Genomic DNA, 72089 nt, shown 5'->3' with positions numbered 1-72089 from the left:
TACTTCCACGACACCTTCGCTATGCCGTGGGAGAAGGACAAGCACTACCGTATGCTCTACCGCCTGGAGAAGAAGTACTTCCCCCACCAGTCGCTCGACAATGCATTCGTCTCTGCTGACGCTGCCCCGGCCTCCGACGCCGATAGGTGCCTCGTCTTCTTCGACGACGAGAAGAAGGAAGATGAGGGAGAGGAGCGGGTGGTCAGTAAGAAGGGCGGCGACAGCAACGACAAAGGGGAGGTGCTGGAGAGGAAGGTGGAAGACTTCTTCAGGTCTCTGAAGAAGGGCCCCGGCCAAGCCGGCAACAAGGCCAAGAGACCGGGAGCGGAGCCGCAGCAGGTGAAGCGCGAGGTGCCCAGGGAGGAGGAGCGTCCGCAGCCGTACCTCGTCACCAGGACCACGGAGCTGCCGCCGAGGTGGGACGGCCCGGCCGGGACCGTCGTGCTCATCGACAAGCCCAAAGGTGATGCCTTTCCCCTCTCCTTTGGTGCATTGCAGGTTCTGGGATTCTCACCAAAATGTATCATCGGCAGTACTAGGTTGCCGTCTGTGTGAGATTAAGACAGCAGTAGTATTTTAGCTACTTTTATCTGATGCATCACTGGAAAGTTCCTTTTGTGAAATGTGAGCCGCAACAATTACATGGCAATCAGTCAGTGTGGCACTACTGCAGCTTTGCCTCAAGACAGGGCAGATAATAATTAGTTAATGTGCGGACAGGATTAGGTTTGAGCGGTGTTTTATTAATTTGCTCTGTTGCTTCCATCCTGAACTATTCATCTGAACTTGTCTTTCTTCTAATCTCAGGATGGACTTCGTTTACTGTTTGTGGAAAGTTGAGGCGCTTGGTGAAAGTACAAAAGGTGATATCAGGGTTTTTTCACTGTATCTGAATGTAGTATTAGCACTTAACATTAAGTATATGTTTTGCAATATTTGTGTGGTCGCAGGTTGGACATGCTGGAACTCTGGACCCCATGGCAACTGGATTGTTGATTGTTTGTGTAGGAAAAGCAACCAAAATTGTTGATAGGTAACATCGTCTAATCTTTCGGGGAAAGCGTATTCTTGTGGATGCTTTGACAATGGTCCTCTGGCTTACGCTTATCTTCAAATTTGCTCTAGTATAGACTGTGTAGTAGGCTTTGGAGAAATAAAATAAAATATGGACTCTGAAAGAATTGTTTTGTGTACTATTGCTATAATCCCTCCATCTCTAGCACTTGCTGTACATTCTTTTTCTGAATGATCTCGTGATTCTGAAGCTACCAAGGAATGGTTAAAGGCTATAGCGGTGTTTTCCGACTTGGAGAAGCCACATCAACCTGGGATGCAGATTCACCAGTATGTATCCTATCACCTGTACAATGGTCTGCTGAACATTCTTATATTCAGGGGTTGCAAATGAGTCTACATTATTGAAGGCATTTGGGGAAGCATCACCAGATAACAACCTATTAGGCTCACAGTTAGTTATGCTTCTGTTCAATGATGCTGAGAAATCGTATTGAAAGATTCTATCCTGAAAAGAGGTTCATCACCTTATGAGCATATATGGTCTACATATCATTTAGTTGGTGGCTGTTAACTCTATTTTCACAGTTAATTATGCTTCTGGTCAATGCTGCTGAGAAATCATATTGAAAGATTCTATCCTAAAATGTAAAAAGAGGTTCATCACCTTATTAGCATATATAGTCTACATATAGTTTAGTAGGTAATTATGCAAGAATTTGTTGATCCTATCTTTACAAGTGTCAGAAATTACATACTCTATTTTCAGATCTCAATAGTTGATTGTGTCAATCTTTACCTTTTTCTTGAAATAATTAATTAAACCACTTGTGCTTACTCAAATCTGCTCCTGTGTAGTTATTTTGAATATTAACTTTCATTTAAATTATCTGTATCTCTACAATTCTGCTTAGATGACAGTAATGCCTACCATACTTCTATGATCAGATTATCCAGAGGGAACCATGGGAACACATCAAAGATGAAGATATTAGAAAGGCAGCAGCATCATTCAAGGGTGAGATATGGCAAGTTCCTCCAATGTTTTCTGCCATTAAGGTACACTATTCTTGTACCCAAAGCTATTTTTCCACATAATTTATTTAAAAGAATGCTGCTAGAGTTGTTCATGGGATTTGCTGACTATTTGTTATGCATGTATGATAATCTGCTCAGCAATTTTACACTTTTGGATAATATAAGCTAGAAACCACTTGAAGTATATTGTTAATTCTATGAAGATAAAAAAGGGAAACAGAAAGATAAGGTGCATATAGGTTACTGTTATTACACTATCTCAGGACTTGTTTGTTTACTGCGCTTTCTGTAAATAATGACATAAGGATATAGTTGGATTTGGTCATAATACCTAATACAGTTTGATATTACTGTTAGATCTTTCATCTGCCATCACACTGCCTATTACTCAATTAATCAACCATGAAATCACAAGTTCACAAGTTGCGTTATTTCCAAAAGATATATGACAAATTTTACAAGCTCACAATGTTAATCAACCATGAAATCAGGTTGGTGGTGAAAAGATGTATGACAAAGCACGGAGGGGTGAAACAGTAGAGCTTTCACCAAGACGTATATCAATATACCAATTTGATATTGAGCGCAGTTTGGAAGATAGGTATTCTTACATTCCTCTTTTCCTACTTTTGAATTCATAGCAGATAATAAATATCTGGTCAGTGTTCATATAATTACCTGTACTCCTCTTGATGATGTTTTTTTGGGTTGCATTCTACAGACAGAATTTGATATTTCGTGTTACTTGCTCAAAAGGAACATACATTCGGTCCCTATGTGCGGACTTGGGTAAAGCACTTGGAAGGTTTGCACAATTATTCCTGTGTTAGCCTTATTTTCTATTTTCTTTTTGTGTGTGCAGTCTGCATAAATGAACATCACCATGTATAATGTGCTCTAAGTGATACAGTGTCAGGATTACATTTAGATTTCCTTTTCAGGTTTCTATAAATGTTTCAGTTGTTAGGATTGTGCAATATCCTTTCACTTATTGTCATCCTTTTGTGGTAGCAAGTTACTTTATGTGTCCAACGGAGTTCTAAATTTCATTGAACACCATAAGCCTAAAAGTCTGCGTAGAGCCTAGCCCCTATGTGTTTTGGGCCTATGCTTATGCACCCTGCTTATACTTGCTCTGCCAAAGTTTTAACCGAGTGTACCATCTTGGCCAATTGGCATACATACTAATAGTACTCACTTGGAACTTACCCTTACTAACAGGCCCAAGTTTGATATTCATATTTCACAAGTATTGTTTTCATGTCTTTGGGCTGGAAGTTTTTTAAAAAAAAAAAAATAACCTAGCTATTTTACTGAAGTTGGCTAGTTTCATGTATTTGTTGCACTGAACCCAAATACTTGTTCCTCCTCTTTTTTCTTGATGTAGTTTAAGATATTACTCTTGTCGTTTAATTGTAGAATAACCCCATGCTCCTTTTTCCCTCATTTTCATTTTAGTAACTGTTCTTATCCATCGACATCTCTTTTATGCTAATATATTTCGGTGACCAAATTCAGTCTATACATTTTCCTGCAGCTGTGCTCATTTAACTGCCTTGCGGAGAGACTCAATAGGTAATTTTCTGTTCTGTGCCTCTTGGCTACTGTCTACATGGTTCAGCTGTAGTTCTAGTCCAGTGAAGATTTGTTGCTTGTGAAGGTTTCTAAGGCTTATTTTGCAGGTGAATACTCGGTCAATGATGCTTGGAACTTCAATGAGCTTGAGCAACAAATCACCAAGGGATATTTATGATCATTAATTAAACCTTCCTCCTGGACTCTGGAGGATGCGAGCTAGGTAGCATGCGGCTTGCAACCAATGGCCATGTCATTTGCCACCAATTATATAGAAACTAGCGGGTAACCCCGCGCTTCGCGCGGGCAGGAGACTAACGATGTAGACAATGTATAACAGTTTTAGATGCAGTGGCAAAGGTGGTATATATCAGTCAATTATGATTTAAACACTCCATTTTAACACGTTGCACGGGCTAGAAATGCAGAAGCAATAAGTCGTCCTTTTATTGCCTAATAGCATATAAGCACGTACAAATGTGTGTATTTCCTCTTGCATACCAAGCCGCAAATAAAGTCTGCGTACAAAGGTACTTGAGCAAACATACTGCTGTTACATATGAATAGCATAACCAAAATAGGTAAACTCGCTAAGCTGCTAAAAATTCGCTACCCTTGTCAAATTGGAGAAGCGTGAAGCACACATGGTGGAAGGATGTCCTGACGATGATGCCAAGAGGTTGGAGCTATGAGCACTATAAGCCTTTGATGAGTTGACTGATCGAGTCTGACGCACTGTGGTCATAAGAAAGATCAAACTATGAATTGACAGGTGTGGAAAAAAAACTACAGCAAGACTGCAGAGATGAGTATTCAGTAAGAGCATAAGGCAACGGGATTATGACAAAGCACACCGCAAAAGTTGCAAACTTTGCATAATGATGGATTACAAATAATAATGCCGTTCTTGTTAATGATCTGTTGCTTTCAAACCTTGAATTTGTGAACCAAAGATGAGATAGTGGCAACCGCATGATCACCTAAAAATATTATTGGAATAAGGGAGTATGTAGTGGCTACCGGGCACTATATAACATTTTGCTCTACAATCAACAGGTAATTATCAAATCAGGCTACTGCTGTAGGAAAGTAGAAAGGCAGAATAATAAAACAGATAGTGCTGAAAAGAAGTAAAATATGCAGAAATAAAGAAAGACACTGTAACAACCCAAAAATCCTTACACCAAAAATACTAACTACAAAATTTTTCTCAAAAACTCCCATGTGTTGTTGTGTGTCATGTATAGAAACACAACCTAAGAGATGCATTAGGTATAACCCCAACCTAAGTCAACACATAAGCATGGCATAACTCTTGGCATAAACATGTGATTTAAGTTCTCTAGCTAAATGAACCTTGCATGCACCTTAATACCACTGGTGATTTGGATTTTCATTTGCTTTATGTAATGCTTAACAACTCCTTTGAAGACATAAACCATAAAGTAATTATTACTCAAACCAAAGAATAAAGGTTTAAAGAGAAAACTAATTCTATTTTTGTATAACAAAACTACACATATTTTTATTATACAAAATAGCTAAATAAATTCCTAATATTTATATAAGAATGTTGTGGGCCTCATATCTAAAACTCCAAGGAATATGGTGCACCAATTTGGAATTCAAATTTCAAACCAAATTTGAATTCAAACAAAGGAGAAGAAAAATAAAACAGAAAAAGGTAAAGAAGAAAAGAAGGCCCATAGCAGGCTCGGCCTACTCGGCCCGCCAGCGCACAGCAGCCGGCCAGCCCAGCTAGCGTGCACAGCAGCAGGCCAGCCCAACTCGCGCGGCCAGCCCAGCTTGCGGCCCAGCGCGTCGCCCACGCCCGCGCGCCTCCCCGCTCCTCTTGCTGCCGCTGCCACTGGACCCCACCCGTCAGCCTTCCTGTTCATCTTCTCCGCCCACGCCTCAACTGCCCGCGCGACCGGAGGCCGACAGCGCTGGCAGGAGCGGGCCAGGGGGTCACGCCCGGGGCATGGCCCTATCCCCCTTGCGCCGCGCCTACACAACCACGCGCGGGCCGTTGGATGCAATGCACGCGCCTCCACCGCCCGATCGCCGTCCGCCATGGGTGCCATGGAGCTCGGCTATAAAAGCCCCGGCCCCGCAGTCCTGCTGCTTCCACTGCCGGTTCCACTGCCGGTTCCACAAGTCGAAACATCTTCACCTCGCAGGCCTGCTGCTTCCACTGCCGGTTCCGACGGCGATCTGGGCGGACATCGGCCTGGACTTCGTGGAGGTGCTACCGCGTGTACGAGGGAAGTCCGTCATCTTAACGGTGGTGGATCGCTTCAGCAAGTATTGCCATTTCACCCCCCTCGCCCACCCGTACTCGGCGGAGGCTATGGCTCAGGCGTTCTTCACCGACATCGTGCGCCTCCATGGGATGCCGCAGTCCATAGTGTCCGACCGCGACCCGATGTTCACCTCGGTGTTCTGGAAGGAGCTGATGCGGCTCATGGGTACCAAGCTGCACATGACGTCGGCGTTCCACCCACAGTCGGATGGCCAAAAAGAGACGGCCAACCACGTCATCGCCATGTACCTTCGCTGCTTCACCGGCGACCGTCCTCGCCAGTGGCTTCGCTGGCTACCGTGGGCCGAGTACACCTACAACACGGCGTACCAGACGTCACTGCGCGACACGCCGTTCCGGGTGGTCTACGGCCGCGACCCTCCTACCATCCGGTCTTATGAGCCGGGGGACACGCGGGTGGCTGCTGTGGCCAAGACCATGGCCGAGCGCGAGGAGTTCCAGGGGGATGTCCGGTACCGGCTGGAGCAAGCCCAGGCTGTGCAGAAGCTCCACTACGACAAGCAGCACCGTCACGTCTCCTACGCCGTGGGCGACTGGGCCCTGCTCCGCCTTCGCCATCGCTCAGTCGCGTCTCTGTCCCAGGCGCCCAAAGGGAAGCTACAGCCTCGCTTCTTTGGGCCCTACCGCGTCTCCGAGCTCATCAACGAGGTGGCCGTCCGCCTCGCTCTTCCTCCACGCGCCAAACTTCATGATGTCTTCCACGTCGGCCTCCTCAAGAAGTGGGTGGGCGAGCCGCCAGCTGCACCACCTCCTCTGCCGGTCATTCACAATGGTGCAGTGGAGCCAGAGCCGGAACGCGTTGTGCGCGCTCGACTGGCCCGTGGAGTGCGTCAAGTGCTCATCCAGTGGAAGGGCGAACCTGCTGCCTCGGCGACATGGGAAGATTTGGACTCCTTCCGCGACAAGCATCCAGCGTTCCAGCTCGAGGACGAGCTGCTCGTCGAGGGGGGGAGAGATGTCATGTGAGGCCGCCCCTATTCTAGGAAACGGCGCGCCAGAGACGTCCGTCGCGCTACTGAACGCGCGGCTGGCTCACAGCCGCCGGTCTCAGGCCATGCGGAGCAGGCTGTTTCAATCAGTGGCTAGGAATAGAAAGAGAGATCAAATTAGTTCCTAAGATTGAGGAGTAATTACCTCCTAGTTGTTAGGCTCAAGGCCTATTTAGCCATGTACGTGGGCAAGGAATAAAGCAAGGAAGACATTAACCATCTAATCTATCTTCTTCTTCCCTAAACAAGCCACCTGCGGAGGGGAAAACCTCGCGGTGAGCTTGGAGCGCGACTACGAGTTACGTAGTCGCGGTCCGGCGTCTCTAGGTGCCAACGCCCTTGACAGTTGGGCACACTGAAAGTAATGTGATCTTACTCTCTCTAATGCTTGTAAAGTGGGCCCAGACTCAGGAAGCGGGTTACCTCTTATTAGCTCATAGACGGCTGCCCCAAGAGAAAAGATATCAACCTTGTCAAAGATGGTCATACTTATCATTCAGCATTTCTGGAGGCATAACGTGAATCTCCATCTTCAATTGCCAAACTCCAGTTAATAATTGTATAGCACAACCAAAATTTCCAAGCTTATAAATACCATTTCTGACATATATGTTATAAGGCTTCACGTCAAGATGTGCTATGCCACGTTCATGCATGAAATCCAAGCCTTTGTAGATCTTCAGATTCACAAAGTTTACCGTTAGTATCTTAACCGAGATATAGATGAAAAACAAGAGGAAAATGCTTTCTGGTGAAATGAACCATATATAATTAAAAAGGAACAATGCTGAATGAACTTCAGAGGGGACAAAAAACATCACTAATGCATGTATAACAGAACATAGGTTTATATATTTCCTCACTTGATATTAACAACTTTGAAATGGATCTCTTCAATTCTAATGATTGCACAAGTAGAACATATTTGGAATTTGTAGATCATACACCACAGAACTAGGAAAGTAGGATTTATCCTATATTTCTTGGCATCTATATGGATTTTAGGATTTGACTTTGTATTTGGTCAACAAGCTGGAATGGTATACCTAACTATAATATCAAACTACCAAATCCATCAATCCAATATCTTATATGGATAGAATTGAGATTTTCTCCAGTTGCAATTTTGTTGCAACAGTCTTCTGGCCAACGCTCAGTGACCATGAAGGAACAAAATTGGTAGACAACAAAATCCCAAACCTGATACAACAGTTCCAGCCACGCTTCAGTGGCTGGTTTCCGATTCATAGATAATTAGATAGGCAGCGATCACAGAGTTCCATCTGAATATAAAGTGGTTCATTCTCAAACCAAGAGGTGAAATATCAAACTATGTTCTCATGAGAACGTGGAAAAACATGGTACAGACATTATAAGTTATAACCCTCATAGCAAATGCAGCTGAAAATGAAGAAACAAAAGTTTAGTGTGTGACCTTAGGCTTCCATAGCTTGGATTTCCTTCACTGCTTGCCTCCTGCAACGGAAGATAAAACATGAAATATCAGTTGATGGACAATCATATTCCTGGTGAAGCACATAGCTTCTATGAAATTACCTTTCCATATCATTATGAAATTGCTTGATACTTCATTTAACAGCATGCAAGCACCCTTCTATCCTGTTCAGAACTTTGAACACAATACTGGAGTTGCCAGAACCCATTTTCTGGGAATTAAGCATGCAACTATATCAGTGAATAAAATCATGAATCAAATTGGATTACTGCAACATATTAGTAATATATATTCAGAGCATACCTCTATTTCACAGAAATCAGTTTGGTAGCGTGCAAGACCATTACCACCAATGGAAGAAGACAACCCTTTATATACATTAAACACAAGAAACTCATTAGCTATGTTTGAGCATTCATAATAAAGACACCGGTGTCGATATTTATTTTATTATACCAAGGCTGAAAAGACTAATAGTAACATATTAGATGTACAAGTGGCTCACACATGTGTGACAGGGAAATGTACATACTTTTTGTCTTTTTCAACTACTGATAGCACGAAATTCAAAAATGATATCTGCTGAGTTGCATTGCCTCCCACTGTAAACAGCATCATCTATGCATGGATCAGTATTGAGGTACGGATTCTTGACGCCTGGTGGACATGGAGGCATCACCCAGCAGCACAGAGCCAGTGCTAACTGGGAGACATAACCACCCCTCTTTTGCAGCGTGGGCTACATTGGCTGCTCTTCTTCCAAATCATCTCGAGTCAGACTGTCAAACTGGACCTGAATAATCTGATGGTTGAAACAAACATGGATTCCATCCAGATCTTTGGGACAACAATCTGCAACAGTCGATCAATGAGTTGATTGAGTTTAAAATAGTTACTGATTACAGTTAGATCATTGGATACTGTGGCAGAAACGGTTTCAACATTCCAATTAATTGGTAATCAGTTCGATGGGTGGAAGTCTCACATACCGTTCTGTACACCTTGCTTCGATGGTTCGCTGACTTCTCCGGAGATTTTGGGCAAGGGGTGTTCTCCTGCACAAAAACAAAACCAGGCAAACATTTAGGTGAAATGGAGCTGAACTCAACTCATCACACTATCACTGGAATGACAAATACCCACACTCAAAAAGGGGAAAAAAAATCTCAACCTCCCCACCTCATCCTCGTCGAACTCGTTGGCCACCTGCGGCATCTCCGGCGTGATGTAGTCTGGGGTGCTAAAAACAGAGGTTAATCTGAGACCAGACAGTGTCTCTCAGCAAACAAACACAGAGGTCGGTCCGGAACGTACCAGAAGAAACACTGGCTGAAGATGCAGCAATCCTTGTCCTCCATAGTCTCGTCCGCATCCACCGGCGATGCCTGCAGGATCTGTGGTGGCGGCGGGGTCGGCTCACCGCAGTAGCAGCCCAACCCCTCCCCCTGCTCCCCCTCCCTCCTCTAGGAGCGCATCGAAGGGCGTGAGGCCAGCAGCGCCAGATTCAGATCCCCTGCAGTCGGCCTCATCGACTGCAGTCGGCAGTCAGCGCATCCAACGGCAGCTTCTAAACTCAGGTAGTAGGCCGCACGATATCTAGCCCAACTAAACTCAGTCAGGTTGCTTTCCCCCCGCCGCCGTCATCCTCGTCGAGCGACCCTGAGCTACCGCCTTCCTCGTCGAGCGACGCGAGCTCCGTCGCCTTCATGTTCGGAGCGGACGCCGCGCTCGTGCTGCTGCTCTTCCACTGCCTCCCCGAGTTCACACAGGGCCACAGGTCCAGCAGGATGGATGGGGCGGCGGCGGGCAGGGGCAGGGCAGGAGCCTCAGGACCGCCATGTTCGCCTCCAGTGTAGGTTCTCTGATGCTGCCCGTCGTCCGCACGCTGGTCTGGCTCGCCGCTGTCGCAACTGCTGCAGCCGAGTCCACGGTTGATGCCCCTGACATGTAGCAACGACGCCGGGGGAAGCTGCAGCACCTTTCGACGCTCTTGATGACCTTGCCGTGCAGTCCTCATCCTCACTGGCATAGCTCTAGAGATTACAAACAGGCTGTGCAGAGAATGGTCGGCGGCGAGGCCAACTGAAATGACAACATCGAAACTCTTTTGCAAACAAGACATAATCATTATGCCAACAATATGTACATCCAGTCATTCACTTGGGCAATTCAGTGATCACATTCTCAAATTTCTAGTCACAGTATCACTTTACAGTCTCACAATCCCATCTAACAACTCTGTTCTGAAGTTTCAGCTCTGCTAGTTACATTGTTGTGTCTGAACATCTGAACAGCCTGACGAGCAAAACTGCGAAACCACGGCTGCCCTTCCCTTAGAATCCAGAAGCACGTGGAGAAGGATGTAGCGCTGGTGGTGCTGCATCTGTACCTACGCGAACTGCTGCTGCACCGTGTACCTCCACGCGGAGCAGTCGGAGGCGAAGAACAGCGCGGACCACGGAGGAGAGCACTTAGCCATGAGCGGAGGCACGGCGCTAGACGGCGCGGACCACGGAAGCGAGCACTCAGCAACAAGTGGTGCCGCGGCTTACGGATGCTAGCGGCGGTGGCGAAGTGCTAGACGCCGGCGGCGCAGCAGGCGAGTGAACCTAAGGCCGGGACTCGACGAGATGTGGATTCTGCTTCACGTGAAGTTAGACGATCTGGGACTCTTGGGTAGCGGTCGTAGAGGAAGGAGATGAGATGAGATGAGTGAGATGAGCGAGAGCTCCCCGTACGGAGACCTCCCCTCGCGGTGCGGATTCTGCTGGATGCCATCTATTTCTCATCCCACGGTTGGAAAGCTCTTCACTTTTTTTTTAGAAACAACTTTTCACTGTATTAGTGCTAGCCGGGATGCAAATAGCAGCCCATCCAGAGACCGGTTCACGGAAATGCGTACGGAACAGGGATAGTTGGCATAATTTACTTTCTTGTGTGCAGCTTATCTTTCAAAACTTTTACATATGAGCTTGGATAAATATAAAATTTATTTGAAAAATTCTAGTCCTGAAAAATATCTACAACTATAGTATCTGACTTTTTCATTTCAAATCATTTTTGTGTGAAATTTGCCTCAAATTATCTACCATTACATGGCACTTCAAAAAATTATAACTTTTTAAATAATCTTGTATGAAGATGAAATTTATAAAATAATCTTTTTCTCAATAATATATACGTCCTTTTAGTTCACAATGTTTCTATTTGAATCTATCTTGGCACCGAAATAAAGATAAAAATTTATATGCCCACACAACATCTACAACCCAACGCTAGTTGAAACCAAACCGTAACTCATCTAAGACCGCAGACACGGCTATCCAAATAGACTATACACTCTGCGTACACTTTTTCAAAGTAGTAGGATATTATCGCTACAGTGTGCTAGATATATGTCTGGGTGAGGGGTCTGGGACGGATATATTTGGTGGATATGAGTTGAAAGGAGATTAAAATAGAGCTCAAATGATTTATAGTTTTTGAAATAAAATTTAAAAATAATTTTGAGTACAAGGGATTTTGAATTTGACTTTTCACAGTGTTATCCTAAACGATAAACAGTTGATCACTTGACATTTAGCCATTATTCGGTCTAAATGGCCTATTAAATGGGCAAAGCGGTCATTTAAATGGGTTAAACGGCTGATTAAACTAAAACGGTGTACCACTGTGTAGCGTTTACATGGTGTGTAAATGGGCTAAACGATTGTTTAGACGAGCAATGAATTAAAAGGTTATATATATTATTGAGAAGTAAGATTATTTTATAATTTTTATCTTCGTCCGAGATTATATAAATTTTTTTTTTTGAAGAAGTGCCGTGTAACGGTAGATAATTTGAGTCAATTTATTCAAACAAAATGATTTAAATGAAAAAGTCATATATTATAAAGTTGTAGATATTCTTGAGGACTATAATGTATAAATTTTATCTTTAGCCAAGCTCATACGCAAATGTTTTTATTTATATATAGAAAAGATAAGCTTTACAGAAAAAAAGAAAAATTTGCCAACTATCCTTGCTCTGTCTAGGAACTGAGCTTTAGGCTGCTATTTGCATCCCGGCTAGCACTACTAAACTGAAGCTTCCCAACCGTTAGATGAAAAATAGATGGCATCCAGGTGATGAAAAGTCACCCGTGACTTTACTACACCAAGTTAGATAATCCACACCGCTCCCTTCGGCCTTCTTCGCGGCCCTGACCGCCGTGGCGCCCCCGGTGCGCGGCATCTTGGTCCTCCGCGTTGCCAGCGGCCGAGCGAGTGAGTTGGGAAGGGAAGGCGGCAGCATCTTGCGGGATCGATTCGAACCCCTTACATTGGGCCACGCATCCAATTGTAGTTCCAATAAATTTTGAGCGAATTTTACTTGTGATTATATATATTTATATAAATATGTGCATTCATGATTCACCATCTATAGCCAGTTGCTGAGGCGCAGAGGAAACTAAAGAAGCTGCTTTTTTTGTAATATATAATAAGATACTAAGATACTCCTATATACTCCATGTAACTAACTACTTATGGATTAATGAATTCTTGTGATTAATGTGTCATTTGGTTTTGGAGTTTTGGAGCAGCGTTCACCTTTTTTTTTCACTTGATATCCATCAGCCTGTTCGTTTGGGCTGGTTTGGCTTATAAGCCATGGCTGAAAGTACAGTTGGCTAGTTTGGTGTGAGAAAAATACTGTTCGTTGGCTGATAAACCATGGCTTATAAGCCAAATACGACCAAACGAACATGCTGCATGTATGACTGAACTATTCGTGGATTAATGAATTCTTGTGATTAATGTGTCCAAGTATGATATCGGTTTTTTCTCAGTCGTTTAGCTCTTCAACAAGGTAGACATGCATCTAAATATTATCTCCGTTCTTTTTGCATGTCATTTAGGTCAATATTTTTTTTGTTGCATATGTCGTCGACATGGTATCTAACTTGCACATTATACTTTGGCCATTGCTTTTTCCACATGACTATGACTATGCATACTTTCACGATCTCATTATAGGACAGCATGTATTGGAATTTTGAAGCGATACTAGCTTCTACATTCTAGGTCGGCATATCATAACAAATTCACTAGTACCAATACTATAACAATTTACACTTTCAAGTACTCGTTCGATTTCGTGCCCGATCCATGTTGAAGAAACACGGAAATGGTTCATATGGTTGGCGCACATTAAGAGGAATGAATAGGAATATCACCTCCGCCCTGCACTTGTGTCCGATACAAGGGATTATAAGTTGTCTTAAACCATAACATCCTATGTTTGGCCTTCTCTCAAAAAACATGCTATGTTTGGCCAAGTTTGTGGATAAATGTAGTATTATATATCATGTATACCACATTAAAGTGATGAATATGTATTTCGTAATATAACTAATAATGCTCATAGCATATTTGTTATTGTTCAAACTAAGTATATCTTGACTTGAAACAATCTCAAAATCTCTTGTATTTTACTCCTGCCCTTTTCAAATCAAAAATCCCTCTTGCTCATATTTTTGTACTACCATATATCCTTCCTGGGTTGAAGCGTCTGCTGATGCATGGAGGAGCCTGTGGATCGATGAGGTGTAGAAGGGTGGGTGGGTCATGGGTGGACAATGAGATGGTGGAGCTAGACACATTGTTGCACCGCACGCTCAAGATCAAAGGGGGTGGCTTTGGGCAGGATTTGGGATGTTGTTAGGACCTATTGCAGACCATGCTTAGGAGAGGATTCACGGCTCTGCTGGATTGGAGAACAGCTCTTAAGGAAGATCTTGGTTGGGTGTGCATCAAAGCCAAGAAGAGTATTTCTGATCCTTTAGCTGCGTGGCGAGAGAGTCACTTGTAATTTGTGCTTCCTTTTCTTTTTGGGCTTTGCAAGCCTTGTATTTTGTACATATGTAACTTTGCTCTGTACATACTCACAGAAAATGAAAAAAGAAAAAAAAATAGGCAGGGAGCTTCCCTGCTGTTCCCTTAAAAAAAAGAGGATTCACGGCTAGATGATGAATGTATGCAATAGTTTTTTCCCCAGCTGCTCCTTATAAATAAAATTAATTTTTTGAAAGAATTTAGAGTTGGTCCTCATTTTTTTAAAGTGGCATGCTTGCCTTTTTAGTTTTTAGTTGCATATTTCTAGATATGGCGGTCTTCTGTAAAATACATTGGTATGATTGAAAAACATTCTTTCACGAGAATATAAGAAAAAAATATAATACAGTACCAATACGTTAAATGATGCATGATCATTTTAGGATTTAGATGAGATTATCCCTGTAGCTGCAGCGCGCTAGTATCAACATGGTGAGCATAAACGTTGTTTTTGTAGTCATATGTATTTTTCAATTAATAATTTAAATAATGCTACACGATACATGAGATGTTTTCTGATTTCACGAATGATTAATATGGTGAGGATAAACATTGTTTTTATAGTCATATGTATTTTTAATTAATAATTTATATAAGCTACACGTTGTACATGAGATGTTTTCTGATTTCATACCTGACATGTGCATAAGGTGGCCAAAGGTTGCGGAAGGGTTTTTTGTCGAGCTATTTGCTTATGATGAAAATTCCTGGGGATTTTTAATTTATATGCATGACCAGCGCCGGTCCTATGATTTTGAGGGCCCTCCGATGAACTCGTCGCGACGGCCCTCTAGACCATAAAATCTTATAATATATAGGCTAATTTTACTGGTAAAGGGAAAGCAAATCCAATAATATATTTTTAATTTAACATGTCTTATAATTATCGAGAGTGAGAAACAACGTAGACTTAAATTATCATTAACTTGTTATTGCTCTTCTTCTTGATTATCAGGTGCATCTATAGGGTTGTCATCACGCACAGCACTACTTGAAGTTAAAAAAACTTATCTAAAGCACCTTGCTGTGACTGAACAAACTGTTCTTCTTGTTTTTTCCGTTTTCTTTTCATAGCCCCTGACAAATGTTTCTAAGGTAACCTTCTAAAATTCTTACACCTGACATAAATTACAAGAAAAACATAACTATATGAGTATAAAGTACTAGATAAAAATTGAACAAGGAAAAAAAACCTAGGGCCTAGACAATTTGGACATGAACTGATTTAGAACCAAGATTCAAAAATCACAAAAAGGGCAGAAGGCAATAACCAAGATCAGATATTCAGATGTCGTCGACTCGTCGTCCTCGTCGAGCCCTGCCTCGGCTGCCTTGTCGCGTGGTGATCGCCCGATCGACGTTGCGTCTCGCCATCTCGCCGTTTACGGAAGTCTGGTCACGATCGCTGTGCGGGGCTGCAGAAGTCGCGATCGTTATGCGGGGCTGTGGCGTTGGCGGCTCGGCTCCTCGCCTCCTGAAAAGAAAGAGGCCGACGCTGATGGGCTGCTGGCCTGCTGGCTGCTGCACCTTCTCATTAATCCTAAATTCTAATGGACTATAGCTAAAGGGTATGGGGTCTTATATACTTGGACTTGGGCCCCCATCCCGCCTGGGCCCTCGGCCATCGCACCTCCTACCCCTCCCTTAGGGCAGCACTATGCATGACCACATGACTATTTAAAGTGTGTCACAAACAAAAGACTCAGTGTCGGGTTCATAAACCCGGGGTCCCTCGTAGACCGGCTTCCCAACAAAAGCTCGGCCCAACAGACAACGTTGCGAGCAACGCGCAACTAATGGGCCGGCCCAAATACCTAAACAACAGGCCAGAAGGGCGATCCAATCACCGACCGGAAGGCCTGGCCGAGGAGGAACGGCGCCCGCTTCCGACTCCGGCCCGCCTCTCCGACCGGAGCGCTCGCTTCGGTCTCCAGCCCACCTCCGGACGGCCTCTCCGACCGGAAGGCCTGGCCAAACACCACTTTCGACTCCGATCCGCTTCTTCGACCGGGAATGCGCCGAGCCCCTGCTTACGGCTCCTCTTCGACTAGCGCAATCAGAGCCGACTGGGACCGACCGATCGGGGACGCCCGCTCGGTAAGGACCAGGAAACGGACGGAGAAAGTAAGGCAGGGTACACAAGTCAAACCGCAATACCAGGGACCGTACCCTGTGCACCTGCCAGACAGTACCCTGTGACCTGCCTGGCATGGCAGAACGCAAGCAGTGTTGTAGGCGCCGATATTTCCCCCTACAGTGTTGTGGGCGCCATCAACTCCCATACCAGACAAATACGGTAAGGCTCCCCCCACGTGCCTCTGAGGCATCGACAGTGTTGTGGACGCCGGCATTTACCGTGCCAGGCGAACATGGTAAAACCCCCTGCATGTCTCTCGGCATCAACCGTATAACAGGTACCAACATCTGTCATACCTGAAGAAGACGACGCAACCTCCCACGTGCATCTGACATTCAACAGTATTATGGGCGTCTACCATCATCTTGTACCCGCCGACGTGGGCAGCAAGACTTAGCAGCGAACGTACACTCTTCCTCTCACTTGTAAGGTCATCCCCTTCATCTATAAAAGGGGATGCGCTCTCTTCCAACAGATAGGTTGATTCAGATCGATCAAGTTCACTAGGACACAACAACAGAACCACCAGGTTCAAACCCCGAGCACACGCTCGAACACATTGCACCTAGCGGAGCTCCCGTCACTCTCGGCCCCTCTGACCAAAGCTCGATCGGACCTCTTGTACCCTCCATCTTTCTCCTTCTCGTTTGTAACCCCACTGCAAACTTCGAGCACCTGGGCTCAGGAATAAAGTCACCGACTGACTCAAACTGGACGTAGGGCACGTTGCCTGAACCAGTATAAACCATGTGTCATTGAGTGCTAGGCCACCTCCGATCACATCGTACGGCAAAACTACAAATATTTACGTGTTGGTCACTTTCTACACCGACACTCAGTAGAATAGATAACCGGTAGTGAACATGGTTATTGTGGTATGAAGTAGGTTGTTTCGATTTTACATATAAAAACTTAAATTATGTTCTAATTGCTCATGCTTTATGAACACTTATCATACAATAATAGTGATGATTACAAACAAAACGTTCTAAATACAACATTTAAAATATTATTTTTTATGGTACAGTATACATACACTCAAAAAAATTATACATTCAAATTTAAATTATGATGGTATTACTTTTTATTCCATTGCTTGCAATTGCAATATAGAAAGGAGTAGAAGAGGATATATGTTGATGACGGAGCGTGCTTTGTCGAGGTGTCCGATTCCCTCCCACCGGACATCCTGGGCCAGTGGGCTGGTCAATTTGCATAGAAATTTAGCTGTGGGCTGACCCGATTCGATCCTGTCCGGGCTTCATAGGGCCCTTTGACCCTTAGAAAGCAATGGGTATCGGCGGCTCTCGCCTTCGCAAACCCTAGATCGGCTCTTTTCTTTCTTTTCCTGCTTCTGATTCTGAAAAAAAAAAAAATCCCCCAATCCTTCCTTGTCGGCGGCGTGTTCATCATGGCGGAAGTAGAGGCGGAGGCGGGGTCGGGTTTGGAGCCGAAGGCGCCTACGTGGGCAGAGTCGCTGGCGATGGAGAAGCGCTTGGACGCGTTGAGCCAGCAGATCGCGGACCTGAACAAGATCGTCTATCCTCGTCGGGACGGGAGTCCTTCTGCGGTGGAGTATCCTGATCTATCAGGCCTGAGCGAGGCCGACCGAGCGGCGGAGTCGGCGCGGCTCCGTGAGCAAGCATGGGACGAGACGGTGAAGCGAGGCGAGGCCAACGAGGAGCTGCTGCGCTTGGGGCGGGAGTACGTCCGGCTCGCCTCTGAGATGAGGACTCCGGATTTCTCCGGCATGATCGAGGCCGACCGGGCGGCCGAGGCGGAGAGGCTCAGGAAGGAAGCGTTGGAGAAGGCGCGTCGTCTCCAGGAGGCGGGGGACCCCGAAGGTCGGCGGCGGGAAGCGGAGGCTCGCATCCTCGACTTCGACCCCAAGCAGAAGGGCATCTACTACAACCGGCTCTGCTTCGTCAACCTCGCAAGTTTCGACCTCGACGAGGAATGTAAGTCGCCCACGATTCTTCCGGCAATGTTACTACTGCTGCTAGAGCTTCTCTTTTCTCTTTTCTCTTTTTTTTTTCTTTGCTTGATTATATTATATGATTGTGTTTGCACTTTCATCTAGTTTTGCTAGAACTATTATTTATTGTAAGCATGAATTCAAGCTACCTTGTTTACTTTGTGGTTTTCCTGTGGTACAGCGCCCCATGGTCCGATGAGATTTACTGATGATGATGCATTCGAAATGAACAAGCCACACATGCTTTGCGGGGGAGTAAACATCTTATCTGTCAAGATAGCCTCTTCGGATGTCGGCTACCCGATCCGAGTGTATGGCACTGTTATTGCCCGGGACTGCATTGACAAGAAGTGTGTTTATCTCTACCGCCGCCCCAGAGACCGATGCCAACTCATTAACTCTAAGGTACAGCTCCTTCTCTTCCCAACAAACAAACAATGCATTACTTACTTTTTGTTTCAATAAATATTACACCCTATATTTTGTACCAAGATCATAAGGCTAAAATCTATATACTGACATTCAAATTGATTTCTATGGGTTGAGAATGTATCTGCCAGATGTCTTCAATAAGTATACGTAATTCCCATCGTCATCTGCTGTTTGAATCCATGGTGATGGAAGTTAAAATTTTGGATGCCACTAATTTATTTCATGCAAACATTAGCTGGCCGCACCATAATCGCAATCGTAATAAAATAAAGGTGTTTAGAAAACTTGCCATGCTTGTTTTTAGTGCTTGTTTGTAGACTCTGTTGGGCTAGCATTCTATATTTGCATGGTTGTAAATGGTAAAACTAGATGATCCATATCTGCTGGACCAGTGCCAGCTGCCTCATCTAGAAGAGGAACATCTTCAGTGTGCTGTGTGGCTTAAATTTCATCCACTTTTTTCACAACGCATTGTATTTGGAATAATATGTCACTGACCTATCATGTAAACCCTTTTGCAGGATACTCCTTTGATCTTGACTGGCCCAAAACGAGGACTTGCATTATTAGACGCTATGTATGTTGAGATTGATCTGAAGATAAAGGGTCGTCATGGGCAGGACAGAGAACTCAGCAAAGGAGTGTTGTTTATCAAAGGCACAGTTCACCGATCATTGAAGAAATGTGAGCTTCAAAGCAATTCTCTTTCAACAAGGCTCAGTACTGTGGATGTGATGTATGCAGTTGCACCTATTGCAGTGGAGGCAACTATTGCAGTTGAAGTTCTAGAGGGACATTTTGATGGAAAAATCACTGCCCACACCTCCAGCATCAAGAAAAGCATTGTGCTTTATGATAGCAAAGTGCCTGGTGATGGTCATGGAGTTATCCAACTTAAGCGACCTGTTGTGTCTGTCTTTGTAAAGGATATGCTGGTAATTGTTGCAAAGACTGGTGATGGTGAATCTGTACGCAGAATTGGATTTCCACCAAGGATGAAAGGCAGAGAAGAAGCTGTAATCACAGTTGGTGTCACTATGATGCGCGTGAAGGTTTCTTGGTCAATAATGGACCCCTCTTAAGTTTGCAGTTACATAGATGTGCATGCTTCGGTGTGGCCATATCTGATCTGATTAACTGATGCTGCGTCTACCAATAAGTTGTGCAGTACCCTGCTGGGGTAGAGAAGTAATAGTGTTCCCAAATTGTTGTGTTTCTCTTGTTATGTGGAACCACTATCTAGTTATGTTGACATGTATATGCTTGTGATATCAAGCCAACTAGTTAATAGATGTCGTGCGTGAAGTAATCAAGCATATTATCGTGGAACATTTGCCCTAAAAAAAATGCCCTAAAAAATTATCGTGGAACATACACTGTTCACCTAAAGTCTCTTTTAGCTTTTATTTATACATCGTTTAAACGTTATACAATGTTTCTGGTACAAAAACTGAAACGGTATCACAACAAGCCTGATGACAAATACTACCGCAGCTGCAACAGGCTTTCTAAATCCCTCAGCATAATCCGATTTAGCATTTGAGGAGGAAAAAAAATGTCTCCAACAGCATCTGTATCTCGACCTCCAGTATTCCCCATCGTCCATTCCTGATTTGCCGCGCGCAGCATGATAGGCACGAGAAGAGCCCAGGCACTGACGAAGCAAGCAAGAGCAGAAGGGGCAAAAACAAAGAGAATTCACACAACAAAATCAAATCAGCGAAGCAATCTTCAAAGACCTGGCAGACCTGGTCGTGGGGAGGGTGGACGACGGGCCGGGGTGACAGTGCACTCTGAGGTGCCAAGACGGGGGTGGTGGTAGGCTTGGAGGCATGAAGCTCCACAAAGATCCAATGAGGACGGGGCAAGCGTTGCATGGAGGAGGGAGCCGAGGAAGGAAGAAACGCCCCCATGCCACTGCCACTAGAGGAGGGATGACATAAGGTGAACATGGACGGCGCCTTCAATTCAATGAGCGGTGGAGCATGTTGGCGGCAATGAAGAAATAGAGGCCATGGCAGTAAGAGAGGGTACGTGGAGTATACGCGCGCCTTGCTGCCGAGAAGAGAGTGAAGCACCTGTGGTGATTGAGACTAGCTGCATGAGGTCGCGCCCACGGGCGGCGCCGGCCCCATGTCCAGGCCTCCGGGTGAGGAGAGGAAGCCGAGCGCGTGGCCGGCCACGGCGGCCAGGAGCACGCCGCGCCGCCGTTGAACGACATGACGGCCAGCATCACAAGGTAGGGCCTTGTTTGGCTAGTCTTTTGTATCCTTTCTCCTCTAATAAGCAATAAATGTTACCATGATTTTCACAAATATAAAACAAATTACTACTAAATTAGTTAGTTTCCTTCATACTTCTAGTCATCAAGGCTGGGTTCTGTTTTGATGAGAAACTCCCCTATGAAAGTTTCCTGACAGAGATTTAGATGGCGGTGACTCTAGACAAAGGTAAATGGAATTTGGAGGTTGGTGACCGGATCGAACTCCTGTTTACACAAAAGTGGCTTTCACCATAGACACTTATTTAGTTGAGTTTCTGGTTATGAGAGGGCGTAGCGGCTTACTAACAGGTAAATCAGCAGATGGTGTGAAGAAAGTAGCTGGTGAATTTGTACCTAAGTCAAAAATCATTTGTTGAACCATTATTTGATGTAGAATCATTACCGCTTGTTTGTATTGTAAATTACCTATGGTTTGTGTTCCTATTGGATGGGGAGTAGAGGATGATAGGTCTAAACGTGTAATACCAAAAGTTGGTGAATTAGTTGGTTGGATACGGTTATTTGTAGCCATAAGTACAAATGCATAGAATAAAAGCTACATGCAGCTCAACACAGACCAATTCTAATATATATTAGGTTTTGGTTGACTAATATATTACCTCATGGCCTTCTTGATCTTGGTAACCAGCCTTTCACCACTCTGCAATTGTAATCCCATGGAATATGACAAGAATAAAATAAGGATCCAACAAAAGGATCCTATCAGCTGCAATTGCAGTTACATCCAACAGAACTGGCTCTGGACCCGATTGCAAGAGTGATGGCCGGATCATCACAACTGCATTTGATACATTCTCTCTGTTTAACATCATTGTGAAATATGCAGTTTCATCTTGACTGTTGTTAAAAAACTGCATAGGAAGTAAAATAATCCGTGCACTAATTGTGATTCCACATGATCTATTCATCAGAACTGCTCAATAAACAAGGGAATAAGCTTTAGCTAAACAAACTAAGACCATCTCAAATTAAACATAAACTGAGGGGATGAGCTGAAAGATGAGGGTGTTTCTTTGTGATAGTCTCTGAACATGTTTTCAAGAAAAAGTCTCTGAGCATAAACTAGTCAATGCTCAATCAAGCCTGAAGGAAACATGAAAGATTATACTATAAGTATACTAAGGCTCCAAAACAGAAATAATAATAACTACAGCAAGCTGGCAACATTTTTCACGAGCAGTGGCGGATTCAGGAGGGTGGCAAACAGATTCCCTACTAGGTTAAGAATTGGATGTAGAACTGATTACTTGCTGATTGACCAACCGAACATGGCCCATCCTTCTCTGCAATATCAAATACTAAACAGAGTGATGCTTTCCTGTCAAGACCACATCTTCCATGCGTTAGTGTTTCTCTGACCTATAACTGAATCTGAGGATAGAGAACTACTCTGCACACAAAAAGATCAGATGTATAATGTTATTCCAAAAACAATTGACAATCTGTAACTGACCTAAGCTATACCTTCTCCAGGGAAGTACATGACAGCAATAATTCCTTGGATTTTGATGTCCATTGAGCAGTAATCTCAAATATACCACTGCAAATATATTGGATTATACTTCAATCAGAACACTCAAATTACTGATGTGCTAAGACATGTTATTAATCACCATAGAGAATATTTACTTGAAGATAAACTGAAAGATGCGTTGAAGTGAATCTTTAAAAACAGAATGACCAAAACTTTCTGCAAGCACAACTATTCCACCAGTTCTCCCCCACAACAACCTTCATCTCAACAACACCAACCTGAGAAAGAGAATATAAAGAAGAATTGTTAATTAGCAGCTTACATCCTCTTAATGAAAAATGGGTGAATGGCCCGATCGAGAGGAAAAAAAACTGACACAGAACTGAGATTACTAACTATTGGTAGTTTGTTCATTACCATATTTCAAATGAAAATCATTTGACTATTTTTGTTGCAGAAACCACTATTACAAAGGGCAAACTTTTATCAACAAATTTAGCAACTAGTTACTTGGTGGCTGAATGTTCAATTCATAACAACACCAGAAAAAAATATATGTCAGTTACTTTACCAAATTGGGTGAAGCATTGAGTTCATACGCCGGTATATATGCAGATTGCACGAGCCTACTAAGTTTCTGTTGACTGATCATTATATTCATATATAGTGGCTTGGTGAGACAAAAAAAAAAAGCATGCAATTTAAGCCCATGAATTATTGCATATCAACATTTCTTCAATTCTAGCTAAACAACCACCAAAACCAAGAAAATGAAACTAAATTTTCATCAACAATAAAAAGAACAGAACAAGGGCCTCAATCAACATGCTAATGTTTGGTCCAAACTTTAAAATGAAAAAGAAGGCAACAACCTAACTGCAAGAGGTAAAACATGTTTCGCCCACTGCAACTACAAAATGTTTTTTTACCATGAAAAATTGAAGGATCAAAACGGGCGACCAGAGGAGGGGTGAATGGTCGCGGAAGCCAAAAATAATTTCTAACCCTTCCCCTAAACACAAAACCTGATTAAATCACGTTTTTCAAATTTGGCCAGAACTCTATGTACCTATTAAACCTGATGTGGACGAAAATCTGTAACTCCGATCGACCTAAAAATTTGTCAGATTAAACTAGATGAAATTACGAAACTAACCCAACTGGAATCACGTCAATCGGACTTACGGATCTTGAGATAAAAATAAAACAAGCAGACTATGTCAGATGCTGACGAGAATTGTAAAGAACCAATCGAGATGCACAAGATCAATCATTATAGATGAAAGATTAAATTGAGTAATTGAACTTACAAAAGTGCATCTAGCCTCCGCCCGAACATCCTCCCTCTCTTAATCGGAGAGATCAACAAAAACCTCTCACTAGAATTCAAACCCTAGGCTAGACCGGAGAGAGGAAAACTGAGCCAGGGAACCCCGGGGCACGCGTGAATAGTAACTCGCCGAGAGTTCAAAACGTCCCGCTACCTTCTCAACCCTAGGTGCCACATATTTATATCTCCAAAGGGTGGCACGACCTATTTTCACATAACCCCTACGCTAAATAAATCCAACGTAGGGGCGTAAATTCCAATTACGTCCTCCATGGCAAATTCCGCGATGTCCGCGATCCCTCCATCTCCGCGATGTGATCCTCGCGATGTCGCCGCACGACCATCCGAAATCGTATCGCGATCGCCAGAATTTCCATCTTCGCCCAACGCACGCCGCACGAGCGTCCCGGTACGATGCATGGCTTTGTGGCTCAACCAGCGAACCCCGGATTTTGTGGCGTAATCTGGAAACCTCCCTCGACGTCCTCCCACCGTGTAGCCAGGTACAGTAGACGTACACCACACGATCGCCTGTTCCTCGAACGCAAGCCTCGATCCGCCCTTCTCCGCCTCCACGGTTCTTCGGAACGGCATCCTATCCTCGTTCTTCACTCGTCGCCGCATGTACCTTGTCTCCATCTGTCACCTACAACCACAACCTGCCGAGAGATACATCACACGCACACCGTGTTGTCAATCGCTCATCACCAAGGTGCTAGCTTACCGGCATCTCAAAAATCCTATTGCAACCATTAAAAACCTATGTGTGCACGGGAGCAGGTTGTTCTTGTCGGTGATGTCGGCGTGGTGCCCTATGGCTGGGCTGCACGTGGTGGCCGCGGGGACGCACGCGGCCTTCGCTTCGCCTGTGTTTTGGGACAGAGCAGAGACAGAGAGGATGACATTCGTACGTACATGTGGGCCCAGTCCAGATAATTATTATTTTTATTTCCTTTCCTCGTGTGTGTATTTGACATGCTATGTGTTGACCCGGTCAAAACCGCTGCCACATCATCTAAAACCATAGTGGATATGATTCGAGTCAAGGTGGTTTTGTAAGCTCGATCAGGGACCCGAAATGAAGTTTTGTTATTTCGTCCGTGTTATCTCCATAGCTCGAATTTTTTACTTAGACGACGCGACTAACTACGTACCTATATCCATTGCAACATAAGAACATCACTACATATTGTTATTTACTTGCTAAACTATTAAATCTAGCAAATTAATAAAAGAAATAGCAACTTTAAATTCTGTCCTTTTTCCAACAGTCTCATATAATAGCATTTATTTAAAACTAAAATAGGGCTCACATATATTTGTTCTTTCGTTTTTTATAGAGCAGCGATATCAGGCAACCGTAGCTGATAAACAACCGCAAAAATGTTTGTGCGCATATTAAAGCAACTTAATATTTGATTAAGTCTTGGGCGATTAAATTTACCGGCCCGTCTGTATCCATACTCAGGTCCATGTACGGGGTACATCCGACACTTTTGTACTTACAGTAAGTACTGTATTAATTACCATAGAGAAGCTGAGCAATGGATGGCGGCGAAGGAGTTTGTCGTGGATTTAGGGACGTGGGAATTACCACCGCATGCACCAGCCGCTTTGTGATCGAACCAACCAAATTGCTTGAAAGCCTTGAACCAGCTGGTTTTGCTCCATCTATCCTCGAGCTTCGCTGCTTGCCTTGATCTAGCTGGAGAATCGACAAGTGGGCGCGTGGCCTCTGCATGCATCATATCGGTGGCTTCGTTCACTACGCCAGGTGTTTTCTATGATGGCTTGCGTACGTGGCTCAAAATGGCCAAGCAGTTTCAGGGCACTCTGCAGGATATCAATGAACAACTTTGCACCAAGGAATGTTAAAATAAATTTCAAGGTGATTTAATATCCTTTTGCAAATTGTAAGTCGTTTTACTTTTGTCTACGGCAAATATCTCTATCTTACCAATTTGTCGAAAATTTCACAAACATCTTCGACATAAAAAAAAATCTTTAAATGCGATACAACACATTTATAAGGAAACAAAATAACTTGTACAAAGTCAAAACAAAAAGATAAATTACAAAAATATATTCCATAATATTTGTAACGAAATTGCTTGCTCTTTTTTTTATATAAATTTAGTCAAAACGTAAGATAGACTGACTTAGGTCCCAAATGAGCCGACTTCTGCTCTCAACTTAGCCGTGTGGGTCCCATTACAAATAAACAAGTCCGCAGCTGGCCCGTACCATTGGCAAACAAAAAAATCACTTTCATTTGCTGTTGCTCATCTCACAAGCAGAGGCAAGATGAGTCGTCTGCTCCAGCGGTGATGAGTCGCTTCATCAGCTCCACGTCAATGATGGGTCGACCACTGGAGAACTCAGGACCAGCTGAAACATGATTCTACTGCACAACTGCTACATGACACATACTGTACATTGTATTTCTCGGATCATCAACTAGTGTTGTACGGACGGAGTACTGACGATGCCTGCCGTGCCATGTGCCTGTGAGTGCGAACTATGGCTCCATCGACCATCGAAAGGGGCACGGCACGTCCACAGTGACTTTTTTTTTTTTTACTTTTACAGCGCCCTTTCTTTACCACACCATCTCTTGGAGAGGACAGCCTTATGTTTTTTGACCGAGGTCCCTACTGAAGAATCAATGAAAGCGTTACAGGTACAAGAGTTCAGAAAAAGGGAAAACAGAGAGCTTAGCATTTGTCATCTTCTGCGCTCGAGATTTCATAGCACTAACAGCCTTTCCTCATCTCCTTTCCTCCACCCCTATCTCTGCTGTTCATTTTTTTTTTCCTCATCTCCTTTCCTCCACCCGCAACGCCACGGGATGAGCCAAGCGGCCGGCCGGAGCTAGTTTGACGCACTTTTGGTTGAACTGTTTGGCTGCGTCCAATTCAGTGGCTGCAAACTCGATCAGCTGCTTGAGACTACCAACTCATCGTCAAAGTCGCCAAGCATAGCCTTACTTTTCAAGTACTCTGCCTCCGCAAGATCAGCTGCTTGAGTGAGTATATATATAAATCATCTGAAAAAGGGCACTGGATTCACGGCGAGCACCCAAGGCAATGGCACACATTGTGGATCACCCCGAACGGCCTCTGCATTATTCTCAGCGGGCACCAAAGGAACATCAACGGCCTCAATGAGCTGCGACGACCACCTCCCTCTGCTTCTTCATGCACCTTCCTTTTCCCTAGCCTAAGCTGTGTGGCGTGGTCACTAGACCTGCATGCAAGACAACAACAATCTAAAATTCATTACTTAGAAACTCACCTTCCATCCTAGGAAGGTCTCCAACAAGATCATACATTCTCTTCATTGCGTCCTCCTGAGCGTCAATCTTCTTCTATATCTCTGCTCTCCTATCCACTTGAAATCTAGGATGACGCTTCCTGCTTTTGCATATGATCTTAGCACTCTCACGTGCCTACTTCTTGCGATTCCTTATGAAAAAAAAAAACAAGAGGATATAGATGTTGTAACCGCCTCCCAACCTCTTCTTGGCCCTAGTACTCCTCCCACTCACATTTTCAAGTGCTCTGCGCAAACAAATTATAAAATTAGTGTCGCAAGCAAAATGATATAAAAGACAATTATAAAGTCAACGTAAACGTGACTAACTAGATCATGGTCAACCAAGTGTCCACAACAAAGTCCCACGCCCAGCTCTGAAGGCACAAAGGCCATAGTTGGCTAGCACCCCACATGGGCAACGTCGACCGACATGGCTCGCACGTACATCCAACCTAGTCAGGACCATCAATCCACCGGAAGAAATAACACGCCTCCCAATCCTACAGTTGAAAATAACACCCCCAATAGCTCCCAATATTACAATACACAATAAAAGCAAATTAACAACATAACAACAAGCTCGCTTACACGGTAATCGTTGCAGCAATAGTAGGCCGACGCGGCAGTATCCTCATGCCTAGATTGATCCACCCCAGCTGGTTTGCCACAGTCACACATAGGCACGGGTAATTCTAGAGGGACCGGTGCATCTTTACATGACATGTCCATGCACAACTCTTTTGCCACTTGTGCCTACGCATCTACACGAAACAAAAAATTAATATGGACAGCTAGTGGAATTATAGCCAAAAACATATAATAAACATTTCCTCTTTACTACATCATTAAACAACTAACTTAGTTTTTGACTAACCTAAACATAGAGCAAATGCAAGAACATGTGAACATACAACTCGAGGGCAACCACTAAACCCAACCTTCCTAACGTATTCGATCCACCTATATTATTCGATCACCTAAATTACTTTGCATTTCTTCCCAAAGAAAGATTTTGCTTGAAACTCCAGCTACCAAACCAACTCCTCAATCCACCAACAAAACGGGAAATGAGAGGGGATTTGCCTTGTCCTAGGGCGGGACAAAGCTTGGGGGCGACCACCAACTAGCTCCGGAGGCAGATCTGGTCGGGAGGAGGCCAGTGGCGCCAGTGCGGCCACCGGAGCGCCCAACTAAGTAGGGGAGGAAGAGAGAAATGAGGAAGAGAGAGAGGGAGGGAGGGAGCCACGAGCGGCTCTGTAAGTCGTCGCTGCTGCGTCAGGCAGGTTGGCACGGCAGCGCTGCGCTAGCGTCGATGGCGTGGCAAGCCAGCCATGTTAGCGAGTTGATGCAATTTGACCACGCCAGGAATTTAGGCGCGGCCAAACAAGTTAGATTCGGAAAAAAAAGTGTTAAAAAGTTTAAAATAAAAAAATTGCAAAAGGACACTCGCAGCAGGTGCGGCCCGCTTTTCCATGGCCTCTTCTCCCAAAAATTGGGTAGAGATGGTGCGTACGCAGCACCGTGCGGACGCCCACACAGATGACGACATAATTGCAATCGAGGTCGTATTACGCTCTAACCTGGCTAGTTGGCTCGGCCGAGCCGGCTAATCCACCCTAACTCCCGAAGCCCTCCAACCTTCTCTCCGCGCCCAAGTCCTCCGATCCGCCAACGACCTCCTCTGCGCTAGGGGCGAAGCTACGTTGTAGCTTGTGGGTGCCCATGCACCCACAGAAATTTGAAACCCCACTATTAGGAACAAATTTTCACCATGGTTTTAGATCAAATTTTCACACCTATAAGAGAAACGCACCCCCTCTACCTTGCTCTAGCTTTGCCATTGCTCTGCACCACACACCAGCACCTCCCAGCTCCGTCCACACCTTCCCGCGCCGCCCTCAGCAACGCCTCCCGCTCCTGCACTTCCAAGACCCCACGATGGAGGAGCCGTCGGGCCACCACATGGCCTCCTAGCAGCAAGCCGGAGGAGCTCGGCCTCGCGGAGGTGGGGTGGGGGGAGCTCTTGATGGAGGAGGCTGCGTCCGACGCGAGGTCAGCCGAGAGGAGAGGATCGATGCCGCAAGCTTGGCCAGGAAAGGTGAGCATATTGGACCAAATTTGTGGATTATATTTTGTTTGGTACTGGGATGACAAGGACATTGCAGGCAGGATGTGAATAGCGAACTATATCTCTGATTTTAGGCTTCCCTGCAGGTTTCTAAAGGGAGTGAAGGAAGAGAGAGGACTGTCTACCATAAGATTGCAAGGAAGAAACATGAAGTGTGACTAGTCTGATTATTGTACAATGTATGGATGTGAAGCTGCTTTGGAAAACAGAGGCGCTAGCACCCGGACGTCCGATGGATACGGATCCATCGGACGGTTATGTTCCGCACCGTCCTAGCGCTCCCGTTTCGCACCGCACGCCTGTCCCAGCGCTCCCGTTCCCAGCGCTCGAGCGCTCACTGGCCATAGCATGCTACCAGCACCTGCGTCCCGCACCTGTCGCGTCCACCCCACACCCGTGACGAGCATGCTGCATGCCCAGTGCCCCCATGGCCACAGCACCCCCGCGTCCGCCGGCCCCAGCACCTCCGACCGCTAGGCCCCGGCGAACCACGCGCCCCCGGCTGAACAACATAGAAAGCAGGAATAAAAACACGTGCAACAACACGGAAATAGCTACTGCAACATTAGGCTGAAGCAGCTAAAAGACCATGACCATATTATTGCAACAACGAGGAACAACAGCTGCAACGTTAGGCTAAAGCAGTTGAAACATCATGAACATATTATTGCAACAACACTGAACAAACTGCTGCAAACAATAGGTTGAAGGAGCTGAAACGTTTTGGAACATATTATTGCAACACTGGGATGAAGCATATGAAACAACACTCGAAATAAAACACACTTGCAATAACATGGAACAACTACTGCAACATGAGATTGAAGCAACTGAAACATTTCGGAAGTATTATTGCCACATTTGTGCGAAGCATATGAAACATGCTAGATAAGAACGATTGCAACATCGTTTGGAAACAAGTGAAACATTTTGAAACAGTGCTTGCAACAAACCTTTGAAACAAATGCAACAAAGGGCAAAAACATCCCCCAGATCTACTTGTGCAACATCCTTACGATTTAACTGCAACATACCTCTGAAGAGTATGAAACAACTAGAAGATACAATTGCAACATATAGGAGGGGAGAGAGAGAGCCTGCACAGGGAGCGCCATGGCCGCCAGATCAAAGGGCGTTAGGAGCTCCCTGTGTGAGAGGACGCCGGTGTCGGGGAGGGGCGGCGCCGGGGTGGGGAGGAGGGAACCGGGGTGCGGGAAGGAGCCGCCACGGAGGACACTGGGTCGTCGGGGAAGGAGCGGTTCGGGTGGGGGCAGCGCCACGCGAGCAGCTTGGGAGGGGTGCGCCGGCGAGCCGCTCATTGCTACTACGAGCGGGGGCGCGAGGCTCAGGCGGGGGGCGCACGTCTCGGCGTGGGGCGCCGACGCGAGCGGCTCAAGAGGGAGCGGCGGCGAGTGTCTCCGTATGGAGCGGGCAGCGCTCCCGTGGGGCAAGTGGATGAGGATGACGCGAACGAGTGGAGGAGCGCGAGCGGATGAGGATAAAGCGAGGCGAGCGAGTGGAGGAGCGCAGCCACGTCCGTCCAGAAGAAGAAGCGGGTCGGGTGCTCGGATCCAAGTATTTCCGTTTGGAAAAACAAACTGTGCAGCTTTTTTTTGCCTTTGAGCTTGCTTTGCAAGAGTTAGTGGTACAGATACTTCAAGATGTAATTAAGGATGGCAACGGGCACATATTACCCACGTGCCCGTGGGCACAAACCAGCTAAGGAGAGGGTATGGGTGTGGAGTTGTACCCGCGGGTGTGGGCGAGGGTTTGTAATTGAACCCGATGGGTAAAATTTGGCGGGCACAAAAAAACTCGTACCCGTGCCTGCTAGACCCGCGAACCCGCTCCAGAGCCCTGACATGTGGGTGTTGACGTGTTGTGTCCTCAGTGTGTATAGAATCAAATCTAGCTAATTGTCTTTGAAAATCTCAACTATCAACATATGGTTCATACTAATTAATTAAATTTATAGAACTCGTGTGCATTTTTGCTAGTTAAAAAATATTTATTCTTTTCTAAAAATTGATATTGGCGGGCTAGCGGGTGTGCCCGCGGGTAGCGGGTGCGGGCACACTTTTGTGCCCGTCACGGGTAACGGGCATGGGTGCGGGTTTCCATACCGTGTACCCGCGAAAAATGTGCCCGTTGCCATCCATAGATGTAATATGCACATTGATCTGAAATACGTATGTCATTTTGATTTTGAGCCGTAATACTTCAAGATGTAATATGCACATTCTGAAAAGTGTATGTCCCTTTAGAAGTCCAGATATCCCATTTTTCAAATTTCTGTCATATAGTCCAGGCATCACAGCTGGCAGGAGAGGATTAGTAGGTAAATTTAGGACCTTCGTTCTAAAAATTCACAATATCATCTGTACTCAAAAAAGAGTCTGATAGCAGTGGACAACTTTTTATAGTGCAAACTGCAAAGTGGCATCTTAATCAAGACACAAGAATTACATATTTTCATCGAACGAGGGCATTGGTCATCTTTTTGAACTCCGAGTAAAAGATCTGTAAATCCTCCTTGTATGTAAGCTTCAGAAGCATATCCATCTTTGAACAGCGAGGAAGGCATGGTTGAATCATTGGTAAAGTTTGACATAGCACTAGTACCACCACTGCCGCGTAAGGGTCCTGTGCATAGATATGAAATTGTTCATAACAATTTCCTATTAGCAAATAAAATAGGAAAAAGGAATAATGAGTCAAATTGATGACTTACGATTAATTGGTTTGGATCAGCAGTTGCATCTCTATTTCTTTAGCCTGCTTTGTATCTCCTGTACACAGAGATTAAAATAAGAAAAATTACTATAGAAGTAGGAACGCTGGAAACAAAATAAGCTAGAAAAAGATTGGATCAGTATATACTTAGGGTAGCGGCGGCGACGGCGGAAGTTGGGCCGGCCCGGGCTCGCGTATTGGAGCTAAAGAGGAGCCGAACCAATTAGCCGGGATGGCAGCGAGCCACCGCGCGCTGCCAGGCGAACTCAGCCAATACCAAAGGTTGCAACTTGAATGGATGTCCGCACAGATACCGGGTACAGACCATCCGCTTGCTTCTTGAAAACCCCAGTGCGGCGAGCCGGCGACCCACCCTCGCCGCCGGGCCGGAGTCCGACGAGCTCCCGCTCCCCACCTCGTGAAAGAAAGGAGCAACCTTTTATGTTAAAAACGCCTCCTCTGCATGAGCGCCTCGCGGGTCGTCGCCGGTGGAAGCTCCGGCGGCCACGCATCCCACCATTCCCACCCTCATCTCTCGTATTTGCAAAGAAGGATTCATGATGTCCGTCGCCGCACGGCTGTGTCAACCCCATCTCCGACGTAAACTCTCTTCCCGGCTTGCTTCTTGAAAACCCCAGTTCGGCGAGCCGGCGACCCACCCTCGCCACCGGGCCAGAGTCCGACGAGCTCCCGCTCCCCGCCTCGTGAAAGAAAGGGGCAACCTTTTATGTTAAAACGCCTCCTCTGCACGGGCGCCGGTGGAAGCTCCGGCGGCCCCGGCGTCCACGCATCCCACCATTCCCACCCTCGTCTCTCGTATTTGCAAAGAAGGATTCTTGATGTCCGTCGCCGCACGGCTGTGTCAACCCCATCTCCGACGTAAACTCTCTTCCCCGCTTGCTTCTTCGAACCCCCCGTGCGGCGAGCCGGCGACCCACCCTCGTCGCCGGGCCAGAATCCGACGAGCTCCCGCTCCCCACCTCGTGAAAGAAAGGGGCAACCTTTTATGTTAAAAACGCCTCCTCTGCACGAGCGCCTCGCGGGTCGTCGTCGGTGGAAGCTCTGGCGGCCCCGGCGTCCACGCATCCCACCATTCCCACCCGCGTCCACGAACAGTTTTAAAAGTTGAGGGGGTTAAAAAACTGGTTTTGTAGTTTAGGGAGCAAAATCGGACGACCGCAATAGTTGTGGGAGGTAAATTAGACTTTTTCCTTCGACTCAAATTAATCTACAATTCTCATGTTACTTGTAGCACTCCACTTTTTGAGGCATTCCCCGCATTTTGTGATGTCTTATGCAAAGGGCGATCCTCATGACCAGGGTTCAAGTTGTATTTGTGCCTCTTTTAGTATTAGCATTTACTAGGTCAAGTAGTACCGGTCATAACCTAGTAGCTAAGAGGACACTGTTGGGGGAGCCCATTAGGTATATGGGTCAGGCCTTCCTAAGAAGAGGCCCAAATAGTTCATAGAGTAGTGCCATGTAAAATTTAAACCCACCAAGGGGCCTTTTGTAAATGACCATCACCTACATAAGTGCCCAATGGTATGAAGGCAACTGGACTCACTTCTACCCATATTAGCTTGCACCCAAATCCTAGTCTCTCTTCTCCTCACTACCTTCTCCTCTATGGGTATGTTTAGATGACAACTAGATTATTATAATATGGATTATGCATGGGATTATTATAATCAGGATGATGGATAACAATCATGTTTGGGTCTCTGGATTATGGTGATTGGCTATGGTTGATTAAAGTAATAAATTCCTATTCTACCCCTTTCACAACAAACCTGTTGTTCGTGGATGTGTGTCGCTGGATCAAAATCTGATACTCTACCTCCCCTTTTGTTGTCCCATCCTGCTTGTGTTAAATACTCCTAGTAAATCCAACATCCTGCTTGTGGTAAATACTGCTAGTAATATCTTCACACACCCATATCATTGTTTCTTGGAGATAAATAAAGTGAAAATAGTACTACAGAATTAGATTTTTTAGGTAAGAGGAAACTCCTTTTTCGTTATAATTTGGGTCAAATACAAATTTTACCTCATGGCTCTGCCAATCAATAGAGTCCACGATCTTCTCGTAATTGGCAAATGCACTCTTGAGTAAAACTGACACAGTATCTACCATGTGCTGAGTCGCTACCATGAGTGCAAGGCTCAAGGTAATAATGATGAGGTAGATGCGGCGCTCTTCAGAGCTATCATAGTTCTGCCGGAGACATGGCGCTTTCCAAGGTGGAGGGCTTGCCTGTATCGGATGTTCATGTACTCACCCCGTGTCGTGGATAGGATCCCTGCACAAGTTGATGATGGGTATGAGCGTTTGTTCAAGATATGGAAGAAGATCAGCAAGCGCGTGCTTGGGGGAGCCGATGGATTCCACAGGTTCCGCGCGCTCGTGGGATACGACGCTTATGCCCAGCTCCTACCTGCTGTTTCTATCCTTTTACGTCCCCAGATCAGTCTCAACCTACTCGAGATGTGAGTTAAGTACTCTTCAGTGTTTGAGTATTCAGTCTGTAGCTACGTCCCCAAGACCAAGCTCAAGTTGCTCTGAGATGTGAGTTAAGTACTCTTCAGTGTTTGTGACTTGTGAGTGTTCAGTCTCTACGTCCCCAGACCAAGCTGCTCTGGTGTGACTCAAGTACTCTTCAGTCTTTGTGACTGCTAATAATTTTTGTCTTTGAGAGAACCTGTTAATAACTTTTGTTGCCAGTAGAATCTTTTTGCACGGCAAGTTCGAATTGCTCTGGTGTGACTTAAGTACTCTTCAGTCTTTGTGACTGTTAATAATTTTTGTTGCCCAGTAGAATCTGTTGGTATCCCTATGGTTGGACGTGTGGAAAAAATTTTGCACGGCAAGTTCACATTTTCTTCCTGGATACGACCATTGCACGTTATTATATACACACGCTGCTTTAAGATTCTTGCAATTCTACCGTACAGTACAGGTATATGTGCATGCTTCTTCACGGTAAAAATGTATTCCATTCCATTTTTGAATTTGAAATAAAAAAAAACAGCCGGAACTAACAATACTTTGTCTGCTCCCACGAACCTGGGATACCAAAGCTACTACAGAATTTTTGCACGGCCAAAAAAATAGTCTACTGCCTTTTCCTAAGCCTCCAAACTGAATGAGACAAGCAATCCTTGAAGAAGGGGCACGCAGAAGAGATCTCACACACAAGTGAAAACAGTAGAGTAATAATTTCACACACAAGTAAAAACAGTAGAGTAATTATTGGCGAAGACCATGCTTGCAGAGGTTGGAATAAAAAATACAAGATGCAAAGCCAGTTCTTCTGGCTAAGAATAAAAAATACATTTGACGTAATGTACTGTCTGTTTCCTCTGGATCTGGTTTTACATCATGTACGGATGATTGATCTTCATAGCTAGGTCTGGTGGTTGCGGGTAGCCTCACTATGCTCAGGAGTCAGGACCAAGTGCATACGACCTTAAGGAATTTAGAACATATGTCACCATTGAATAATAATCAAATCAGAATTTATTGCATGAAACCTTAAAACATACAGATAAAATCAGAATTTATCTGCCACTAATACTACTGATTAAGACACATGTCGAGTCCCTTCAGCTTCCATGCTTGTTAAATAACTTGGCTATTGCACCAGTTGCTTGAGATTCACCGCAATGTTCTCTCAGCTGTCTTCTTACCTTTTGCATCACATCACAATGCTCAATGCTCATAGAGATCATCTTTCTGAAGCATGGGATGCAACCACCCTTTCACAAATCTTCTGGCACAACTTTGGACTCAATATGGGAATCCCGAACTCCAAGCTCAGAGGAACCCACTGGTAGCTTACATTTTCTGGGTCAAACTTATCTGGTTCATCTATCCTGTGAAGTCTTAGTAGACGGAGGTAGCCAAGTGTACTCATCTCAAGTTTACTAGATAGGTCTTTCAATACAGGAGTCAAATCTATGATCTGTTCCTTTGGCAAATTAGTTTGAGTCAACACAGATTCAATTGACTGATCATCATTTTTTAGGGGGTAAAGGGATATCCAGTGACAAGGTTTCCTCATGCGTTATTGTTTAAGTATCGAATTCAAGCAGTGTAACAATAAGTTGCCCTTCAGGCCTTAACTAAGTTCCCTTCAAACTTTCCCCCTAATCCACCCACCACAGAGCCATCCCAAGACCATATCAGTGCCATCTCACAACCAGCTAATGGTTCAGGCAGCAGTCTAAAACATAGTCCTTTCATGAATACAGCAGATACTGGCCCACAATGTCATGCTGTGTACAGTACTAGCTTCATCCAAGGTGTCATGCACTACCGGAAAAACGTCCTTTGCCGAAATCCTAGATTTTTGCCGAGAGCAAAAACGCGGGCTCTCGGCAAAGAAAACGTTTGCCGAGAGCGGCTCTCGGCAAACACCGGCCGTCGGCAAGTGACAGGATCGCCGTGGGCCTGCCTCTCGGCAAGCAACAGCTCTCGGCGAAGCGGGCCGTTTTGCCGAGAGCCGCGCTCGGCAAAAAATGCCCGTCGGCAAAACGGTCCTTTGCCGTAGGCCGCGCTCTCGGCAAAATCAGGCTCTTGGCAAAACATTGCCGCGGGCCCATAGCCGTGACTTGCCCTGACGGCGTCACCGCTTTGCCGAGAGCCCCTCCGTTACTGCTCTCGGCAAATATTTGCCGAGAGCCCCTCCCAGGCTCTCAGCAAATGTGGTTTCTATATTTCATGTGCATGTGTTTCTCTTCTCCTAACTCTCTCCAATTAAATTATTTTTTCTTTCATATGCTCCAAACTTTTTTCTCTATAGACATATTACAGGTTGTACTCAATATTAAAATTTTGTGTATTTTTGTAATTATTTGCTATATATAATTAATTAATTGCATTTCAAGGAGTTTTTTAATCGATTAAAATTTGAACAGCGATTGATTTAAACACGGGAAAAAATTAAGTAGAAAATGATATTCATGCTATTTATGCATTATTGAGGGCAAATAACATCTTGTTGACGTTTTTTTCACCTTTCATTTTACGAATCGAAGACCACGAACATATGTCGCCCAACGATTTAAAAATTCTTAAAAAAGGAAACGAAGTCGGAAAATTGTGATATTTGCAATGAAGTCATGGTATCACACTTGGAGGCTGTGGTAAAAAATTGAAAAAAGTGGTTGCGTATGATTCTTACAATCTGAGACATCTCCGAATAAGTTTCATAAAGTTGAGAAGGAGTCATTAGGATTTTCAAACAATGTCACGGTCAAATTAGTTTTGGAGTTCCAAACTTTTTGTATAGCCATTAGAGAGCATAAGTTGTAACACGACAAAATTTCGTATTTTTCCGGAGCCGTTTGCTGTTTATTAATTTTTTTTTGGATATTATTTGCCGAGAGCTTCAGGGGATTGCTCTCGGCAAAGGCTCTTTGCCGAGAGCAACTAGGCCCGCTCTCGGCGCAGATTTCTTTTTTTTACCTGGCCTGGATCAATGGTTTGCCGAGAGCTACTCTCGGCAAATAATAATTTTTATTTTTTATATTTTTTTGTGCAGTTAGCTAGTTAAAAAAATCGAATGAAATTTGAAAAAAAAAAACTTTACCGAGAGCCGGATCTGGGGGCTCTCGGCAAAGGGGGAAGGTTTGCCGAGAGCCTCCCAGATCTGGCTCTCGGCAAAGTGGGTTCACCACTTAAACGTTTCGGCGCAGCCCCGCAAGCCGCGCAAGGTGAACCGTTTCGGCCGCAGCCCCGCCGCCGCCGCAGCCCGCCACGCCCGTCCGCGCGCGCTGCCGCCGCCGCTCCGCCCGAGCCTCGCCGCCGCCGTAGCCCGGCCAGCCCGCCCCATCCCGCCACGTCCGCCCGCGCGCGCCGGCGGCGGCCGGCGGCCCGCCCCAGCCCCGCCACGCACAGCCGCCGGCGTCTCGCCCCCGCACGCCAACGACGTCATTCGTCCCGCCCCCGCAAGTAGAGGAGCGAGGAGGAGTGGCGCGCCGTCCTCTCCCCCAAGCAGTTCTGCATCCTCCGCCAGAAGGGCACCGAGTTAGTACTCTTCCTCACTCCTTTTTGTCATTTCCAGTTACAGCTTGTAGATCTTGTCTTTCATCCATTGCTACTTGCTGCAAACAACCAAATATCATGATTTAGATAAGCTGTGGTCTCAACAAAATTATAGCAATTAGAGAAGGTGATCAAGGCATATATTCTGCAGCCATGCTCACCATGTCCACGTCCAAAATTTCCTGGTTTTTAATTTCCCATGCAGCATGAGTTTCATCAACACAGCCTTTTCAAATATTTCAACATCAAAATCTAGGAGGCTAGTTTAGTCTCGGGACCAACCTTCTTTTGAGCAACTACTACAACCTTGTTGATTCCTTGCCTGGTTGTATATTTAGCCTTGAAGAGAGTGTGCTGTTGATGATGTGCTTAATCTGAGCAGTGTTGTGGATGCTAGAAATGTCTTCAATCTTGCTGATGAATTGCCGAGTAGGGTCTTGCTATCTACATTAATAAATTGTGTTGACTTGTGCCCATGTCTTATTGTCTAGCTGAATTTTTCTGTTCTAAAATATTTTCACACTTGGCCTTGTGCCCTTGTGTGAGAAATCCGATTAAAATGAAACAGAGTGAGGCACGAGGTTTACCTGATATAAACTTATCACAAATGATTAGTTGTGAATGAAGAAACCTCACATGCGATACTTCTAAATTAAAGCTCAAAAACCATGCAAACTCTTGTTAAAGGACTGGTGCTTCTGTTTCAGCAAAGATGGTTTAGTGAGATTTTATCATAGTACTGAGAGTTATTGTTCCAGTAAAATTTGCAGGATTGATTAGACTAGTGTGTAGTTACGTTGACTTTTCTTCATCGACGCTACTGCTACATATTCTTAAGAAATTCGAAATAATTTATGAAAAATGTTTCAGAATAATTTTATGAAAAAGGTTTGAAATGAATTCGAATGGTGAAGCTTCAACCGGGAACATGCTCACAGTGTGGTGGTAGCGCCTCCTATCGTGGAGACCTCCTGCCCTGGTTCAATTCCTAGTCTGATTGTTGTCATATATATACCAGGAAGTTCCTCTAGAGTGGACCTAATCATAGGCCACCCGACCCAACCTGACGCGCCTAAAAAAACACGATCTGATAGTGCGTTGGGTCATATTCAAATCATGATTCTCAATCCACGACATGAGCTAAGTGTAAAAACCGAGAAATATCCTGATCCGGCCCGCTAGTGTGCTAGATCAGGTTTGGGCAAATATTTTGATCCGACACCTTTTCTCGGCTTGACCTAACCGGATGTTTGATGAAGTGTAGTGTCCACGCTTTGTTTGGTAGAAATGTTTTGATTTTTCTTAGACAGTCTCACATGTATTTAAACGTGATATAAATATAGGTGTCGCGAAGAAAAAAAAAGCTTCAACCGTGGGTTGAAATCACTAGGTGGGCATCAGGGGTCTTCGAAATCACTAAACGGACTGAGATGAGCTGACCACCTAATGATACAGCGATTTGTGGTTTGCCACCCTTCTTTCGTTGCATGACGTGCGGGGCCACAAAACATGGGCCCACCTATCGGTGTCTAATGAATAACGGTCGTCTTCCTTTACCTTTTTTCCCCACCCCACTACGCCCCACAGGGGTTTCCTTGCAGCGAGATCGCAGCCCAAGCTGCCGCCGGTCGCCCGGTCAGGACGTCAGGTCATCAGGTGAGGTGGCCGCCCATCCAGTCCTTGTGCCCTTGCTCCGTCTTCCTCCTCTGGTCAGTTTGCAGTTTGCACCCTCTCCTCAGTCTCGCGTCTCCTTCGCCGTCTGATGATATCGTTTCTTGGTTCCGCAGCATCTTCGCCTGAAATCTCTGCTGATTCGTCCAAGCTACACGTCCCCGGGTGGCAAAAACCAAGTTGAGGTAGCCACAGGTCAAATCCCCTCCTCCTGCTGGTTCCGGTCAGCAACCCTACCCTCTCATTCCGTCTGCTGATCGTTTCTTGGTGGTATTAGTAGTAGTTAGTAGTTAGTAGTTAGTAGTTGTAGTAGTGGTATTAGTAGTGGTAGTAGTAGTTAGTGTAGTAGTAGTTGTAGTAGTTAGAGTAGTAGTAGTTGATAATTAAGGTGCATGTGGTTCCTTGATATATATGTGGTACCCACATAAGAACTCTTTGTAGACAAAAGATTGCAGCCTTGTCACAACATCTTTCGTGCTCAAGATTTACATTTCTGAAATTCAGGAGCTATCTGAATAGTCAGCCTTGTCACAACATTCACTCTTAAATCTTAATCCATATTTGCTGACCCCTACTCAAACACAGAAATCTGCACTGAGGCATAATAATTTATGATTTTAGTTCCAGGAGCCATCAGGAGAATAAAAATGTTCAGTTGATAGTGCAAATGAAATACTAGGATGGATTTCAGTGCACGGAAAGGTTTATGGTGCATGCAGCTTAATCTGCTTGTTTCGAGTCTAACTGATTCTAGTAACATGAAACTTAGCCAGAATGGGCCAGAATCGGCTAGAGGGCCGCGAACCGGACAGTTAGGTGACGTTAGAATGGGCCAGAAAAAAAGCCAAGACTAAAAAAGAGGCAGAAAATTTGCCTCCTTATTATTACTTATTAGGTAGGTATAGATTATTGCTCGCGACGTTTTTTTCAAGTTCAGCTCTATCCACTATAGCAGACGTGGCTTATGACTAGAATTGAAGCGAAAAAAAATTACAATGGCATGGGCTAGCTTATGACTCCGTTTCAGTAAACTAGGTACCAGACGTGGTTATAACTAAGGATGCAAATGGATACCAAATAGGCCATAGTGTTTTGTACGTCAGCTAATCTGGTACATTTCTGCTCTCAAGTGAAGGTGAATTACGATAGGGTCTATCTTTGGTTTTACTTACCACGTAATTAAAGAGACGTACGGAGCATCTGATCTATCGGTTGTGGCTCTAAATCGTATGTCGTTTTAGATTTTCTAGGTAACTTTTCTTATACATCAGTATACACGATATTTAGAAACGTTGTAAAAATCTATATAAATGACAAATCGACTTACAATTTGGAATACAGATAATAGCATGTATGCACGCCCTTAAAATTAGGCCTTATTTGGATTGAAGGAAGAACGTAGGAAACGTAGGGAAAAGTCATTTCAGAGGAATCATCTCCTCTCTCATCGCTTGGAACAAGGGAAGCAGCAAAAATACATTACTTTCCAGAGGAACGGCAAGTGTACTTGTGCTTTCGCAGGAATAAGAAAAATGAGCTATCCGACACCATATAAGAAATATATGAAAAATATAATCTTAAGGGCATGGATCGATCACGCCTTTGGTTTATATAGTAGCAGTAGTATAATCAGACTGTGCTGATATAGACTGCTTGTGTCAACATAATCAGCAGTATTAAGCTTTATGCTATGTATATAAAATGCAATTAAATTTAAATAACTATCAGTACAGCAGTCTATACCAGCACAGCTGTCTAATTGCGTTTATATTTTGGGCATCAGCAAATCCAGGGCACCTCAGTCTATATCAGCAAATCCAGTTCTAGAGAAGCTTCATTTCTCACTAAATTTGTGATCCTAACATATGAAGTTCATTATTCCTTCCTTTTTTTTTATGTGTACGAGAGCAAAATTCAGATTTAGAAACAAATGAAAAAATAACATATTAGTAGTGGTAGTAGTAGTTAGTGTAGTAGTTGTTGTAGTAGTTAGAGTAGTAGTAGTTGATAATTAAGCTGCATGTGGTTCCTTGATATATATGTGGTTGTTGGCCATCGTGTCGTGGTTTTCTTTCAGGTTTGGAAACCTCACCGTTCAGGGGAGATGCTGCCGAATTTTTGAGTTGACGTTATTTTGCTTCTTTCTTTTTGCAGGAGCCGAGTCGGAGTACCCCGGTGTCCCCAGGTCTGCCCGCACCGCGTCGCCTCGCCACTGCACCGACCCGCCATGGCCCCGCTAGCCTGACTTCACCGCCACCTAAGGTATAACCACTCTTTCTTTGTCCTGGTCATGTATCTCCACGTAACCCAGTTAGGTGTCTCCCGTTCGAAAGAGATACGGTTAGAAATATGCAGATCTTTGCATATCAATAACCGTATCTGTTTCGAATTGTCCACGTTTTTTGGACAACCCGAGGATGCGCAGATGGTGTTAGTTTCCATGGTCTACTCCGATCTGAGACAGAGTTTCGACAGTACCTTCCTGTTGTTCTCTGGATACACAATCTCCCTGTTGGGACGTGTATTTGGAGAACAGCGGGGAGGTGCTGCCGAAATTCTGTTTTGGATAGGACCAGACCATGGGAACGAACACCATCTACGCATCATCGGGTGGGATTAGGACCTATCCTTACCTATTAGATGGTAGGAACGACGTGTAGATGCAAGTCCATGGTTATATTTATTACTTGGTGATATATATGTTAGAGGATGGATGACCGTGAGTGGATGTACTCGGGCCGCCAGAGCGCCCGTGAGATTACCAGAGAATGGGTCGACAAGACCGAGGCTTTCATCAAGCAAGTATTTGACCAGGTTCCCGGAGCGCGTGCCATTTTTTGTCCCTGCATCAACTGTAAGAACAGAAAGAGGCAGACAAAGGAGGTGATGACTTCACATCTGGCTAGGCATGGATTTACGAAAAACTATACCCAGTGGACCCACCACGGTGAAGCCGATCGTGTGAGAGAGGAGGTGGTGAGACCACGTGTCGAGGATTACAATGCTGATGCCGGGGTAGCAGCTTGGTTAGATGACTTTCACAAAGCACACTTCGCTGACGGACGTAGGCAGCAGGAGGAGGAGGAGCCAGAGGCAAGCGCAAAGGCGTATTACGACATGTTGTCTGCGGCAGGGAAACCCCTTCATGGCCACACACAGATTTCAAAGCTTGATGGCATTTCACGCTTAATGGCCTTAAAGTCCCAGTTCAACCTCAGTCGAGAGAACTTTGATGAAATGTTGACAGTTATTGGCTCCATCCTTCCGGCCGGTCACCTTCTGCCACAGAACATGTACGAACCGCAGAAGGTCCTTCGTGCACTTAAGATGCCGTATGAGCAGATACATGCTTGTCCGAAGGGCTGCGTCCTCTTTAGAAAAGCACACGCGGATGCAAAGCACTGTCCAAAGTGTAAATCCTCTAGGTATCTAGAGGTAGACTCTGGTGATGGTGAGAAGAGGCAGAGTCTGTACCCCGTGAAAATCCTACGGTTCCTTCCATTCATACCGAGGATCCAACGGCTATTCATGACAGAGGAGTCTGCGACCCGTTGGGCAAAAGTACGTAACTTTTACATTTTTTCGCTCCTACATATGATAGAATCACAATGAAAACTAACAGTTTTTTCTTAATCACTTACGCAGGTCTTGGAAGATCGTGGTCCCAGGTGCTCACAAAAGGTTGCCCAATGTCATCCTGGGTCTTCTCTGCAGGGAACACTTCCCACGCTTGGTTCGCTTCGCCGAAGCTCTGGAGCCAGCCTACACGTACGAGCACTACGTCGCCGCCCCTGATGCGGAGGACGAGACTGGCCGCACGTACGAAAGCGTGGCAGAGCGGGTTATGTGTGAGTTTTGGGTAAGTCTTCCTCCCACTACTTTGCTCAATACATTGCATTCGCTAGAGTTTCTTGAACCAGTGTATTGATACATCTTTTCTATATGCAGGACTTCTTCAAATGCGCCGAGGGCTATGAGGCGAGGGCGGCCAAGGTGGCGGCCAAATCTTTTAGAGGTCGCATCTCAGACATGCATTACGAGGCGTGGCTCCAGGCCATCATCGATTACTGTGCCGTCTACGAGCATCGGAAGGTAAAGAAAGAAGATGCAAGATTAATGCATCTGACCAAAGAGTAGTACCTGAAGGTAAATATACAACATCAATATTGATTTCTTCTGAGATTGGGTAGGCTTGAATTGTTCTTATATCTGTCAATGTACTTGATGTCGTATAGGTGCCTCCTGGCTGGTGCGCCAATAAAACGCGGGCCTGGCAGATGATGGTCGACAGGTGGGTGAGTGGCAATTGGGCGGATAACCACACCATCCTCCGGGAATGACGTTTGTTGATGCCAGGTGTATCACACCACCAGGGCAACCTTAACATCCACAAATTCGGGGCAGATGGGTACGTGACTTGGTGTAGCTTCATTTATTCTTTCAGACGTTTATTCCTGCATGATTTATAATCGTCTTGTTGTTTTTCTCATAGTCGGCTGCACATCAAAACCAGCCATGCGGAGAGCTCAAGTCATGGGTTCTGGCCCACAAGGGCAAGGCGACAGACAACATCAACTGGAACCCGGACGACCCAGCAGAGTCGTTCACCAACGAGAGCATCCCCGAGCACATCAGTCAGTACACCGAGGCGGCAAGGGGAGTCCATGGGGCAGACTAGGATCCGCACACCGTGGACATTGACGGCGACATCATCATGAGGGTGGGAGGAGGCAAGAAGCATGGGCGGTACCTCATCGGCAATAGCACACTCGACCCGCACACCACTCCCACTCTCTCACAGGTCCGGACAAGCAGCACGAGCGGTAGCGTGCCCATACGCCCAAGGCAGGACACTTCGACGCATCGTGTGGCAGCACTACAGGTTATTTCTATTTTATTCGTCGTTCATTGGTTTTACATTCCTCAAAATTGCTTGTAACAATGCGGTGAAAAATTATAGGCTCAGGTGCATGCGCTCGAGGAGCATAAGGCTAGGGTGGAGGAAGAGCGACAGAGGGAGCGGGAGGCCGAGCGACAGAGGTGGGAGGCCGAGCGGGCGAGGTTTGATGCCTTGGCTCAGTACGTGGCAAGTCTTGGCATCACGATGGGTCGTCCAGCGCCACTAGAGCTGTTCGCTCCTCCACCGCCTTACCCATACCCACCTTACTCATCCGTGAGTTTAACTTCTCTAACAAAAGCTTTTACTGTACATGTTGGCCATCGTGCCGTTGATGTGATGGGAGGCCTTCGTGCCGTTGATATATATGTGTGCCGGCCATCGTGCCGTTGATATGTGGTGGGCGGCCATCGTGCCGTTGGTTTTCTTGCAGGTTTTGGAAACCCCACCGTGCAGGGGAGGTGCTGCCGAAATTTTGATGTGCCTAGGCTTAGATTACAATTTTATACCTAGTTCTGCAAATTTTGACTTGTCTACGCTTAGATTACAATTATATGCCTTAGTATTACTATAATTACTAATTTTTCTTCTCCTTTGTGCAGAATCAATCGGCGGGTTCGAATGATGTGCCTGAGCAGCCGTCGTCGGGAGGGTCGTGGCACCAACCGTATCCACAACTTCCGCCGCATCAGCAGCCATCGGGAGGGTCAGGGTATCAGCCGTATCCACACCTTCCGCCGTAGCAGCAGCCGCCGTCGGGAGGGTGGGAGCCTTGGGGGTGAGCCTGTTGTTCTTCATCATGTATTAGCACTTTGTGACATGAACTTGTGTGAGATGAACTTAGCACTTTGAGATGGACATGTGTCGTTGGATTTGAGATGTTTAGATGGATTATAATGTGAGACATATGATGTGGATGACATATTTGTGATATATGTGATGTGGATGATGTGTTATATTTGTGAAATATGTGTTGTTGAAGCTGGAAATATAAACAAAAATTAAAAAAATGCTCTCAAAAATAAAAAATGCTCTCTGGACTCTTTGCCGAGAGTAGGGCTCTCGGCAAATCTGCCTCTTTGCCGAGAGCTTGGTGGTCGGCTCTCGGCAAACCTATATTTTTTTTAACACCACATCTGCCGCAAATCTTTTTTTTAACAATTCTTTGCCGACGGTCGCTCTCGGCAAAGAAGTTCTTTGCCGACGGTCGCTCTCGGTAAAGAAGCTGTCGCACCGTTAGCGGTCGTTTGGTCGTTACTAGGGCGCGCCAGTTTGCCGAGAGCTAGAGTTTGCCGAGAGCCTTGACATTACTCTCGGTAAATATTTTGCCGAGAGGGGCTCTCGGCAAAGAATCCTTTGCCGGTAGATGGTTTGCCGACGGTTCTTTGCCGAGAGCTGCTCTCGGCAAATTGTTTGCCGAGCGTCAACTCGTCTTTGCCGAGAGCTTCGGGCTCTCGGCAAAGGCCGGGAGTCCGGTAGTGATGGTGGAATAAGAGGGTGGTCCAAAATGAATTGGACCTTGAAGAACTGACAAAGGAAGAGGAACAATCGACACAATAACGTCATAGTTCTGAAGGAACAGCCATTCCAATGTAGCCAGGGCAAGTGAGGCTAAGCTCTCACATGAAGAATATCAACTTTGTACTTCCTTTTGTTCTTCAAAACTCGAGATTCTGTGAAACATCTAGCTGCATGGTAAAATCATTCTCGTCATTTTTTACCATGCTTTCTGCACTTTCCGATATAGCCACAGCTGGTGATAGTATATTCCCATCAGGCCATCACTATTATCTAAATCACCTGCACAGTGGTCATGCTCGGAAAGTTCATTATGGTTATTGTCAGAAATACCCTCAACGTTTACCTTGGCCAAATGGTCAGCAGCATTGTCAATACCATGACCAGAGCTTCTTGGAGTTTTTGCTTCACCAGCATTATCAGAAACTCCACCAGACTGTAAACACTCCAAGAAGCATCGCAGACTGAATGCATGACTTGCAAACTCTAGCACACCCTCAAATTTCTTTCCCTCTAACACTACTAGAGAACAGACTTTAGAACGATGTCCCAATTTGACATTAGCCTCGGCATTTTTTTGCCCCCGGGACTAAAGGTCCCTGCCCAACGGTCGTCCGCGGGGCAGGGGCCTTTAGTCCCGGCTGGTATTACCAACCGGGACTAAAGGTAAACCTTTAGTCCCGGCTGGTAATACCAGCTGGGACTAAAGCTTTTAGTCCCGGTTTGGGTGATGCCCCGGGAATAAAGATTAATCTTTAGTCCCGGTTTGGACCCCTAACCGGGACTAATAATCCCGGCCTATAATTCAGCTCATTTCTTCCTCCCCGAGCCCGAGCCATTCCATTCAAACTCACTGTCTCTGTTTTTCAGCTTGCTGTTGTTCTTGCTCTCTCCCCCTCCATTGGTGTTGCTCTTCGATTTTGGAGGTAACAAACTTAATCCTCTTATGTTTTATCAGTAGCTTATCTCATTTTGCGATGTAGATGCATGTGTAACTTTATATGTTGGACTTTATTATGATTTTATATGTAAACTTAGAAAATTGTAGAAAATCCGTACTAGTTGAACTTGCGGACCGTGTTCAAGTCGGCGAGCATGTTCTCTGCCGAGCGGTAACGGACGTCAAGGAGGAGCTTTGATTCTATGAGGGACGAGACGACTTCATCCCCACGGCGATCGCCAACTCCTACACCGGCCCCATCGCCTCCACGACGATCTCCAACTCCTACACCGGCCCCACCGCCTCCACAACGATCTCCAACGCCTCCACGCCGGTCTCCACCAACACCGGCCACATCGCCTCCACGCCGGTCTCCAACACCGCCCCCACCCCCTCCACAGCGACGCACTACAAAGACGTCTAAGGTCCCGGCGGCAAAGAAGACCCCGAGAAAAAGAGTTATTTCTCAAGAAATACTTTCTGAAAAAACTGATGAGCAAATAGCAGCTGAAGAAGACAAAAAAGTGAAAGATTTTTTTATAGATACCAAAAAGAAGAGTCAAGCGAAGCTTAAGGAGAAGCCGTACTTTTACCTACCACGAGAGGAGCTGAGGCAGAAGGTCGATGCTCACAAGAAAAAGATGATTGAACTTCGTAAGCCTTCGCCACTATCAGACTATGACCGCTCCCTCGTGAAGTCACATGATGCAGATAAGAAAAGGAAAAGAGCATCAGGGAAGGATGTCCCACAGCTCGGACAACAGAAGCAACCAATGCAAAATCTTGTTGTTGCTAATCAATATGGTTCCAACATAGAAGTCTATCGACCAGACAACTCTGGAGAAGTGTCGGTTCAAGCCCTTAATGCTTTTTTTCAAGATACTGGTTTAACCTTGGATCAATTGACGGGCAAATCTCCAATCCAGAACCTGGAAGTTGATACCTGGAAGACTTATAAATATGGCAAAAGTCTGTACAACCCTGCAGCTCTGAATGAATTGGGTACGCAAATGTACTTGCTCAACAAGTGGTACATGCAGGCGTGTGGCAGGGGTGAGCAGTGGATCTTTGTCAGATTTAGAGACCATCATTACTTCCGTGGCGATGACATCTTACATATTAGTTTCGAAGAATTGCATCAACTATACCACATGGACGCTCTGGACAAATCAATCATTAGCTCCTTTTGTTTGTAAGTGATTCTTACTTTTATTTAATAAACTCACTTCCATGCGTATGTGTATATAATTATCCTCACATGTAACTTATATTTATATACAGATTCCAGATGTCAGAGCTCCAAAGAATACAAGACACCAGTGTTGGCTTCATTGATCCTTATATCGTATTCAAAACCGGTATTATTGTCAAGGAGCGATGGGTATCTGAAGCACAGGAGAATATCATGATGTTCTTCGTGAAGCAGCACGACAAGACAACAATACTTTTCCCGTACAACTTTGAGTAAGTGTTAATAATAATGTAGTCTACATATTTTATGTAATATCAATACAACTTATATGCATGTACGTGTGTGTATAAACCAATGCAGTTTTCACTGAATACTCATTGTCATTGAGTTAAACTCAAGTCGGTTACTAATCTTTGACTCGTTGAGAAAAGAACGGGCACTATACCAAGATATGATAGACATTATCCAGGGGTAATTTCGATCTCTCGCGCACAACTATTATTGAATAGACTTTGCTATAATTTATTAACGATCGTACATTATTGGTCGCACAGGGTTTGGAAAGAGTTTATTCGGCAACATCGTAAGGATTGTAAGGCACCACTTAATGTAGTTGAAATACCAGTAAGTTGTACTATATACACTTCCCCACGTGTTTAATTACTATATCGTACTTCAATTTACGTGTGAGATGATGAGAATAATCTTCTTCTCGTACAGTGGTGTTTGCGGCAGGAACCAGGTAATAACTTGTGTGGATACTACGTTTGTGAATTTATCACTGCGCACATAAGAAGAACTCCTAAAGATGTCCTCAGAGTACGTATATATCAATTTTTATTTATTTTTAAATGAATATATATACATATATGTGTATTAATACTTTTCCTTTTATTTCAAATGCAAGACTGAATGGTTGAAACGAAGGGTCATGCAAAAAGACCATCTGAAAGCAGTTCAAGAGTCAATAGCAGGATATCTTCTAGAAAAAGTGCTAAATCCCAACGGCGAGTTCTACTTTGATCTTAAGGAATAAATGATGTAAATTAAATGTTTATTGATATCGTTATTTTCGAGAACAAGATTATGAAAGTGTTGTATATATACATATATATATATCTATAATATATATAGTTTCATACTTTATTCGAATATAATAATGCTCAAGATGAGAATTAGATGTAATTATACGCATGCGTGTATTTATATTAGCAGCGTAGAATACGTACATAAAAACATATTATATATTAAACAAATACGTGTAACTGAACTGAAAACAAATTAAACAAAAAAAAAAGAAAAAGAAAAGGAACCTTTAGTCCCGGTTGGGGTTACCAACCGGGACTAAAGGGTGAACCGTTAGTCCCGGTTGGTATTACCAACCGGGACTAAAGGATGCGCCAGGTTCGCTCGGCTGGAGGGCCTTTAGTCCCGGTTGGTGTTACCAACCGGGACTAAAGGTCCCTCTTTAGGCCCGGCTCGATGACCCGGGACTGAAGGTTCCACCTTTAGTCCCGGGATCGTTGTCCCGGCGCGGTAACCGGGACTAAAGGCTGTTACCGTCCGGGACAACAAGTCCATTCTGTAGTAGTGTAAGCTAAGCCAGATCACTACATAGCTCTGCAATGCAAGAAGCACCCAGTTTTCCAGCCTCAGAGAGTGTGACAGCATGATATTTTCACCCTGCAGGATGTTGGTGAAAGGTCCTAATTACAGTATCCATCGAAGCTTTTTGGCTACATATTGCAAATGCCATTTGTGTTACTACTGTTCAAGCGAAAATTGTGTCTGCTAGATTTCAGTGTTGCAGAAAATCCTTTTTGCCCTAAACGTCGCTGTTGACTTCACATTACAAAGTTTGGTTAATAGTAACTTTCAAAGTATTACATGAACAAAAACACTATTCTTAGATTGGCCGTTAAAGTAGTATAAACGATTGTAGATTAATCTACAATCATTTATATGCATATTTCTTGCAAAATTGGTAGCCAAAGTTTGAACAGTAAAATCAGTGTGACATTTTCCCCCCGGAAATGGGAGTAGCATAACAAAACTAAGCATCTTTGACCATGTAGAATACGGGGCGAAATCCATTACTCTGCATTATGATATCTAACCTGGTGATAGTGAGTCCATCATCAAGTATTACGTAACATTGGCATCAACAACAAAGCCCACATGAGCAGTTCCAGAAATTTTCCAGGGTCCATCAGAATCCATGCTAATCAATTGTTGCCCAGATTTTTCTGAGTTGATACTCGCATCTGAATCTTCTTCATCACTACTAAGAATAGTACTAGGAAACGCAGGTGCACCTTTGTCATTAAGAACAGAGTTTGCATCCATGACATTCACAGCCCAGCCCAATCGGCAAGCAAATAATGCATGTGCCTGGAGCTGATAAGGTCAGCTTGTAAAGCTGCAGCCAGTTCAGCAACAGTAGCATTAGCACTTGATGCAACGTCGGCAATAAAAAAATAAAGTCACTATTATGGTGACTGCAGAAAGGTACATGTAAAATAGGCATGAGTAGCACATGAAAGATCATTACACAGAAAACCGCAAGCACTTACTCTTTAGTTGGGTCTGCATATGATTGATCTTTGTTGGAAACAAAATTTTCAAGCCTAGAAGCTGAAAAACAGTAATGATGAACTCTTTCAAATTCTATATTCGTAAACTTAATATAAGATTTATTTACAAACACAAATCTGCATGATATATAGCAGTCTAGAATAACAAATTAGAAGAGCAGTTTATAAACTCTTACCAAAGGAGGCTCAAGATCAGGGTTTTTTCTATATGCTAATTAGGGATGATAAAATGAGACCATCACATAAATATCAATATTTATGCATGTATTGGAAATAAAATATCATGTTACTTTTAGGAAGTCTTTATTTAACACATCTCTATGCCATGTTAAGTTAGTTCATTGCCTGAAAGTAGACCTCCTATTATTCAGGTATTGCGTTATGGATGTTGATTTGATCTGGATGGCCCTAACCCAAGCAGCCTGACATCAGCCAGCTGATAAACGGCAGCCGGACCCACAAGGGCAGGGATGGAGAAGGGGACTAGGAAAATAGATGTATTTCTTCTTGCTTGATTAGATGGATACATCTCCTCTCCTTATGTAGAGAGGCTTACTTGACCCCTAAGCAAGAGACCATTATCTCTAAATAACCCTAACACTAAGGCCAGTCTTAGTGAGGAGTTCCATGGCATTGTTTCCAAGGTTGTCAAGTCATATAGAATGAAATGAAACATGGCTTAATGGAAAGTTTCATTCTATGGTTTCATAAACATTTACATGGATAGTTGGTAATCGTGACAAAAAAGTTTCATCCTCATGAAACTCAATCATTCTCTCTCTCTTTTCTTAAAAACGTTGCCACATCATCGAAAATGCCTATGTGGCAGCTTATTAAATACAAATGAAACTCCCATTAAGAATGGCCTAATGGGTCACATTGCCAATCCCAGCCCAATAGGAGCAGAGATAGGAGAAGGGGGCTGGGATAATAGATCTATTTCTTCTCGCTTGATTAGATGGATATACATCTCCTCTCCTTAAGTAGAGAGGCTAAGCAAGAGACCCTTATATCTCTAACACTGATGGGCCATATTGCCGTTCCCAGCCCAAGGCCCAACCGACTGCCCATCACATATTGATCTATCATCAAATATGATTTTTTTCAAATAAGGTATAGAGCTATAGAAGGCTCTGCTGTCCAGTTTTATTCTCTTGTCTAACAAACATTTATGTTGTCTTCTTGCATAACCACAGACTAGGTTACAAGGCTGAGCATCATCCTTGTTTGCATGACATAAGGAGAAAGCATGAACACAAAACATAGAGCCACGATGCCAATCAGTTAGCTTAATTCTGCTGGACTGATTGTTCCCTCAAAACATCTCAATAATATCTTTGAAACGGTCATCTGGGTAAACAGGCACATCCAAGTACACTAGCCCTCTTTAATAAAGCCCGTTTGTAACCTTCAGATAAAAAAGAACATATGAATTGGCTTCCTATTTATGTATTTTGTTTGTCTATATTGTTACTGTCTCTTCTTCTGAAAGTTTCTACATTAAACCAATAACACAAACTATTGTCAAAAAAACTTCATGAAAGATCACTCAAGGCTTCATAATAATAATAAAATATTAGCTTTACATAGGGAAAAAAAGCCAGGCTTCCTTCTCATTAAGAGCAGTTCTCATCATATTATGTATTAAAAGTACATTAGTGTATCATAATACTGAGAAATATAGCAAATCTGACCTTGAACTCTTCCAGTGTAAAGTTAACAAGACAAACCCCCCACCAAGGCTCAACTGGGAAGTCAACAGGCTGTGTAGGCAGCATTTCTTTTGCAATTGATTTGCTCAGCTTCCACATTAGTTTCTGGAGAATTCAACAATGAAACATTATCGGTAACAGATCTAGTATCTTTCTGAAAGATAATATCTAATAGAACATAAAAAAAAACACACACAAAAAGGTTTACTAAGAACATGTATAACATGCTAATCCAGTTACTATTCATCACTTTCTACATCAACTAGATTGATTGCTCACGCAATATCTAATCATGGGTCTAGCATTCTACATATATAGGCCCTAATAGCTCACAGTTTAACTGTGACTCAAGAGCATACATGAATGAATCAGTTTTATCATTTTGGATTCTGTCTTATCCTTTTTAAGGTCCACAAGGAGGGCTACATGCTTTTTCTTTGCGAAAAGTTCTCTTGTTATCCTTTCATCTCAGATCTGTAAGCCATGCAGTCATTTGTTTGCACTTTTCAGTATGATGAAGTAGATTACCCAGATACTCACATGATCAACTATTTGAAACTTATGTCTGTTCACAAGACTGCATGAACATCTGACAGTAAAAAACTAAGATCATGTGCAGCACTACCTTTGATCTGCATTTGTTCATAGTATCAATAAACTCGTTTCTCCCAACACCAGTAAGCCTTAGTGCATCAGCAGCAGTGAAGTTTCTTCTGAGTTAACACCAAGCGACTGGCTATCCCCTCCAATATTGTATTAGATCCCAAACTAACTGCCATAGCATTGCTAGAACAAAGAACACCTAAATTCGCCTCCATCATAACCTGTTGGAAAGATCTAAAGATGCCACTGGCTGTAAATATCTTAAATAATCAGTTTCCTTCGATATGCAAGATAGTTCGACCGATGAACAAAACCAATTAATAAAAACTCTGAAAAAAATATAAATTTCTTTTTCTTACCTAATAAGCTCTTGCCTTGAACGTGTTGGTTTTGAAGGACCTGGTGTGCGTGGGTGTGGGTGTTTGTAAGGGCTCTTCCCCCTTTTTTTCTTAATATAATGATACACAGCTCTCCTGCGTGTTCAAGAAAAAAAAACTCTGCCCTTGAACTGAGCAGCACTGTAATATGGCCACAAACATGAATTATCTGCCAGTCAAGACAAAGAAATGTCATGTACAGAATACATGGAAAATAAATCTCGCTTTAATTATGTTAACAACCACAGCATCGCGCTAAAATATAATCTAAACACAAATGAGAAGCACAGGAAAAATATATAAATTAAATATATAATGCTCAGTGTCAAGCATGGTATTGAAAGGATAGGTGAAGTCTAATTCTCTGGACAGCTATAATATTGCTTATGAATTTTATTTATGCCCAGGGTTCATGAGATGCTGGGCATCAGTACTAGGTATGTGCGATGGATGAGTAGCACCGGGAAAATACTAAAAAACACGAATTTGGATGAGGGACCTACTAAACTACGAACCAATCAATTCAACTCAGAAAAATGAAACAAAGTGCTGAGGAACATGATGCACCTTGCTGAGGAACACAACACAGATATGTAGAGGGAGATATCAAATTGCATGCCAAGAATGCACCGAATCTTTGTATCATTGTACCTTGCTGAGGAGGCACCATGCTATGGACACAAAATGCCGTCATTGGGATATATTATAGTGCTACCATTTGTTTGGAAATTAGTTTACAGATCTTATTTTGTGTTCCTAGATTTTGATAGATCTAGAAGACACAATATAGTCAACAAATATAGACCCTTTAAATACTATATCTAAAAGAGGTAATAGATCAACAGCAGTTTTTTTAAGACAAACAAATGGGTATTTGAGACATTCTCATTAAAATAAACAGAATAATGGCTGTAACTGTGTTGCATTCGGTTTGATAACAAAAAAAAATTGTAGTACATAGAAAAATATAATAGTTGCATGAGCATGAAATAGTACTAAAAAACCCTTGTAAAATAATGTAGCAGAATATGGTAAAAGTGCCTGCAAAGCATACACATGTAACTACATAGGTGCGCAAAAGATTAATATAACTAGTGCATTATACTTGCAGGAAGTTTTCAATGTGTTGGGTGTGGCAACAATTGATCACAAGAAAGTATTGCACTGCTTGTGATAATCAATGTGAAAAAGTAGGGAACAAGCTGTGACAAGTATTTGAAACTCAGTCCAAAGTGTAAAATAAATAGCCAATAATATACACTCTTGTACTTCAGTAGAAAAACAAGTTATACATCATAGCCAAGAGTTTAAGTATCGGAAACAGACTAGAAAAACTAATTTACCTATGAATATGATCAATGATGTGAAGGGAAAAGTAAATTCGCGGAATGGAAGAGGAAGACGATGGGAGTGGAATGGGTGGAGAGAGAGAGAGAAACAAGGCTCAGGGATGAGGGTATTGAGTATTGACTGCAGGTTGTGCCTGGCACCCTGGCTCTGCTCAGGCATTGCCTAAAAATTCTGCCACACGTGAAGCCTTGCCATGCCTAAGTTGATTTAGGCGAATCTTGAAATCCGCACAAGCGCAATATAATGTGTGTGAGGCCACATAGTTGCGGAAAAACTAAGTTTGTGGTTCTGGCACACCCAAGTAAAATCCCACCCTGGTGTTATTCTTCCTTGAATCCACGGTGTTCATCAGGAGCTTGGAGATTCCGGGTCACCCGGGTAGAATCCCTACCACTCTTCTAGCACCCTTTCCTTTTTTTTTTCTTTTTCTTTCTGTTCTATCCGATATTTGACAGCTCAATCAGCATGGCCGTTTTTTTCCTCGAACACGCAGGAGAGTTGCGTATCATTATATTAAGAAAAGAACAAAACACAGGGAAAGATCCCTTACAAAAGAACCACATAAAGCCACACCAAAAAACAAAAAAAAACCTAGATATCAAAAACAACAGACACACCGTTTTCAGCAATAGACCGAACATGACCACAAAAAATACACAAGGCCAGTCAACCTTCCTCCCGCACAAGGGCCAAAATAAAGTTAACACCTTGTGCTCTGGCCAAACCCCAAAAATGTAATTCCTGTACAGCTAGCAACACAGCTCAGGCCACACTAGGGGAAACCCCATAAAAAACACACCTATTGCGATCCTAAAAAAACAAGGGAATTGAGGCCCTTTGAATAAGATCAAGCGCCCCACTAGAGATTCTATCCCACCAGTCATCAAAAGAATTATCTTCCATTTGTGGACAGAGGTGCTGTAGACCAACCCTTCGCAGGAGGGAGAACCAGAATTCTCGAGCCCGCATGACAGCAGCAGCCAACAGGTGGTTGATGTTTTCCTCATCCTGATCACAATGGGGGCAAGTAGTAGGATGCTGAAGGCCACGTCTTGCAAGTCGATCAGCAGTCCAACATCTGTTTCTAGCAACCAACCACATGAAGAAATGGCACTTTCCAGGTGCCCAAGATTTCCAAATCCTCTCCCAAGGATGGAAGGCAACTTTCCCCTGAAAGAGTGCTGCAATAAGCAGATTTTGCTGAATAGATGCCATCACTAGAGAAACGCCAGATGAAAGAATCTTCCACATCCGGCTGCAAGACTACTGTTGAGATGACATCCCACAAACCCAGATATTCATTAATGACTCCAACAGTTAGAGCCCCCTGCAAGTCTGATACCAAAGAATGATTCGTGAGGGCCTCAAGAACTGTCCTGTTGATATGTCTTTTGGGTACTATAGCTATCACTTGAGGTGCAATATCAGCCACCCTCTGACCATGGATCCACTTATCAGACCAGAAGAGGGTGCGAGCACCATTTCCATACTGCCATTGAGAAGAAAGCCTTAACATTTTTATGAATCTGAAGCTGAAACGTTCCCCATGGACGACCAGGATCACTCTTTTGTAGCCACAGCCATCTCATCCTAAGCGCCCAACAGACATTTTGGATATTGGAAATGCCAAGACCTCCAAGCTCTTTAGGGAGACAAACTTTGGGCCAAGCCACCAAGCAATGGCCACCTTTTACATCCTTTCTACCTCTCCATAAGAAACCTCTTCTGATTTTGTCAATTGCTTTAACAGCCCAAGGAGGTTTATCAACAGCCCATCAGCATGGAAGTGAGCACATGCTGTACTAAAATTCGCCTGCCCTCCTTAGTCAAAAGATCAGCCTTCCAACCAGGTAGCCGATTAGCAATCCGATCAATAAAAGGTTGAATCTGATTTTATTTTATTTTTTTATAAAACTGGAGGGGCTCATGCTGGGTTTCAACTCTAGCCTACCCCAACTTGCTTGGGACTAAAAAGGCTTTGTTGTTGTTGTTGATAAAACTGGAGGGGCCTTGGCCCCTACAGGGAGTTGAATCTGATTTTTTTGATAACTTTTTCAAGAAAAGAGGCACTCCAAGATATTTATAGGGAAAATCCAGCAGCTCACAAGGGAGGTGTTCCTGGCCATGGCTAGGGTTGCACAGCATCTGTTCATGCCTAAAATTCCGTGTGTCAATCCAATTGAGTTTGTGGTGGCGAAGGGGGGGAATCGCATATGCTTTTGGGTTGCACAGCACTTGTCTGTGTGTAAAATTCCTCGGAGCAGTCCCGATTCCTGGCGGCTGTAGACTTGTCGGATAGGCAAATCAAGAGGAGGAAACCATTAATCATTTGCTGGTGTCTTGTGTCTTCGCTTGGCAATTTTGGTTCTTTCTGCTCCAACACTTTGGGATCCATCAATTCTGTCCACAGGTTACATATTCTTCTTTTGATTTGTGGTGGGAAAATTCAAGCAATGCTGCTGCTGCTGGGTTAACAAGGAAGGGGTTCAACTCTCTTGTAATCCTAGGAGCTTGGATCTTGTGGAATCGCTGCAATAGATGTGTTTTTGATGGAGCTACTCCCAGCCTGGTTGGTGCATTGGGTTTTGCTTTGGAGGAGAGTCGGCTGTGGGCATCAACATATTTTGTACAGTTATAGCGTAGTTGGGGTACAATGACAGTACAAGTTGCGAAATATCTACATCAGGAGGTCACAGTAAAACATAGGGCAACATCTAATATCTACATCAGGAAGTCAATTATTCCTTATGCAATATCATATTTATGACACTGTAGATATCTATGTTAACTGTATAAGCTTCCTGAGACAAACTACAATTATCAAAACATTTATAATCCTCTGGCTACGCATGAAGGAGTTGATCTCGCAATGGATGAATCAATTTAAGCCTACTGCAGTGATGCTATCAGATGTAGTTGAAATCTGATTCCCTTGTTAGTTGCTTCAATTTTTTGTCAGAATGTAAACTGAGTTGTCTAGTTTTTGCTTTGGTTGGAAACTGGTATCCCCAGTCTGTAAACAACCTTGCTTTCTTATAACTGAGTTTTATCCTCTTTTCCACACACACACACACACAACAACAAAAAAAAAAAACTCTGCCTACATGATAGGGAGACAGATAATATTTCATGTTTATCATGTGTTGTCAAGGGGGGAAACATCCTCACAGGACGGAGTAGTGAATATGCCAGGTACAGAGCAGTTAGCATGGCACATTTGTATTAACAAACTGGAGAGAAATTGCATACCTTGAGTTCCTGCTTACAAGCTTCTTTGGACCTCAAAAATTAAAGCAGCAACAGGCACCTATGATTATAACAAAATAAAACAGCGTACCATTAACTGAGATTTAAATATAGACTATCCCTGCGGGAACTGCATATCAGCATATGTAATAGCACACACAACTCATGAATGGTTTAGAGAAGTTCCAAAAAAATAAAGGCTTTTCCAATGAGATATGTAGCAACTTGAACTGCTTTCTGCTCATCTAAAGACCTGCTCGCCACATCTGCTCATCTAAATACTTCTCCAATGAGACCTTTGTATCTTTGTGGTGATGATACAATGGTTTATCTGTAACAATGCTTTGAGTGATTACCATCAATTATGTATGAACCTCTACAAGAAGCAAGGATCAATTGGCAAAGCCCGTTTGACCATGTTAGAACTCGTACTACACAGTGGCTCTACGATTCATCTGGAGTTTCATCTGCTTGCCAAACACGCATAAATTAAGATTGATAAATCTATCAGCTTTGTACTACATAACACAGCTTCTTCTTAATTTGACCACAACATTGGCAAGAATTGGATCGACTAGCAGTTCCCAAAAATTGACGCAAGATTTGTTAACTTTTTCCCTAACCTCTTCATGCTTGGACTTTGCTTGATATATTCGGTCTTCTCTTGTGCTCCTAAGGTCTTGCTTATGGTGTTGATCATCGGATCATCACGTCGCCTTCGTCCAAGTCACGTCTTGCACCCTATTGAACTACAAAACAATCACTTGCAAATTCATTAGTCCAATTTGGTTGTGTTGATCATCAAATACCAAAATCCAAAGTAAATGGGCCTAGAGTCCATTTTCCTTACACACATCAATCCACGTGGTTTGGGAGAGATTGAGGTAGAACTTAAACTAAATTCCACCTCATTCCCTTTCAAACCATGTGGTTAAATGATATTAAAATAGTGATTCCTGCAAAATTGTCTTGTATAGGACCAGGATTTTAAAAACTGTTGGAGGAAGCCAACGAATATATTTCCCTAGGCAACACTATTGTTGGAGGAAGCCAACGAATATACTTGAGCCTTTTCCCTGTGTGCCATTATAAAAGATGGTCCCTTCCTCTATGTCACTAAAAAGTTGGAACGGACACTGGTGCCATGACACTTATCTCTTTTGTCTTACATGCTATTCCGTTCGGTTTTGGTCCTAATGGTGGGTAACGGCGCAGCCAAATGACTTCGATGCCCTTAGGTTTAAGAGGCTCTGTGAATAAGTTTGTTTTCTTCTGTACCATTCCTAGGCCAGCAGCATTTTAGGCGCCAAAAGGTCAGCTGTTGGCGCCAAAGGCAGGGGTGTTGGCGCCAACTGAGCCCCTGGCCTTCTCCTATATATAGGTCCTCGGCCCTATTCCTTGTCACTCCTCCAACTTAAGTTGTATCTCCTTCACCTCTCGCCTGCCTCAGCCATGTCCCAAGCTTCTAGCAGCTATGGTGGTAGGGTAAAGCGGGTGCTTTGCCCCAACTGTCATGTGCTTGCCAATCGGTTCATCTCGATGACCACGAAGAACCGCAACCGTGCCTTTCACAAGTGCCCCTATTATGCAGTTTGTGTTTCCTTCTCCGCTTACTTCTTTTGTTTGCCTAGTTTTGATGTTGTTTGCTCACAATGTGTTGATGCTTTGGCTTTCAAATTGGAGGTTGTCAGTATTATCAGTGGGAGGATGAAATGGGGGACATAGAAGTGCAGACACCTACAGCCCCTGCTCCAATACATGTAGTTCCCCTACAGGTAGTGGCAGCACTTGGTGCTTTCCCTACTGCATCTCCTCTGGCTATAATCCAGGAAGGTTCCCAGGCTACTGGAGTTGTAGGCAATGCACAAGTGGACAATGCTCACAATAGGGTGCTGCAGCAGCTTAGGTGGATTGAAAAGATGGTCTATGTTTGCATGTTTCTTGCTTTGTATGCTATTTTCAAGAAGTAGGTGGCTGTGTGTGAGTAGTCATGATGAATGGATGGATGCATGAATGAATGTTCAATGATGAATGATAAATGATTATGTTCAATTGTCCAGAATGAAACAATATATGACAACAATATAATAGTAAAGCAACATTCATCACATAACTGCCTCATCACATAACTGGTTCATCACATAAGACGGAGCTACCTTACTGTGTTTCATCACATAACTGTTGTTCATCACATGATAGCACCAACATGTCTCCAATTGTCATCACATAGCAACTAAATTGCTGGTTTTCATCTACAGCTAAGTACTATCATGGCATCACATAGCAAAGGAACATTCATGACAGACCAAAAGAATAGTGATGCCATCACATGGTAGGTGTTTTCCACAATCACAGACCAAAGTAACATTCATTACATCACCAAAAGAACAATCATGGCACCTTTCACTGCAGCTGGAGCTTCTTCTTGCTTCTAGTATTTGAAGCAGGGCTGGATGGGCTGGTTGCAACTTAGAGCTTCTGTGGTGCGAGCTTCTTCTTCAACCCTACCCTCCTCCTTGGTGAAGGCTAGGGCAACACAGTCTCTAGTGGCTGGGTCTCCATTGAAATGGACTCTTCATGGAAAGGGGCCAGGTGCACAGCTTGGAGTGGAACTGGATCATTAGAACCAGTTCCAGACCTTGTGGCAAAAAAGTGTGCATTAGTTGTCATGTGAGAAGTGGTGTGAACAATTGAAGATCCCTGGCAAAGAAAACATACCTATTAGACACACTGTTTGGGCATGAGGTTGAAGTAGTAGTAGTGGCAGTTGCCCCCTTGTTCTGCTTGCCACCAGAGGTTGAAGTAGTAGTAGTGGTTGTTGCCCCCTTGTTCTTCTTACCACCAGAAGTAGTAGAAGATGATATCCTCTTCCTTTTCTTGTGGGTAGCATTGGCCACTGCTTCATTTTGTGGGAAAACCATCTGGGATGGATTAGCAACCACAATGCTCATCTCTATGTTACATGTTGCAACTTTCTTCAACTTTTTCTTTGGTAGACCCCTACAAAAGATAAGTTGGATTAGTGAATTAAGCAAAAGAGATAAGTGTATATATGCAAAGTAAGAACATGAAACATAGTTTACCTTTTAGCCTCCATTGCAGCTATATCTTTAGGGTTCCCATTCTTACATGTGTACCAGTGATGCCCTAACTCATGGCAGATGGGGCACTCATATTTCTTTGCCTTCCTATTGCTACTACCTCCCTCAAGTGATGATTTCATCCTATTCTTCCTTCTACCTCTTCCTGTGGACCTAAGACAGGGAGGGTGCATGAAAAAGCTATGAGTAGCTTTGAGCCACATGCTCTTGTCAGGAATACATGGGATGGAACCCTCATATGCAGCTCTGAAAGTGTTGACAGAGAAGTATTCATCCACATGGTCTTCAAGCTTTTCACCAGGAATAGATGTAATGTAGGATATTGCATGCTTGCATGGGATTCATGAGCCCTGCCAAACCCTACAAGAACATGTTCTGCCAAGTAAACTGACCACAAACCTGAAGCCACTGCCTCCCTTAGCACATAGTTCTGCCATGCCATCAGGAGAGGCTGTAATGACCTCAATGTCTGTCGATGGGGAACCCTACGGGCCCCCCATAGACCATACTGCAGGGAAGTAGGCCTTGGTAACAAGGCCTACAGCCCAATCGCTAAGAAGAACGCGGAGCAAAGCAACGTGCAAAATCAAAACTCCAACTCAAACTATACAAGGAAAGGCGCCCGAAGCGTAGCTTAGGACTCTGACCTTGTATCCGAATAGGACACAAACAACGCCTCTCAGCGCCTGGGCTATAAAGGGCTGGTGAGGGTACCCATTGTAAGAGGAGAACGCATACCCGATACTTAAAGCAATACAACGCAAATAGGCTAACGCCAAAACTGGACGTAAGGTTATTACTCGACCAAGTCAAGGGCCTGAACCAGTATAAATCGTGAGTCTCTTTGCGTAACCGCCGAATTCTGCTATTCACCGAGGCTCGAACAACTGTCCCGAGTACCCCCGTGGCAGGCTATCGGTGGTAAAACATCGATAGCTGGCGCGCCAGGTAGGGGCTTTCGATGAATTTTTTCTCGAGAGTTTGGTGGACCTCAACCTCAAGATGACCTTTTCGGCGGGAACAACCTTTGTCTTCGGATCCTGGATCTGCAAGGCTAACGGCGACGGCGCTTCATACCCATCTCCAAGAAGAAAAAGAATTCGATGACGAAGTTCAATACAAACTCACCAAGAAGATGACGAAACTCTCAACTTCGGATACAACTCAGAATAAGGAAGAAAGCGGATACGAAACCGACTCTGAAAAGGAGATACAACCTAATTCCAAGACAATCTTCATGGCACAAGAGCCAAGCCTAATTGGACTCAGAGACACAACAACGATCACGAAGGGATACGACCCATACAACTCAAAGAAGAACTTGGGAACTTACGGACTGCGCAACGCGGCATCAGTCTATCAACACTTTACCCAAAACAAGATGAACTCAGCAAGAAGAATACTCCTGGAGGGAGCACAAGAAGGGATGATCATGATAGTGACCCCACAAGATTGTGTGGTGCATTGGCTAGGTTCTTTCACCTCAAGCAAAGTCCAGACTGGCACATGCGTTGAAGAACTACCTTATCAAGAGGGAAAAGAACTCGGATCTAGTTCAGAAGCTACAGACAGCTCAACCAAACGAAGGATGGAATACCATACAAGAAGAGCTCAGAAGAGGTATACTATATACATGGCAGAGCAGTTAGAACAACCTTTGGAACCACCACTGATACCAGATATAAAATCTTCAGACGAATCAGAAGGCAACATCTCGCCAGATGAGAAAAGCGACAGCAACGAAAATGATGAGCAAAGACTAGCAAGGATAAAGAAGAACAAATTGAAAGCTAGAAGGAGGAACCGGGCTAAACAAAGGAAGCAAGTCTGGAATAAATACAAAGCGGAGCTAACGGAATACAACAGAAAGAAGGCGGAAAAAGAAGCCATAAAAATATAAAAAAGGAAAGAATTGAAGAATTAACAAAGGAGTTGTATACCCTCACGAATAACGGGAAAGCAAAGGAAGACCAGAAGAAAGAAGTCGGGGGATCAGAAAAACAACCCGGTGAAGAAATTCCACAGGAGCCACAAAGGGAGCTGCCACCCAAAAAATCGAATTTTCAAAGGATAGGACCAGTAGAAAGTGCTGATATCAATGGAAGGAAGGAACACTACTCAAAGCAACAAGAAAGAGACAAACCAGAATTGAGCCAATGCTACCAAGAAATATCAAGAAGATTTGACAAAGAAGATGACTACGGAGAGTCTGAGTTAAAAGAAGATAGGTCTTATTACAGAAGGGCAAGATCGCTAGATTATGGAAGAACGGAACCATACGACAGATTCCCTTGTTTCGCAGGAAGACTACAAACTTTAAAGCTACCGCACAAGTTTAAACTAGCAAATCATTCCAAGTATGATGGCAAAGTCGAACCAAGACAATGGCTAAGGGTTTACTCCCAATCTATTGAATTAGCTGGAGGAGACGACGACATCAAGGCTCTATTCTTGCCAATGGCCCTCGAAGCAATGCCACTACAATGGTTTGACAAATTGAGGCCAAGATCAATCAGGTATTGGGAAGACTTGCAAGAAGCTTTCTGCAACAACTTCGCAGGCATTATTACCCATCCAATGAGTGCAGCCGAATTGAAAGGAGTAAAGCAAAGGAGAGGAGAAAGTCTAAGGGAATACTATAGAAGATTTGGAGAATTCAGGGCTCAAGTCCACGACATTACTGATAGGGAGGTGATAGAGGCCTTTGCAGAAGGAATCTAGGCAAACTGGCAATATAAGGACTATTTCAATGAGAACCCAAGAACAAATGAAGACTTCAAGAGGGTTGTTGAGAAGCTAATTTTGTTAGAAGAAAGAACTCGGCATAGATTTGCTAGGAACAACCCAGAGAATAGAAGACCCGATTATAGACAGTAAGACAAAAGACCAAGGTAGGACAATATGGTGGCAACCATAGACAACAAAAGAAGATACAATGGCAACGACAATGATAGCAATGGTAGCAATCACAATGGCAACTACAACAATAGCAACAACCATAACAACAGCGGTTACAACAGTAATAGCAACTATCAGAGTAACAACTACCGAGGAAGAGCGCCGGAAAACATAGAAAACATGCCATGTCACATACACCCAGGGGCCAGACACAAGTTAGTTGAATGCAGCACTTTTTAGCGGCAATTCATGAAGAGAGAAAACAGGAATCAAAACAACTCGGAGCCAAAGCAAGAAGAATCCAAGAAGGAGAAAAAGAGAGCTGAAGGAGATTATCAAGAACCCCAACGCCAATTAGCGGTGATATTTTTAGGTGTTCCTAACACACGAAGCAAAAGACAAGAGAAACTAGCTCACAGAGCCATCATGGCAGCTGAACCAGCCATCCCAAGATATCTAGATTAGTCAGAGTACCCCATCCACTTCACAAGAGAAGACCAATGGACCAGTGTAGCAAACGCAGGATGCTACCCACTGGTACTGGGTCCGACTATCGCAGGAGTAGCAGTAACTAAAGTACTCATCGATGGAGGAGCCGGGCTTAACATAATTTTCACAGATACTCTCAAAAGGATGAATCTGGATTGTGAAGGTCTAATGACATCCACAAGCACACCATTCTACAGAATAGTACCTAGCAGAGCAGCTATGCCCCTCAGACAGATAACCCTACCCGTCACCTTTGGCACACCAGACAAATACCGAACGAAATTCATAAAATTTGAAGTTGCAGACTTTGAATCATGCTACCATGCAATACTTGGGAGACCAGCTTTAACAAAATACATGGCAGTACCACATTATCCATACCTACTGCTCAAGATGCCAACAACAAAGGGTGTATTATCATTGAAAGGAGATCTAAAGAAAGCACATGATTGCAACGTACAAGCAGTACAAATATCCTAAAGATTACAAGATATAAAGGAAGGAAAGGAGATTGCAATACTAGCCAACGAAATGAACCTAGATGAGATTAAGATACCAGCTAAGAAGCCAAGCAACTTCGCACCACCAAAAGAAGCCGCTACCAAGACTATTGACCTACTGACTGGTGATCCGGAGAAGACGGCAATCATCAGTGCAAATCTCGACCCCAAATAGGAACTCGCGCTCACCAACTTTCTTTGGGACAACAAAGATATTTTCGCTTGGAAGCCAGCAGACATGCTAGGGGTCCCAAGGGAGTTGGCTGAGCACATAATTGATGTGAACAAAGGGTCCAAACCCGTTAAGCAGAAGTTACGAAGATTCGCTCCAGACAGAAAAGCAGCAATCAAAAAAGAGATCACCAAGCTCATGGCAGTAGGATTCATCAGAGAAATAATCAACCCAGATTGGCTTACCAACCTGGTCCTAGTAGAGAAGAAGAATTCAAAAGAATGGTGCATGTGCATCGACTACACAGACCTCAACAAACATTGCTCAAAAGATCCATATGTCCCACCAAGGATTGATCAAATCATTGACTCGACAGCAGGATCAGCTCTATTATCCTTTCTAGATTGCTATTCAGGCTATCATCAAATATCCTTAAGAGAAGAAGACCAAAGCAAGACTTCATTCATTACACCCTTTGGGGCATATTGCTATAAATCAATGCCTTTTGGGCTAAAAAATGCAGGGGCAACATATCAAAGAGCAATTCAAACTTGCTTGGGGAGTCAAGTCAGAAGAAATGCAGAAGCATACATTGATGATGTAGTAATCAAGACAAAAGAACCCGGATCATTGATAGAAGACCTCGAGGAGACTTTCAAGAATCTAAAAGCATGGCAGTGGAAGCTAAACCCCACAAAGTGTGTTTTTGGGGTACCATCAGGACAACTACTCGGGTTTCTAGTCAGTAACTGAGGAATTGAAGCAAGTACAAAGCAGGTTAAAGCCATCATGGATATGAAACCTCCAAAGAAAGTTAAAGACATACAGAAGCTTACAGGATGCATGGCAGCACTCAACAGATTCATCTCCCAACTAGGAGAAAAAGGGCTACCTTTTTTCAAATTATTGAAAAAGGCAGGAAATTTTGAATGGACAGAAGAGGCAGAAGAAGCATTCCAAAAGTTAAAAGAATACTTGGCATCATCACCAGTAATGACACCACCAAAAGACAAAGAGGACATGATGCTATACATTACAGCAACCAAGAACGTTGTCAGCACAGCAATTGTGGTTGAGAGAGAAGAATCCGGACACGCATACAAAATGCAAAGACCAGTCTATTACATAAGCGAAGTACTAATAGAATCAAAAGTGAGATACCCACACATGCAAAAACTACTTTATGCATTATTGATATCATCAAGAAAGCTGAGACATTATTTCCATGAACACAAGATTACAGTGGTAACCAATTTTCCACTTCAAGACATTCTACACAACAAAGATGCAGTAGGTCGGATATCAAAATGGGCAGTAGAACTCGGTGCTCTCAACCTAGACTTCAAACCAAGAACAGCAATCAAATCTCAAGTATTATCTGACTTCATTGCTGAATGGATAGAAATCAGTCAAAAAGAACTCGAACCAATACTTGATCATTGGAAAATGTATTTTGACAGTTTCCTAAAGTTAGGAGGAGCTAGAGTAGGAGTACTATTCATATCACTAGAAGGGAGACAGTTAAAATATGTGCTACAAATACTTTGGCAAGCAACTAACAATGAGGCAGAATATGAAGCATTAATACATGGTCTAAGAGTTGCAAGCTCGCTTGGCATCAAAAGACTACTTGTCTACGGTGATTCAGCTGTAGTAATCAATCAAGTCAACAAGGATTAGGATTATACAAAAGATAACATGGATGCGTACTGTGCAGAAGTCAAAAAATTGGAGAAAATTTTCCAAGGACTCGAAATCCATCATGTACTAAGAGATTCCAATGTTGCAGCAAATGTGCTAGTCAAATTAGGATCAGATAGAGCAAAAGTACCACCCGGTATATTTGTAGAAGAACTCACAGCCCCATCCATCAAACAACTCGGAAACACAGAAAAAGAGAAGGAGACAACAAATCCAATGGAAATAGATCAAGCAGAAGAACCAGACCAGTCAAGACAAATCACGGTCATACAAAGTGATTGGAGACAAACATACATTGATTTTATCAAAGAGAAGAAACTACCCGAAAACAAAGCAGAAGCAACTCAGGTTGTACGAAGAAGGAAAAACTACGTTCTGGTGGGGGATAAACTATACAAAATAGCAGCATCATCAGGAGTAATGCTTAAATGTGTTCTGATAGATAAAGGAAAGGAAATCTTGGACGAAATCCACTCAGGATACTGTGGAAATCATGCAGCCTCTAGGACACTAGTTGGCAAAGCATTCAGAACCGGTTTCTATTGGCCAACAGCACTCAAAGATGCAGAAGAGCTCGTCAGAACATGCAAGAATTGCCAAATGTTTGCTAGGCAATCACATGTGCCGGCTCACAACTTAATATGCATACCGCCGGCTTGGCCGTTCTCATGCTGGGGGCTAGATCAAGTCGGACCACTCAAAAAAGCAAAAGGAGGCTTCGAATACATATTTGTGGCAATCGACAAATTTACAAAGTGGATTGAATACAAACCTTTGGTCAAATACAGTGCAGAAAAGGCAGTGGAATTCATACAAGATATCATGCATAGGTTCGGCATGCCCAACAGAATAATCACAGATCTTGGTTCACCATTTACAGCAAGAGAATTCCAATACTGGGCAAGAGATTGTGGGATAGAAATCGACTTTGCATCAGTAGCACACCCGCAGGCCAATGGACAAGTTGAAAGAGCAAATGGACTCATATTACAAGGTTTAAAACCAAGATTATATGAAGATTTGAAAGATTATGGTGGAAAATGGATCAACGAATTACCAAAAGTAGTATGGGGTCTAAGAACCCAGATTAGCAGAGCAACTGGATACTCACCGTTCTTTCTGGTCTATGGATCAGAGGCAGTACTACCAGCCAACTTAATTTGGCTATCTCCAAGAATAGAACAATATGAAGAAGGCGAAGTAGAAGAAACAAGGCGGTTAGAAATTGATTCAATAGAAGAAATAAGAGAGTGCAATCATACAAAATGCAAGATATCAGCAAGGGTTCCGAAGACATTATGACAAAAGTACTCAACCCCGATCACTAAAGCCAGGGACTCAGTACTACGACTAATCTAGAAGAAAGATGGACGATACAAACTACTCAGTCCATGGGAAGGACCCTTCATCGTGAAGACAGCAACAGGACCCGGCACATACGAGTTGATGACTCCAGATGAAATACCTGTAAAGAACACTTGGCATATCAGCCAGCTCAAAAGATTCTACAATTAAGTACAACAGATTGTACTCAAGTTTCAAGAGAAATAAAACAGAGATTATTCAAGAAGAACAGCTTCAAATATGAGCCCTGTCCAACGGACAGAACCAACCCATAATCAGGTTGGGGAAAAAGGGGCTTCCCTGTTAACAGCCAACCTAGAAACGGTTGCGCTACATGGGCAATCTTGTCACTCAATCATATGGAGATGGTCTGACTGACGGCCAACAGCCAAATAGCTTCTTGGGTAAGGAGACCCAAGCTAGCATTTGTCACTCTACCATAAAGAGATGGTACAACTGACAGCCCTGTCCAACAGACAGAACCAACCCGTAATCAGGTTAGGGGAAAAGGGGCAGCCCTGCAAATAGCTCAACCCGGAAATGATTGTTGCTATACAGGCACAATCGCTTACCCCAAGAGCTAGTACGATTGCTTACTTACCCTACAAATAGCCAACCCAGAAATGGTTGTGCTATATGGGTCTGGTTGCCTACCCCAAGAGTGGTACGATCGAATACTTCGCCCAAGAAGCGGCACAAGCACTCCAACAACTCGGTCGCCTACCCCAAGAGTGGTATGATCGACTACTTCGCCCAAGAAGCAGCACAAGCACTCCAACAACTCGGTCGCCTACCCCAAGAGTGGTACGATCGACTACTTCGCCCAAGAAGCGGCACAAGCACTCCAACAACTTGGTAGCGTACCCCAAGAGTGGTACGATCGACTACTTCATCCAAAAAGTGGCACAAGCACTCCAACAGCTCGGTTGCCTACCACAAAGAGTGGTACAATCAACTACTTCACCTAGAGAGGGACACAAGTACACCAACAACTCAATCGCCTACCCCAAGAGCAGCATGATCGACTACGTTGCCCAAGGAGGGGCACAAACACTCTAACAACTCGATCATCTACCCCAAGAGTGGTACAATCGACTACTTCGCCCAAAGAGTGGCACAAACACTCCAAACAACTCGGTCGCTGACCCAAAGAGTAGTACGATTGACTACTTCGCCCAAGGAGCGATCTACAGTACAAATCGGTTGATTACCCCAAGAAAAGTATAATCAACTCCATCAACTCTACTACATCACAAGAAGAAACAAGCTATGGCAAAGCAGAAAAAAGCCACAAGGAAAGACAGGGTGAAACTTTTCCATATTATTCATAGACATCTCAGAAGAAAAAGAAAGACAGGTCGAAGCCTGCTCATTTCAGTCAAAGACAAATTCAAAAGCAGGGCAAAGCCTGATCATATTTTCAGAGACAAGTATATATTACAAGAAACCACAAGTTCATTACACAAAACATCTAAGGAGCTGGAGGCACAGCAGGAAGCACATCCATCTGTTCCAAGATTTGGTCTATAAGACCACCAAGCTCCACCTTCGCCTCATCCCATCGCTGCACAAACTCTGCAGTCACGGAAGGATCTACAATCTGCTAAAGCAGAGCATCAGGAGTGGCAACCTGGATGAAGGATATAACATTGTTTACACAATGGTAAAAACCACCCTTGACAAACTCAAAAAATCAAGTTGACAACACCGGGATAATGCCTCTCATCCCTTGAGCAAAGTCCTCCTGGCGACAAACAACAGCAATAATAGGCTTCACAGCTTCATAAAGAGCCCGGAATTGATCTTGGGCACCTATCAGCTTAGTTTGGAGAGCCCGGAATTGATCATGGGCAGCTGCTAACTTCTCCTGCAAATCTTGCACTGACTTCAAAGCCTGAACAAGGTCACAGTTAGCTCCAGATCTAATCAGCTTGGCCTGAGCAAATAAATCTTGGGCCTCTTTCAATTTGATATCAGAAGAAGAACTTACAGACTTGGCTTGATTTTGAGAAGAACGGAGGGTATTGACCATCTCCTCTCGTTCTTTCTGCCAACTCTCCTTATCCTTAACAAGAGCTGAAAAGAAAGCAGACAAAGAACTCAAAGAAAGAAAGAAAAACAAGGCAGAAAAAGCAAGTATGCAAAGAAAAGGAGAACCCACCAGTTTTTTCTTTCTTCAATGCGGAGACCTCATTCTGAGCAGCAGTAACAGCCTACAAAGATGAGTCGCGCACCTTCTCAGCCTCAAGCACCTTAGCATTGAGGGCGGACTCCATCAGAGCACGCTGCGCCTTCTCATAAGTCAGGACAACTTCAGTCCGAGCTAGCTCATCTTCCTTTCTTTTCAAATTGGCTTCAGCAATGGCAGTAAATTGCGCCTCATGAGGACCGAACAAGACATCCTGATCTTGAAATAAAGACTACAAAGCAAAAGTATGTGAGACAGCAGCAGAAAAAAACCAATATCAAAAGTTAAAAAGAACTCGAATACCTTGAGTTTGGCGCCATACGCGCCCGAGAAATTCTCCCACAAAGAAGCCAACTTAGATAGCCGCTCAACACGACCGAGTTGGACCAACTGCTCCCCACCCTGAGTTAACAGGAGAATACTTGGAGTAGAAGTCAAAGGCTTGCCGGCACTAGAAGTACCAGCAGCATCCACAGTAGCAACAGACGAAGGATTATTATCAGCCGGCTCCCCATTCACTGCATCCTCCCGAGCAGCTGCTTTGAGGTTGTCCAACAGGGACAACCCGGTCGACAGAATAGGAGCAGCAAAAGGGCTACCTAAGTTCACTTCAACTCGATGCTCCATTGGAGGAGACACCGGAGTTCCAATAGCCTCCTCCTCAACACGCGGAGCAGGAGAGGCAATACGTGGAAGAGAAGCTACAAAGAAAACAACCCGTCAGACAAAAAAGAAAAAACCAAGAAAGCAAGCATAAACGGGAAAATAACTTACCAGCAGTAAAATCTTGTAGAGGTCCACCAGCATCAAGAGCCAGGGAAGAAGAAGTATCCTCCGAAGGCCTACATTCGAAAAAAGAGCTCGGGCCAGTCAGAGACAAAAGCAAAAATGGTGAATCAGAAGACAAGATAAATATACTTACTTGATAACCTTCTTAAAGTTTCTAGCCACCCCTGAGAAGCCAAGATTCGGGAGAGGCACATCGAACAAATCATCCTCAACCTCGTGCTGTGACCAAAGGAAATCCTCAACTTTTCCTCAACCTTGGGCCAGCCTTCTCTGTCACCTATAGCAACCTCGTGCTGAATGATTTCCTTTGCTTTCTTTGTCGAATTCATCAGATCTTGTATTCTGTTGTAATCTCAATGTACCTTTGATGAAATGAAAAAATATTCCTTTCTGCTTTGTGGCCGAGTTGTTTATTGATGTGGCTGAGCTCTTTCGGGAGAGGCACCCACAAGTCATCCAAGATTGACAATTACAACCACGTCAATATGGAAGAACCCGGCACCATCTCTCAACACGTGATGATCTGTATTGGACTGAACCTAAATGGCACAGCAGAAGACTGAATAATGGCTGATCTACAACGGACTGTCGAAGAACAAGCCGGAACATGCGCCAATCATCACTGTAAGAAGAACAAAAAGAAAGGGCAGGCACTGGAAGATGAGGCAACGCAACATGCAT

The 72089-nt window shown here is 44.0% G+C and overlaps 3 protein-coding genes, 1 long non-coding RNA gene and 3 pseudogenes across 4 annotated transcripts in view; 3 read left to right on the top strand and 4 right to left on the bottom strand.

The window, feature by feature from the left end:
- LOC136512339 (uncharacterized) overlaps window positions 1-4040 on the top strand; it is a 4500-nt gene extending 460 nt beyond the window's left edge. Inside the window, exons 1-9 of the mRNA XM_066506304.1 lie at window positions 1-463; window positions 808-863; window positions 951-1033; window positions 1266-1344; window positions 1963-2073; window positions 2544-2653; window positions 2774-2857; window positions 3590-3627; window positions 3735-4040. The exon at window positions 1-463 is cut by the window's left edge and continues 460 nt beyond it. Of these exons, the coding sequence (XP_066362401.1) occupies window positions 1-463; window positions 808-863; window positions 951-1033; window positions 1266-1344; window positions 1963-2073; window positions 2544-2653; window positions 2774-2857; window positions 3590-3627; window positions 3735-3805 (1095 nt within the window). The 3' untranslated portion in view covers window positions 3806-4040. The remainder of the gene's footprint in view (window positions 464-807; window positions 864-950; window positions 1034-1265; window positions 1345-1962; window positions 2074-2543; window positions 2654-2773; window positions 2858-3589; window positions 3628-3734) is intronic.
- A 3222-nt stretch (window positions 4041-7262) lies between these two features.
- Window positions 7263-10874, bottom strand: LOC136510221 (wee1-like protein kinase; annotated as a pseudogene).
- A 6817-nt stretch (window positions 10875-17691) lies between these two features.
- On the top strand, window positions 17692-20196 carry LOC136513447 (uncharacterized). The gene is made up of 3 exons (XM_066507450.1): window positions 17692-18364; window positions 18563-18786; window positions 19335-20196. Exons 1-3 carry the CDS (start codon window positions 17818-17820, stop codon window positions 19893-19895), a joined length of 1332 nt encoding a protein of 443 aa, XP_066363547.1. The 5' UTR covers window positions 17692-17817; the 3' UTR covers window positions 19896-20196.
- Window positions 20197-22507: 2311 nt separating this feature from the next.
- Window positions 22508-23999, bottom strand: LOC136512262 (uncharacterized). Its single transcript, XR_010773018.1, has 3 exons — window positions 23882-23999; window positions 22727-22849; window positions 22508-22637 (listed from the first exon to the last, which is right to left on the bottom strand). It is a non-coding gene; the product is annotated as an uncharacterized lncRNA (long non-coding RNA).
- An 11632-nt stretch (window positions 24000-35631) lies between these two features.
- Window positions 35632-46785, bottom strand: LOC136510220 (uncharacterized; annotated as a pseudogene).
- Window positions 42507-44808, top strand: LOC136514184 (uncharacterized; the record flags this gene model as incomplete). The annotated part of the gene is made up of 3 exons (XM_066508176.1): window positions 42507-42823; window positions 44562-44679; window positions 44788-44808. Coding segments are annotated over exons 1-3 (456 nt in total), but the record flags the coding sequence as incomplete, so codon positions are not given.
- Window positions 46786-49941: 3156 nt separating the features above from the next.
- LOC136510219 (uncharacterized) lies at window positions 49942-61323 on the bottom strand (annotated as a pseudogene).
- Between the last annotated feature and the right edge of the window lie 10766 nt (window positions 61324-72089).

This window comes from Miscanthus floridulus, chromosome 16, assembly GCF_019320115.1.
Source record: "Miscanthus floridulus cultivar M001 chromosome 16, ASM1932011v1, whole genome shotgun sequence".
Classification (NCBI taxonomy): Eukaryota; Viridiplantae; Streptophyta; class Magnoliopsida; order Poales; family Poaceae; genus Miscanthus; species Miscanthus floridulus.
This window is presented reverse-complemented; position numbering and strand designations above follow the sequence as displayed.

What these genes read in the sequence shown, in the direction of transcription:
- LOC136513447 (XM_066507450.1), top strand. Translation starts at nt 17,818, where the DNA reads ATGGCGGAAGTAGAGGCGGAGGCGGGGTCGGGTTTGGAGCCGAAGGCG. An exon ending in TTTCGACCTCGACGAGGAAT is followed by an intron (nt 18,365 to 18,562) that starts GTAAGTCGCCCA and finishes CCTGTGGTACAG; the next exon opens with CGCCCCATGGTCCGATGAGA. An exon ending in GCCAACTCATTAACTCTAAG is followed by an intron (nt 18,787 to 19,334) that starts GTACAGCTCCTT and finishes ACCCTTTTGCAG; the next exon opens with GATACTCCTTTGATCTTGAC.